This window comes from Ylistrum balloti, unplaced genomic scaffold, assembly GCF_031769215.1.
Source record: "Ylistrum balloti isolate Yb309-2 unplaced genomic scaffold, AGI_CSIRO_Ybal_v1 Utg370038, whole genome shotgun sequence".
In the NCBI taxonomy this organism is placed as follows: domain Eukaryota; kingdom Metazoa; phylum Mollusca; class Bivalvia; order Pectinida; family Pectinidae; genus Ylistrum; species Ylistrum balloti.
The window spans coordinates 1,705,598-1,777,686 of NW_026782097.1; the positions used below are offsets into that span (position 1 = coordinate 1,705,598).

Consider the following 72,089-nt stretch of genomic DNA (forward strand, 5'->3'; position numbering starts at 1 on the left):
ACTGTAACACTATCTCCCAGTGATAATGTTTTAGAGAACTGTAACACTATCTCCCAGTAATAATGTCTTTAGAGAACTGTAACACTATCTCCCAGTGATAATGTCTTAAGAGAACTGTAACACTATCTCCCAGTGATAATGTTTAAGAGAACTGTAACACTATCTCCCAGTGATAATGTTTTAGAGAACTGTAACACTATCTCCCAGTGATAATGTTTTAGAGAACTGTAACACTATCTCCCAGTGATAATGTCTTAAGAGAACTGTAACACTATCTCCCAGTGATAATGTTTTAGAGAACTGTAACACTATCTCCCAGTGATAATGTCTTAAGAGAACTGTAACACTATCTCCCAGTGATAATGTCTTAAGAGAACTGTAACACTATCTCCCAGTGATAATGTTTTAGAGAACTGTAACACTATCTCCCAGTAATAATGTCTTTAGAGAACTGTAACACTATCTCCCAGTAATAATGTCTTAAGAGAACTGTAACACTATCTCCCAGTGATAATGTTTTAGAGAACTGTAACACTATCTCCCAGTGATAATGTCTTAAGAGAACTGTAACACTATCTCCCAGTGATAATGTCTTAAGAGAACTGTAACACTATCTCCCAGTGATAATGTTTTAGAGAACTGTAACACTATCTCCCAGTGATAATGTTTTAATGTTTTAGAGAACTGTAACACTATCTCCCAGTGATAATGTCTTTAGAGAACTGTAACACTATCTCCCAGTGATAATGTCTTAAGAGAACTGTAACACTATCTCCCAGTGATAATGTTTTAAGAGAACTGTAACACTATCTCCCAGTGATAATGTCTTAAGAGAACTGTAACACTATCTCCCAGTGATAATGTCTTAAGAGAACTGTAACACTATCTCCCAGTGATAATGTTTTAGAGAACTGTAACACTATCTCCCAGTGATAATGTTTTAGAGAACTGTAACACTATCTCCCATGTGATAAGTGATAATGTCTTAAGAGAACTGTAACACTATCTCCCAGTGATAATGTCTTTAGAGAACTGTAACACTATCTCCCAGTGATAATGTTTTAGAGAACTGTAACACTATCTCCCAGTGATAATGTTTTAGAGAACTGTAACACTATCTCCCAGTGATAATGTTTTAGAGAACTGTAACACTATCTCCCAGTGATAATGTCAGTGATAATGTCTTAAGAGAACTGTAACACTTTAGAGAACTGTAACACTATCTCCCAGTGATAATGTTTTAGAGAACTGTAACACTATCTCCCAGTGATAATGTCTTTAGAGAACTGTAACACTATCTCCCAGTGATAATGTTTTAGAGAACTGTAACACTATCTCCCAGTGATAATGTTTTAGAGAACTGTAACACTATCTCCCTTAAGAGAAGTAACACTATAATGTGTAACACTTTAGTGATAAGAGAACTGTAACACTATCTCCCAGTGATAATGTTTTAGAGAACTGAACTGTAACACTATCTCCCAGTGATAATGTCAGTGATAATGTCTTAAGAGAACTGTAACACTATCTCCCAGTGATAATGTTTAAGAGAACTGTAACACTATCTCCCAGTGATAATGTTTTAGAGAACTGTAACACTATCTCCCAGTAATAATGTCTTTAGAGAACTGTAACACTATCTCCCAGTGATAATGTCTTAAGAGAACTGTAACACTATCTCCCAGTGATAATGTCTTAAGAGAACTGTAACACTATCTCCCAGTGATAATGTTTGTAGAGAATGGTACCACTTATCACCTAGTGATATTTAATGTAGAGAACTGTAAGATTAACGTCAGAGATATGATTAGGAGATTACCTTTGTTCTCCTTACAATTTCTATATTGCTATATCTGGTTCTTTTTTGTCCCGTATTTTCGTGCTCTCCTTCTTTTCATTTTTCTTTCTTTTATTAATTAAAGCTTTTAAATCGCTCTTCCACTTCCGTTTGATTTTTATTCATGTTGTTAAAGATGATTTCTTGGTTACGAACGAAAAAAAAGCGATCATGTTACTTACAACTCCCTCTTAGACTTCTCAAATAAATCAAGTCCTTTAACGGCATTTCCCTTTAATGGAACCTTGTTATGAATTGTATTGCATTGTATTGCGTTGTGTTGTATTATGTTGTGTTGTGTTGTATTGTGTTGTGTTGTATTGTGTTGTGTGCTGTGTTGTATTGTATTTTATTGTGTTGTATTGTGTTGTGTTGTAGTGTATTGTGTTGTATGTATTGTATTGTGTTGTGTTGTATTGTATTTTGTATTGTATTGTAGTAAGCCGTATGTTTTTGTGAGATCGTTTACAATGTAACTATTTATGTATTTGTCTTTATAGCTTTACATAGTACGGTTTTATTTCAACAGTCGTTGTTAAATTCTATCCGGGCCCCTGTTACTAGGCTCTTTACTTGATGGTGAGAACTCTCAGTTTTAATTTTTGTTGTCTCTTTGTCGATGCATGGCCACCAGCATAATTTACATCCAATGCCATCTTTTTGTAAGGTTATTACTTAGAAATATTGCGTGACTGAAATTTTATATCCGTAAGAAGATAAAAGGTGCTATCAGCTATCAGACAACTTTGGTCCCAGTTTTGTCTCTGAAACAGGTTCGGTTCCATATTGAATTGCTTCTGATGTCATTTTCCTGGTGCAGAGTCACGTATTAGCTCCGAATATACCAGTTGATATTTTAGCAAATAATCACATTATTGTGATCATATGGATTTACCATTACAATCCGCACAATAAAGATCTATCATTTTTGGCATCGGATGTTTGAAGGGAGCAGATATTGCAAATATCATTCCAGGATTCACAATCCTGAAGTTTAAACACCGACAGTGTTTCACCCTATTCTTGTTCCTGCTATTCATTGTTAACAAGGACAGAGTATCCACTATATAACAGATATCAGGTTGTTAAAGGAAGTTAAAACACCAGTAGTGTTTCACACTATTCTTGTAATTGCTATTCATTGTTAACAAGGACAGAGTATCCACTATATAACAGATATCAAAATGTCATACAAATGGCCTTTTGAGTACTTTGTTAACCGGATGTTCCTACATCACAAGCAGTTACACTGGTTATGAAACAAGAACGAAGAATGTTACCAGCCTAGAGAAGATTTCCGATAGTTTTATGATCTGATATATACTTTTGCATAGTAAATGTCCAATTACATCACATGCTTTTCGTCTCTGTAGACAATATCGACATGCTGCTGTGTGATGTCCAGACGCTACACGAGATAGTTATGTATATTTAAATATCACTGCCCTTGTTCTTGTCCACACTGCCTAAAACGTCGACGTCGATATTTTACTACTTATCAATTATGCAAATTCTTTTTTCAATCCTCTTTTCAAAAGAAGTTTGTAAATAGTTAACATCAATATTAAAATATCAATATAGGATCTTTCTTAGCCATGTAGTTAATCAATACTCAATGTCAAAAAAAGTGTTTTGATCCCCAATGTCTTTTGTTTTTTGACCAGTGTAATGCGTAATAGTTTCCTTAATGAAAAAGTCTATCAGAAAGGTCAATTTGTTTTCATTTGTAGAATGTCAGTTTTGTTTAATACATATAAATATTTAAGCTTTGCCTTGAGAAGATGTAAATAAATACGAATAGCTAAAACTGGAAATTCATTGTCAAATCGTTAGTCAATATATATTGTAATCTGATTGTATCATTCATTACATTGTTTCCAGTGAACTATAGAGTAATATCTTATTTAATGAAAGATTTATTTACATATTTTTTGCTATAAAACACTCAGCAGACGTACACCAATAAAAAGAGAGAACACTGGTCATCTTATAAAATAGACAAATTATAGAGCCCGGACAAAATACACAAAACCAGAAACCTGAAGGAGTTGTTTCCTAATAACACGACCTTCAATTCCATTGTAAACTTTCATTTCTATGGAGGTCACCAAACAATGCAACTCAAATGACTTATCAGAGATTAAACCCAATCTTCAACCTAAGATATTTTATGATAATTCGTGTCGGCAACAGTGACATCTAGGTTGCCGCCATATGTGTAGTCGCGTAGTAACTTGTTACAGAAAACATCAAGACAACAACAACATGGCAACATAATTATAAATTAGATTTAAATTCTATAAAAATTAGGAGAAATATGAACAAAAGAAAGATTTACTCTTGAAAAAAATACAAGAGAATGAAACCTGGTGTTCTGGAAGAGTAAGCGTCCTCTGCTTCATCTACGACATCCGCCATGTAACCCTTGCCTAGTCTTAGTAAGTAATGTCACGTTCTCAAATGAGAACAAGGTATACAACAACGGAACCAACAGACAAACTAACGAGCATCAAATACATCCAGCTTGATGTCGCTTAAGTAAATAGAATATTTTTCAATGAGATTACTTTGACGACTCTAAAACTTCCCCATAATTAAACAGTTGAAACTCTCTGATAGTTTTACAACATCTACTTTCTGTTAGTGAAATGTAAAACATTTTCTATGTGAATATAAAAAGAAACTTATTATTTTGTGTAAACATATTTTTGCATGATATTTTTCAGAAAACACTATTAAATACCCCCTATTAACAGGCTCCCACCCCACCTTTCAACTAGATACTGGGATTGAAATATCCAATTTGGAATAGTTATGGGGACACAATCAAACTTTCTCTGAGTTTGTTTATACAGTCGATGCTATTGACTATTAAAAGGCCTGTTCAGTTGCGTTATCAGGGAAACATTTACTAGCTTAAGTGACTCCATAATGGATACTCATGCGTACTAAAACACGATTACAAAGATACATATATATACAAAAGTGGCGCCATTCGGACCGTGTCAATACATCCGGTCATTCAAGCGAAGTAAATCCCATGATTCCTGACTATATCTCTCTTCGTCAGCCGACTTTACGATGGACAGATGTAGATCTGACAAATCTCACGACCTCTTCAATGACCCCCAACGGCTATAAGCCTCGCCATTGATAATTCTTAGTCTTTGCGGTATCCCGCTTTGTCTGCTGATTTCACATTAGCTTTGACCTATTGTACTGAAACGGTTTTTTATGAGACATGCATCAGCACGGCATTGGCTAGCATATTGCTCACCAATAGTTAATTCCCTAGCGGTCATCCTGACGCTGTTTACATTTCTAAAGGTGACAATGAAATGAGCCCTTAAATTGACCTAAGGATCTAATAAAGCAATGTCTGTTATTTTCAAACTTTGTATGGTCTTCCATCTTTCTCTAACAGTCTCTGGAAACTAAATATGCCCCTCTCCTGGCTGACATGTTTTTGTTTTCATTACGAGGCTGAATTAATGGTAAATTATATCAAAACAGACCAAAAAGACTTTGTGAATTTGTTTAACTTCACTTTCAGATATAATGATGACGTCTTGTCTTTAAAAACAAGTAACTAGAAATTTATTGACCACATCCATCGTATATACACACCAGAATCAAGGACATGACAGACTCTTTCACACCAGATGATTTTCTCTATCTTTTTCTAAAGCAAATCCAACATGGACAGCTTCCCAACAAACTGTATGAGAAATATAACGATTTCAATTTTCCTATTGCGATTTTTTTTATTCATTAATAATAAAATGGTTCTTATATATGGCAGTTGATTCGATATTTAAGTGATTGTTCCAATTATCACGATTTTCATGCAAGAAGTCGTCAACTGACGAACGAACTGGCAACACAGAATTTCAAAGTCTGCAGGTAGATGAAAATCATGGAGACGTTTTAAAGTTGCCACAATAATTTCATTGACAAATATTCTATTTCTTTTTACAATATGAAGCAGTACGTGTTTAATGATCGTTAGCCCGTTGGTTCCTTTGTTGTATACATTATATTTTGTTCTCATTTGAGAATGTGCTATTGCTTACTAAAGAAAGATTTACATAGCAGATGTCGTCGATGAAGCAGAAGACGCTTACTCTTCCGGAACATATATCTTAACATAGAGGTATTTCCTCGTTTTTTACCTTGGTGTTTGAAGTAGTTATTATATTACATAAAAAAATCGCCGTTTATATTTCGTCTGCAAATCACAATGATAAAGAAAATAGATTTCTGTGAATCAAAGATGATAAAATCTATTTTGTAGCGTAGCGAAATATAGATGCAATTAAAATTCCAAAAGATTAAAGCTGAAACTTGTGCTGGAAATACTTTACTGAATGTCATATACATATAGATAGCATTTAGTCATGTTGACTCGGAACAGGCATCAATCACAACTTTTCTGATCTTTCTATAGGCAACCTGTATATTATTATTGCATTCTCTAACAGTATTGTATGTAACACATTCTGAATAATACACTATGATGTAAGGTGGTACCGTATTTTATTAAAGATCCCGCAATGGTATTAATCAACTATTCTATTACTAAACTTTATTTACTCAAGTGTGTATTTAGTTCTAGTAAACCAATTAAGAGATTTAAGACCAGCTGTGTCGCGGTGTGCTGCCAACATAACCATGCAATTTACCGATAAACCGATCACTTCCAGAATCATACTGTTTTGATGGTTTCCATGTAAACATCATGCCAATTAGTTTAAACTAATTAAGTAAGGATACTTTATGTCAGCGCTATAATATAGATATCGTTGTATTTTCCTCTCCAGGTATGCGATAGGGATGGAGGCACGTGCATCTTAAAAACATTGAATTTCCGTTTAAACCCATTTAAAACAAAATGCATTACAGCCATGTTTTTTTTTCAAGGACTTTATTCGAATTTTCGATAAACAAATGTGACGGAGTGGTGCTCCTTCATCAATATTTACATCTGTCAAAATACATACAAAATAAGTAGTCATTTTAACGTGTTGTTAATTATAGTAAATGGCATATTTATATGCAAAAAGAAGAAATATCATAACTGAAAATGAAAGCTAGAAGTGAAAGTTCGTTTGTAAATGTGTTGGGATTCCACATCATCAGTGGAATATTGGAAATATTTGAAAATATTCGATTAATGAATAACATACTTATTTATAATGCTATTAAGTCATTAAAAAACCGCATTGCCCTCCGCGAAACGACCTATACCAATAACGGTTAAATAACATAACATAGCAGTGAAAAGTGAATGTTAATCCTAATTTGATATTTTTAATATTTACGATAGATTATTGTCTTTGACATTTTTTTTACAACGCTGTATCAGCCAATCAAACGTGCCGTTACAAAAACACATAAATTTGTTGTCAATTTGTTTCTGTTATAGATGCTTGTGTGAAAAGTTGACAATGAAAATTCTTGTTTCATGGAGTTGAATTATATTAATTTCAAATCATTAACTTTTCAATAAAAATGTAGAATGTATGCTACCGATGGTAAACCTGTAGGAACAAAATAAGGGTAATAGCCATTCTGGAAAGAAAACGCCCTTTACAGACATAAGTATATAGCATCGTATAACATGACGTCACTGTGTACAGGTCTGAGGAAATAGAAGCACAGACTTGTAATTTGTTAGCCAACAGTACTATCTTTTCCAAATGAATGTCAAAAGTAAATAACTAAATAACATGGTTTATATAATACTGTATTTTACTGTAGCGAGGAATGTTAAGTGTGGAGTACGATTCTGGTAGAGTTATTATGCTTGTTTAAATGGACATTTCATGCAACTAGTCACTCCTTCTACCATTAATAAATCGGATTGTTACTGTATTTGGTGAAGCAGACGAGATATCTGATAATGCTGGGAAATATAAAAATCAAGGTCATTTCTATATATATATATAACAGATATTGTCGAGTCCATATGACCTACTCCATTATATGTAGTGGCCACTCTAGCAAGATATTTTGTCCGCGTAATTATGGAAATGAGTATCAGATGTTTCTGAACCATTGATAGGGGTCAACGATAAAGCTCCATAACCGAGAAAATGATAAGAGTATTGTGATGGGAAACATATGTATTCCAGGACATGTTTCTCTTTCATATAAATGTAAATACACCGAACCATGTGTTCTTTAATGTGAACATACCAGAATGGTTTGTTCTTCATATTTCAGGTTTCTGTCCTGTTAAACTAACAAGTCGTTTACAACCACGGCTTTGCGTAACTTGGATATGTTTTATCTTTTACTCTGACGGCACTGTCCCAAAACTCTTAAGACTAGAGCCCAGTCAATTGTTTCGAGAACTGCAATTTCTGTCTAAATGGAGCAATAGGATATAACGCCATTCGGCTTTGTGATTTTCACTACCAAATTCCACTGTTATCTGTCCTACATCTATTCGAAAAGATTCCACATCGTTTGTAAATTTGAATCCGTTAGTCCGCTTGGGAGATATGAATGTTAGGTAATTACCGTTCGTACTTTGCTTTGCTGAGATTTCATATCAAACTACTAGTCGCGAGATTTAGGAATAGCCGTTCCAAAGAATAAATGAATAATAACGGATTGTAGTCGAATGGGAGATTTCTTTCATTATTAAACGAAACATGTGTTTGAAAATATTTGAACTGCGATGCAAAAAATATGATGTAGACCACAATATCCAAGTGAACGCGATATCCGCCTTCTTTCTTCAACGATTCATATAAAATCTGTATGAAGGAAAGTCGAGGAAGGATGAGCAGTGTTTTTGATTTCTACCAGTAATATACACACGTTATCTTGATCAGCACATACTGTGGCATATACTCCCACACAAAAGTCGCTAGCGAGTACATCTTTTATCAAATCTCACATTCGATGTTACGATCGTGTTTTAGAAATTGTCGCATGATGTAGTGTTGCGGTTAGCTATACACCTAACGCCATGTTGTGCGTCTTCTCTCTGACGTATTTATAGATGGATGTCTTCGGCGTATGGTTAGACACCCCGTTTGATGGACATGCCGATCAAACTTTCACTAAACTTGTCATAATGAGGCGATTAAATGTGTTTTTCATGGTGCCCCAGCTAACCTCGCTGAGACAAGCTTATCCGCCTTTTGTGAAGCACCTTCGATCATCGTAGTTATTATTTGAGATCAGGACGGAGTGCGTCGTTGAGAGCAACGGAACATTACACAAAACACCAGGCAACGACAGCGCGTATCAAAACTATTTAGATTAGTGTTTTTTTTTTTAAGTCAAGCGAGGCTAGAACATTGACAAGTGTTTGTAGTTATAAACCGTTTGTTAAAAGTATAAAACTATTACTAATACACTCTTGTTTGTATTTGATGACTGAAACACTTTATACAACAAAACACATGAAACTTCTTATCCATTCAACAATCTACTTTGACATCAGTTCGCTCAGGTTTAAAGTAGTAACACTCGATATTTGTGGCGTGCCTGGCCAGCCTGCGAGCTTACGGTGGGGAGTATTAGTGTTGCCGAGAATACGCTGGGATGACGATCAGAAGCTCGGACCGACCGGACAACCACCGTCGTTCCTACATCAGAGCCTGTGTATTCCGTACAGCTTTCACTAAGCCATCCATCTATAATCTGATAGTGTAAATGTGATGAAGCGCGGTAGAATATCAATTAACTTCTTAGGTTCGTGTTAACGTAATTGAACCATCACCTCAGCATTTCGGAACCTCGTCAAATCGGACAAAATTGGATCAACTTACTTATAGAAAATGTTGTTTTTCTTGTGTAATCATTATGTCATGTCATGAACTTGATAAATTATACGTGAACTTCTGTTTTAATTGAAGTTGTTCAGTTTTGGACTCTAGTTAAAAAGTAATGTTTAATGTGGACTCTCTATACAATCTACTGCAGGACTTAAAGAAGATCATTTCTTGATTTTGGACACACGACTTTTACCGTAAATATATACATTTATTGTACATTTGGACCTTGTTAGGCAGCCTGATAATAGGACAGTTTCGGAGGAGGACACTTCCTGTGCGTCAGCTCCGGATGTAAACATGTTTCTATGCCAACTTTCCGGTAGCTACAGCAAGTTACCCGTTCTGTTCTTTATTTGTTTAGCCCTGTGTACGGAATGCTTACCCGACGAGCAAAGATTGGTGGGAAAACTCTTTAACAAACTGACTTATGACAACAGCGTCCGTCCCGTGTTCAACTCGTCCGAGAATGTTGTTGTCGGTTTCGGCTTCAGTCTCATACAGATCATGGACATGGTAAGTAGTAATAATTGTTTTGTATATATTTTAATTTGGACTTTATCTGTGTTGATTTCAGGAGTAATCGTAATTGTGTTTTAATGTTCGGTATACATTGTGTACACTGACTGCGTTGTGTTTGTTTCCGAAGCAGTATTTAGTACCTATGAGGCTGGTATTTCCGTGATTTTCAGACGCCATTTATATCCGTTTTTCGTTCACGTCGGAAGCTGTATATTGTGTTTTTGGAAATAAAACACGGGTGTTGTATTTGGGTTTATATATGTACTAAAAGTTATTTCAGTGCTGGGAATAGTAACAGTCTTGTATTGGCGTGTTTTGTGTCTTTCATGCCATGGTTTATCGGAAATGCTGACTTATAAATGGTATTGTTTCAAAGCGATTTTTTTATATAAGTGTTAACGTGTAAATTTTAGACTTCAACATAAATTGTGCCTAATCATATTTATTGATAGGAAGTTGTAATATAGAAAACCAAATCATTATAATTGTGTTTAAAAATAAACCCCCAATGTAATTGTGTGTATGTTAAAAGATTATTGAAGCTTTGTGTATTTTGGAGGTGACTATATCTGTGTGTATCTTACAGGTTATTGAAGTTTTGTGTATTTTGGAAGTGACTATATGTGTGTGTATCTTAAAGGTTATTGAAGTTATGTGTATTTTGGAAGTGACTATATTTGTGTGTGTCCTAAAGGTTAATTGAGTTTTGTGTATTTTGGAAGTGACTATATATGTGTGTATCTTAAAGGTTATTGAAGGGTGTCTTAATGTTGTCATGTCTGTTCCTCTTCTACGTTTGTGAACATTATCTCCAAATTGATATTTTGGTCTTTGTGTGTAATGGTGTGATATTGTCTGTCTAATTAAGAAGAGTTGTAATTGATAATTTGAGGACATTTTTGAATTTCATATTACATACAAGCTGCAATATCAAGTAAATGTTAGGATCTTCGCTAGTATCAAGGTTTTATCTTTGCTTAGTCAACTTATAACCTCCTGAAGTAATTACCGCATTTGTGCAGTAATGCGCCGAATTTACGTCATAAGATACGTGTAAAGTTGCTTAAATAACACTCTGAACAATTGAATTTCATTCAAATAATAACCTGTCACATCAGAGGTGCAAGGAATTTCTCTTTAAAGTTAAAATGTATCACAATAAAATGAAACTACGTGTGCATTTGAAGCATGTTTATATATATATATATATCTAACAATTTGATTTTAGAGTTTTAGATTAAGCATATATACCCAATGACGCACAGTGTGTATTTTTATATTGTAACACCATCTGGAAACAAAGGCGTGTTCATTACCATAAAACAGCTATTGATCGCATTCCCTGGTTACTTTCTCTTCCACTTAAACAAAATAGAACAATGTGCGTAAATTTTAAAGGATCACGTGAGGGTAGTTTAACATGGGTAGTCTAAGTTTTCAGTGTGTAAGTAAACGTAAACGATATCATCACGTTACCATATTTATTGTCTTCCAACATATGATGAAACCATAAACGACAATTAGCAAGCCAGATGTGCACCTTAACGTTTTTGTTAACTGTTTCTGTGCGTGATCGAAAAGCACATTCAAATTTATTATTCTGAAGTATATACACTTAACGTGCAAACCTTTTCTTCGATATCTTGGCTGTAGAAACCTGATTTTATTGAACAGGTCATAGAATAAACTTTGAATTAAATATGTATTGACTTTTGTAAATCCTCTATATCATTCGGTAACACTCAATGGAGTTTAGAATTTAGAAACCAAATTAATTCTCGGTCATTGAACACACGCGAGATATATCATCCCAAGATATGTCATCCTCATCTTTCCAAGCTATATCACAGGTCTGGTCTGTTGCAAAAACATTTCATGTAATTTCACGTAACTTGTATCTATATGCAGGAATGAAATTCGCAAGTTTGAATAATTCAGATTCAACACGTGAAATAAATATAATGATAAAAAAGTAGACATGGAAATTTGTTTTATCATGAATTCTTTCTGTTTTTTGGCCTTTGGTCTGTATACCATATTTCATACACTCGCTGTTGGAGAAGTTACATGTAGATGGTGCAGTATGCAGTATGCAAAGCTCAACAGCCGCAGGGGCATGTGCTGAAGGACACTAGACCATGTCTGCACTGCACGAACCAGCACAGCTAGAAGAGAATATTCACCGAACCTAAAAATGAAATAACTTAAAATGGAATTTAATTTTAAAATCTTTCAGTTACGTTCATGCAGGGAATTCAACGCAGGTATTAAACTAATAAAAGCAACACGAATGTGACATCATTAGTACAGCCATTATACATAGGAAAATTCCCAACCGTCTTTTTACTGCAGAGAGAGATATTTGGGAGAGAACGCCAACATCAAACACTGTCATTACTTCAACACGAGAAAGAAAAGAAAAAATATTAATGTTTTCTTCGACAACTACTTCTATTACCAGTACCGTTATCAAACAGAGAGGACAGTATTTGAGAACCTTCGTTTGCAAGTTACAAAACATCACTGCCATAACATGTACATTTATTATTGTACAACAACGGCAAATGTTTATGTCGTTGGGCGGCGATACTAAATTGTCACAGGAAGCTTCAGTCGGAGTGTCAAGACAATCAAAGTATGGAAGTCGATCATCTTTATGTATCAAGTTAATAATTGTAACTGGAATCATACTGTCGCTACTTCTCTGATCCCTCTTTTAACTGCATACAGAGAAATTCGTACAAGAAATACTAACATTACTACAAGAAAAGAAAAGAAAATGATAACGTTTTCAACTATGCGACTGCTACTTCTCTTATCACTGCCAAAGACAGATGACAAGAACGCCGACCTTCTCAACATCGCTTTTAAAACTGAAAGCGATAGTGTTTGGTTTCTTCTACACCAAAAGAGAAGGATGAACTTCATCAATACTATAACCACTACATGTTTGAAAAGAGTACATAATGTGAAAACGTCATCAATGAGAGATGTGTACGAGACTTCATAAATGTTCATTGAAATACGGCAAGAGAAAGACGTACAGGGACTTTTTCAACACTTCCTCTATTGTAGCAAGAAAAAGATATACCAATAGAAACATACTCCTTCAAGCAGAAACAAACAAAATATTTGGAATGTCTTTTCCTACAGAATGGTATATGATTTTGTAGTGTGGTATTTATACTATCCTAGAATGAAACAAGTCTTATGTACCTAAGAGAAACGGACTATCAGAAATGAAATTTGTTGTTTGATTTGAGATTGATAAAATGAAACAATGAACATTTCAGATTACCGAACCATTTGCAAGCGTATGAAATGTAAAATTAAGTAAGAACTGTAAATTTAGGAAGCAATCGTGATAATGTTATTGTTCTAGACTGATATAAAAGCGATTCCGAAATGATGCATTTGGGACTAAGCATCTTTTAAGCAAGGACCATCTTCAGCACATCACTGCCCTGATTAGTGTTATTACATTTGGTTTATATATTCCTTTCCTTTACGCGGGTATCGTCATCTTGTTGTTGTGACATACATATAGCTTTATATGACCTTTGGGTAATGACGACGAAAGATTGCTATTTTAACTACCAACATTACAACGATTTCATAGCAGGTGGATATTTCAGTGTCTTAGACACTTGTGTTTTCATGCAAGGACAATGAGCGTTATCACAGACTACTTGTGTCAATCATGAATACGATTTCATTCTCGAAAAATATTTTATTTGAAAGTCTGTAGATGTTGAAATAACATTATTTCATGAATATGTTCCATGAAACAACACTATTTAAAGAAGATGTTCCATGAAAAAACACTATTTCATGACGAAGTTCCATTATGCAGCAATATTTCATGAAGATGTTCCACGAAACAACACTATTTAATGAAGATATTCCATGAAAAAACACTTTTTCATGAAGATGACTTTGTTTTGTCAAAATCTGATCAAAGGAAAGATCTATATAGGAAACGTTCAAAATTTGAAAGGGCATATCAATGTCGTGCAAGGTCAGCTTCCTCTTTTTCAGAAAACAGTTTGCTTAATTCAGGTAGTTAGAGATAACATAAGAAGAGTCCACACGAACACGAATTATATTGAATGTAATCAGATACGTGGACTTTCATATGGCGAAAGTACACGCATGAAATTTGGTTGAAATGTTGATGATCAGGTGATCAACATACAAATTGTAACATGTCTACACCAACCCATGTTCTCTTTCAGCATTGTTATTGAACTCGTGAGTAAATCGATAGATATTAAAAAAATCACTGTTGTAAATCATCGACATTAATGTAAATAAAGATTAATGTAAGCAATTGATATGAGAAACATCTGTTCAGGGGTTATTGAAGCCTTCAAAATCTACCTAGACTACACCTCCTCTCAGACGTCTTCACGTCATCGCATTGTGTCTAAATACAATATACATAATATGATTTTGGACATATTGTCACCGGATGTTTTAATTAACACAATTATTTTCTACTGCTCATAAAAACATGTATATTTACTTTGTTTTGGTCACGGGTTGTTTCGACATGTTCCTTTATTACCGTGTTCAAGGTCAAATTATCCTGATATGCTGTAGCGAATCTACACACAATTACTATGAATGCGACTGCCGACATCATCTATGAATATTTGATTGAGCTGAAATTCAATTGATTACATTTTAGATTTACATTTAAACAAAAGAAATTGAGTCATGATGACATAAAGGCTATAAAGAGGAAATATATACCCTCTTCTAGATATAATGGATATATTTACTCTACACACTCATATCTTATGTTACATATTGTACATTTATGGGACGATTAATGTGATAGTCTATGGGTTATCGATAAATACAGACTTTTGAAGGATTGAAATTGAGGAAGACTACTGAGAGGTTTCATAATCAGCAACAGGATCTCTTTGGAAACATTTTTAGTTCTACTATCCAAAGTTAAATATGTTTGGTCCTGTAAAATCAGTTTGATAACTTCCTTGTTAAATTTGTGGTTCTTATTTGAGGAAATGGCATTGTTTACTTAGAATTACAAAATGTACAATTTTTACAGCAAGTGTCATCAATAAAGTAGAAAATGCTTATCCAAAACACCTTTTTCCATTACATTTTAAGGATATTTATGTATCATTTAGTTATTTTATTCGTCGAATTGTAGTTTGAACTAGAGTTGATTTGATATGTCATTATTTTCTAGTGTTGTATAAACGTGTATAAAAAGCTTCTTGCACGAAACAAGTAATACCCCCCCCCCCAAAAAAAAAAAAAAAAAAAAAAAATCGTAGGCATATTTTATTTTGTATATTCAAGAAAAACTTGTGATAACGTCGATCAGTCGGATTACACTCTATGTGTTAATGTAACGATACATTAAGGTCTGGGGAAAGTGAGAGTGATTATGGTAAACTACAGTTCTTCAGACTGATTGAAAGGTACAAGGATAACAAGAACAAGTGTTCTGGGAGAGTAAGCGTCTTCTGCTTCATAGACGACATCCTGCTATGTAAATCTTGGTCAATTCAAGTAGGTAATATCATGTTATCAAATGGGAACAACGTATTTATCAACGTAGCCAACAGCCATACCAACTGTCACCAAACACGTCCAGTCCCAAACTGCACAGTTAACCGAACACCTCTCAATAAGATCATCATGACGATCGCAAAGCGTCATCACTATTTTTTCATCATCTTGCATATGTAAAATCTAAAACCCAATATCAAAGGCTGGGGACGCAGGGACGCCTCCATCCAGAATGTAGATCATACTTCAATATCTTCTCAAAGCTGCTTTGTGCCTTCGCGGTTGCTTCAGGACGGGCATCGTTGATCTTTTCTCGTTGCATTGAAGCATTTACGTCTTTTCTCGCTTTTCGAGAGACTACATTTTTTGTCGTCTCAAAACAATTTACGTATTCCCTAACACTTCCAAAATAAGTAAGCTTATCGTCAGTTTTAGTCATGCTATCAATTCTCTTTAAGTATTTGGGAAAATGAAGCCTATTCTACCAAATTGGCGTTAGAAAGTTGAATAATTTGTATCAAAGTGCATAATGCAATTATTTTAATATGAGATTACAATGCTTTTATCAGTTACATAACACCTGTGCAATACATGCACATTTGTTACTGTACAACAAAGGCAAAATTCTCTGTCGTCGGGCGGCGATACTAAATTGTCACAGCAAGCTTTAGACTGAGTGGCAAGACTATTAGAGTATGGAAGTCGATCATCTTTATGTGTTAAGTTAGTAATTGTCGTTTGAAAACACTGTTTTAACTTCTTTAAACAGTGTTCAAAATTACCTTAATAATTACTAACTTCGTTATGGAGTTAGCCACTGTTATTTAATGTTCAAAACAATATACGATAATTTTCCACCACTGTGAGTTCCAGTTTTATGACCCCGGCAAATTGTTACTGTCATAAACAAGAAAATGATTGACATTTGCTTCAATATTGCCTCCATACAGTTATAGAAATATTAGTGTGAAATGAATACAAAAGTAGGGATAGTTCGGTCCGGTGTTACACATTAGGACAGTAAAATATTCAGGCTGCATTAGACTGAGAAAAAGTCCAATTTTAATTTCAGACTTAAATGTGTTTAAATCATATTAATACAATACCTGTCTAATTACACTAGTAGGCGACAGTGAGGCAGTGAAACAGGCTATTACTACAGGACTGTCAGCGTGTGATAAAACTCTCCCTAGACAGGTATGATCGATGTTGCTGCCGTATCATTTGTCGTTGTAATGTTTAACAAATAAGGACTGTTTATGGACGATACGGGCATTAACAAATATGATATAATCATAATCTCGAAGTACATCATTTCGGATATTTCCTTACAGATCCGTAATTTTACATTACCGGGCCACTATAAATAATCTCACCTGGCTATAATTATTACAAATTGTGTTGTGCGAAGAATATCGCATTGATTTATTAGTCGGTTTACTCTTTAACTGTAAAGAATCCCATGATTCAATATTAATCTTCTAATTTGTCTTCTAATAATTCATAAAAAAAATATGTAAAGATCGATAACTTTGACGTCTGCGCGGAAGTTTATGTCGATCATAGGACTTGTTGGTTCACTACAATACACTCAATTTTCGATCGATCCTCAGACTTCTGGTTCCACAATGATACACACAGGTACATGTTTATCATTAACATTTTGAAATAAATCCTTGTGAATAAAGGCACAATCATCATCAAAATTCTCAAAATGTGTTGATCTGTCTAGGAGCCGGACTAATGGATGTTTTACAGCATGAAGGTGTGGCTTGTTGTATCACGTGATGAATGTTATTTAGAGGACAACATCCTACACGGAGCCAACATTAGGGACAATCAGATAACTACTGGAACATATTAACCCGACATTACCATTCAATAATTGGTCAAATTGCGTAATGTCTGAATTCTTGCTTCATCACTGATTACAATGATTATGATAGGTTTTTGATTAATGAGACAGGAAGACTATTATTATTGCCAAAATAGTGTAATCTTAAAAGAAGATACAGGAAATTGCAAAGATAATCTTTGCAAGCTTCGCTCAGTTTGGCTGTCTGAAGATTTAAAGTATGTGCCAGCCCTGTTCAGTAATGTTTATTGTGTGGCCCAGCTCCGCTCAGCCAAGAGTTTTAGAGTGCTTGCCAACACCTTCGGCCTGGAGCCTGGGGCGTTTAAAATATCCTCCGTAAGGAATGTTGCTACAAGAGAATTTGCCAATAATCAAATGAATGAATTTAGATTTTATAATAAAACAGTGTATTTACCGACAATTTAAGGGTATATTACTTTCTTTCTCACCTTAGAGGACAAGTATTCACTCTGTTAAGATATTTCATCTGTCTTATTGACATTTATGACTGAAATAAATACCACAAATTATTCAGATAAGTGACAGAAAATTCGATGAAAGGTATCAGGAGAGATTCAGAACATATTTCAAAGCAGAACTAAGGTTTCAACTCAAAGATGTTTGCAGTCCTATAAATTGTTATCCAGCGGTTAGGTGTTGTATTCAGTAACCGTGCGAAATCGAATTTTCGAAATAGGTCTGACAACTCTTACGTACTCTTGTCTAAAAGCTATCTAATACTACATGTGTAAGCAGTACTTAGTCGTTAGAGAGATACGTCTGTTTTCTACATCATATAATCAAATGTTTACTGTGTAGCTGTCAAAATGCTCCCAATAATGTGGTATGTTCCTCATACAATTCAACTTCAATCTGTTAGCGTTTCAAATAAGATTACTAACGCCCATTATGACATAGATAACTTCCATTAGGTAGTTTCAACTATAACCAAGTCTTCTTTGCAGATACTTTTTAACTCTAGGTTTAAATGAATAAAAGATGTACACATTTTTCGGATTTATGCATTTCCTACCTAGTTGATCCATGAATTTCAATTATGATTTACAGTTTTTCTTGTTAAATGTTTAACATTCTTATAATGTTAAGGCGTTATCTAGATGTGCTGGAGGAATAATAATTTAACAAATGTTATTATCTTCATCTACCTGTAGCATTGTGAAATTCGAAAAATACCTACGTAATTAATTGGTGTAGCAGGTATATACAAAGTGATCTGTGAACAAGTGCCCTTAACACATTCACTGACTACTGAACTATATAACACCAGCACATTAAATCGACAGATTCTTCTTGTTTTACTTCTACTTAAAGATATGGTCCAACTGTGCATATAGTATCTGATTATTCAAAATGTTAAGTTACAAGAGCTTTCCATGAAGGGTCATAATTTTCGTGAAACCTCGTCTGTTAATTGGAATATTCATTTCGAGATATTTCAGTTGACTCCTATGCCAGAGAATGGGTAAAACGAGAACACGCTGCGTTGGATTCACATTCTGAGTGGGTTAACTCCATTAGGTCCTTCATTCGTAAAAGAATTGGTAGCTTGAAATCTAAAATAAATACAATACACAGCTCAATGCACGTTAAGATTTACATGTCAGGAATGCTACTGTGTCTGTAGATAAGGCGCCACAATATATTATACAGTGAAAAGAATAAATAATGACTAATCATGCTTTGGTATTACTATCATTTAAATTACCTATTAATGATAATGATATATTTGATTTCTAAATTCCATAAGAATCAATATAAATAATATTTTATTGTTGACTCGTCTTGCTGTTCAACCAAACCTTTGTCAAAACTTCTAGCTTCTATTGCTGGCACTATCAAATCTAGGTTACAGTCTTATTGTAAGGCTGTTTACTCAAAAAGGGGAATAAATAGTATCAAATAACACCAAAGAGTATTTTACCACCAATTCTCAACATGCTCTTCTCAAACCTTCTGCAAAAATATTTGATTTTTCTACTCCGTTCACCATCATACAACATCCTCATATGAATGAGCATTTTCTTCCTCTTGCTATGAGAGCTTTCTTCTCCAAGAAAGGTGAACGGCGGTATGAATATATGGTTGTGAACTATACCGAAGCGTATTTTGTGAAAAATACGTCAATATCATAAAAGAGATATATGGAAGACAAAATCATGATAAAAGTCAAGTTACTGGTTGACAGCATCTTTGTCGATTTGGGTAGTAATATCTTCAGACTATTGTAATACCTTTTTATTTTTGTATCAAGCTGCATTTATCGAAGACCTCATTAAACAGGTTTTAAAGATCTTGCAAAGTCGTTAAATTTCTTGATGATCTAGTTCTTGTTTTAACGAGAAATTTGTTGACCACGTCCATCGTATATAACCACCAGAATTGGAAATCTTCGACATCAGTCGCTTGTCTCAATCTTTTCCTACAACGTAACCAACTTGGGCATGATTGATACTCTTGATGCTCTTAAATTGCCTTATGGTTCCGTTGATGTTTGCCTTGTTCTCATTTGAGAACTTGACATTTCTTACCTGGATAAAATAAGATTTACCTGGCGGGTGTCATCTTTGAAGCATAGGACGCTTCCATGATAATGTTAATGTCTATTACGATACTACTTAGTTAATGACATTTTTATTGTCAATCAAACTTCATTTTCGTCTTATTCTTTTATGTATGAACTGAATTGAATTGAATATCTTTATTTCCTCCAACATGTGAAGGTTGATTCAACAAAATATGTTTGTAGAGAATATGAAACAACTATGTACAAGAAATGGTTTGGCCGTTAGCCAGTAAACTATTACAATGGAATTATTGTTAAAGAGAGAAGTGTGAATTCACACTCCAGCCAAATACAGGACTACAGTTTTCATTTTGTTTATTGTATTTGTAGACTTAGTCATAAGTGAAGTCCAGTGATCGAAGCTAATTTCCGATGCCATAGTTTCTCCTCCAAGTATAAAATGTATAAATCTGTCTTCAAAATTTAGAGTACTGATGCTCTGAATAACCGGAAGTACATTAACTATTGTTGTTGTGAGCCTCTTTCATCAAGATATATCCGAAAATATATTAATAAAGGTTTCACAATACCACCAACATTTTGTTCACAAGAACCGCAGATGCCATCGGTAAGACACCAAGTTTAACAAGAAACCCGATTTCTTTGCACATGTTCGGTGTTTCCTGGCTCAGGAACCATAGTTTATGCGGAGCGGTGCTAGGATGGATATTCTGAAAACGAATTAGATCAGTCCGTGTCAATATGCGCTCTTTCAAGTTACATTTAGAAGTTCTTGTTATTACATCCTTCACTATATATTTCCAGGCGGTTTTGCTAGGGGAATATCCATATTTGATAAAACTATTCACAAACTCTTTATGGTCGTATTGTGATAATAAGCGACCAAAAGATTCCCGTGCATTCTGCCAATCCAAATATCAATAATATACCTATTTTAGAATTGAAAAACAATTTATGTATTTTGACTGTATCAGTCTCACAGAGCCTGCCAAAGAAAAACCCATCGATGTTTATCTAGGAAGTACGACAGTCTACAAATGCCAAGAGTTTCAATGGTGCTATCTGACGGTGATTTTTTATCAAATCCTTACAGAATTAGACAGTATTTCCTTTGTGTAACCTCGAGTTTGTCTAAACTCTTCTCGCGCATTTCACCGCACACCTCACACCCATACATCTAAGTAGGTAAAACAACGCATTTCCAGATCTCCCAATCGAAGACTGGTATCCTTAAGTGAGTGAAATGATTTATGTAATTTTTGACATGCTCTGTCTATGCTTTTTGCATAAATCACTTTTGCTAGTGCAGTTCCTGCATATACAATACTTTCCATCATTTCTATTCTATTTCACCCCTATGCAGAAATCATGTTTCACCGATTGATTTCTGTTGTTAAACATAATATCGGCACTCTTGGTAGCGTTATATTTTAGTTGCAACTTGAAGGCGTAAGTTCATGAAGCTTCGAGGAGATCTTGTAGGCCGGATTTAGTTAAAAATTTCAGGCACGTATCATCAGCTAGTAAAATTCCAGAAATATGCATGCCCTAAATGTTAACACCACACTTTATCTCACTTTTCCTTGGCCTACCCCGTACGTGACTTTCACGTTATCACTGAGTTCAGTTTTCAATCGGATGTTTACTTCAATGTTCATATAACAATTGAAAAGAACTTTCCAATTTTCCCCTCCAATACCAAGCTCATAAAGTTTATATAAAAAAAGATAATTTAATCATATCCTGTCAAAAGCTTTCTCGCTATCGATGAAAGCTACATAAAGCGCTGACATCCTTTCAGCGAAAAAAAGACACATCTTTGAAAGTAAAAACAGCTGGAATCGCACCCATCTCTTTTCTAAAACCGAACTGCAGAGGATGTGGAAAATTGACGTGACAATGGGTCACCCATTTCTCCATCTTTTGCAGAAACACCTTTTCAAATAATTTCCCAATCGATGACGTCAGTGTTATGCCTCTGTAGCTTGCAGGGTCAGAGGAATTTTTATTTCCTCATTTTAAAATAGGGATAACTATTCCTTTCTTAAATGTTTGCTTAGTTGACATGATCAAGTTAAAAATAGCACAGTGATTTGACAAGGGTTCTACCACCACACGTCCAGTTCTCATTACAAATTCCATCAGGTCCTGGTGATTTTCCAGAATTTCGTATTTGAAATTGCAGTTCCTTTTCTGTTCTCTAGAATATGTTTCATACGGGAGGATGAAGGTAATAGCAGAAGCTCTTGAATTTTCTCTTCGATTTCAGCTTTAAACTATGTGTCGTACAAGTCATTTGCATCCGGAGACAACAATTCACCATAATATGTAGCCCGTAAATCACGCTTGCTTCGGTCATCCACAGCAACTTTGATAGATGAGTGGCTTTTCCGTAAGAGTCTGACCACATTGTTTTCTAACAGTTTTATAGAATTCTTGTATGCCATTTTCAGCAGACTTTAAAAGTTCATCTTTTTCTCTCTTCTCCATTTCTTTTACGCATAACGTTTTTGTTTTCTAAATTCACGTTCTCTTTCTTTGTACAAGCAGTAAGACACCGCACTAGATTCCAGTTCACGCTTCGTCCAGTACGGATTGAGATAGGTTCTAAATGCTCACCTTGGAATATTCTCGATAGATGCCTCCTTCATAATCTGTATGACATTTTTCAAGACGATCATCTACAGATCAACTGGTTTTAGATGACAAATCTAATTTCAAGTTGTCCAATGAATGTCTCAGTTTTCCCGAATACAAACACAGTCATAATGACGAAGCTGTACACCATTTAGGAAATTCACTTGTTTCTATTTTTCTTTCTTGTGAATGCCAATTTGTGGATCGATGCGATTATTGGAAGATGATTAGAGATGACATACGAACATAAATTATCTATCCTACATGAGGTAACGAAACATCCTAAGTACGCCGGAATAGCTATGCAATCTAGCAATGCTTTTTGTCTGTTGGATTAACTTGTCCGTGTATACGTTGGACCTGTCCAAAGTGGCAGGTGGGCAACGTTAATTATATTTCTGTCATTATAATGCTGTAGTAATACCCTAGACCTGTTATTATCTGACGACGTGTCCGCATTAAGATCACCACATATGAATGTTGGTCCTTGTCCGTTACATTGATCATAAACTGCAAATAACTCGTATACACTATCAGAGTACTGCCTGTAAATTCTGTTGCTGGATGGAAGCAGTGCTCTGATCACAAATATATGCTCAACATTTGTGCCATCAAAACAAAATACTGCCCATGCTATCAGCGTCGAATTGACGAATTGTGGTAAATTTTGATCTCATAGATAGAATTGCTTTTCCTCCAGACCCATGCAATGATACGTTATCTCGTGTACAGTGCCAGTGACCTGAAAGTCTTTATCAATGTGTCCCAAGAACCAAACAATTAGTCCTATTAGGCCAGTGTTCACATTTTACACAAATATCTGTAATTTTTAAGATCGTTTGCTAAGAAAGATGTTCCGTACATAACACCTCTTTCATTTCATATACAAATGTTTAACATGGTTGGAAGGAGTGAAAGTATGATGAACAATTAGAATATATATTTGGCGATCATGATCATTGGGATGATCCTCTGTGTTCATTCATCCCACGGGAAATCCATTTGCGACATGTAACTCCGTCCGGCCTGAAATCAGGATCCAAAACCGTAGACGTATTTCTTGCAGCAACATTTATATTAACCGTAAATGATGGTACACGGAATCTGGTTTCTTCCTTCGTTTTCAGTAATTTCACAGATCTTTATCGCTATACCATTTTCACAACAATGTTCACGAATTCCTTGTTCAACTATCTCAAAATGTCGATCTGCTGTAGTATTGGCAAGAACTAAACAAATTACGCGCCGTCGCACTATACCAGTAAATGAACTGGTTTTTAGGACAATTCTATGTAGGTTGTAATAGTAGCCACTATGTTTTCCTTGGGGGTCGTACTTCAACTCATTGAAGTATGTTGTCTTACCACTTCTTCGTTCAGGTCCTTTACTGATAAACATATTACCTTTATCAAAGCGCTTAGGTTTGCGCTTTACAACCGTTGCCCAGTTATCCATTGTATTATGTTGCGCATCATTCCAGTCTGCATTATCAAGAGTACTATGTTGCCTAATATCATTGTCATGCTCACCATCATGGGTAATCTGTTTATCACAGTCATAACTATTTTCCTTGTGTTCTGATCTAAGGAAGCTGTTTGCCGGTTCTGTATGAACGATTGAAGACTTCGTATTGGGACGGTTTCCCGATATTACCCTGACAGATTACGCGGAGTCTTGACCTCTGTTTGATGAAATACGACGACTAGTATCTTTAAGTAAAGATTCAATATCGTGCTCAAGAGAAATAGTTTTTCGGGGACTATCCAGCACCATGGTTTGTAGAGCAAGGTCAATTTTGCGGTTGCCAGTGTTGCAGATTCAAAATTGTATCTCATTTCCTAAAATTGTTCCAACTGCGTTTTCAATTGCCCAATTTCAATATTTTTCTCCTCAAGGATACATTTAATATTTTTCAAGTCAGCGTTCATAGATTTTTTTTCTATGTTATTCAGACGGGCTGTGATGCTGTCATTGTTTGCCTGGATTATCTGCTTTGATTCCAACACATTCGTGATCAATACACGATTTGGATCATCAGCGCTATGGTGATCTCCGTCATTTAGCCGGTTTACTACATCACTCGCCGTAATCGCTGTTCCACTATGGTAATCCCGCTAATTTCATTTCTGTTTCGATGTTGGCCATCGTTTGGCTTAGGACTGCTAACGCTTACGTTGGAGGTGGCCATGCCGCCTTTGACACTAGATGAAGCGCTCCGTAAACCATGTCGGCTCATTACGCTTTTCTGTAGGACCATTTCACTGCTGTTGCCTTGAATATATTCATATAAATGATATATGTCACTTGCATACTTTTGGCATACGGACTGATTCTCGGATCTACACACACGTTTAGACAGACCACCGTCGGGAAACGAATCATTGTTAGACTCACTAGCGTATTTCCCCCATTATTGAAATATGCTACAATTTTGCTTTCAAACGTGGATTTGTCATGACCACCAACTTGTTCCTTCATTTCATATAATATGGTACTGTCTACCCCGCTCTGGATTTATATACTTTATATCACCAGTAGTATTGTCGATGTCCGTAAGGACTGTCGTCCGTTACGCACGAGTACACTGACATACTTACAGCAAGTACACTCTTTGTTAAATATACACTTTTCCTTAACTATATCACATCTAAGTCAACTTTCTTGCTTTGTCCATTGTTGCACACACTTATTTGTATACTATGACGAATGTATGTGTTTACGTTAATAAACGTTCAAGCGTTATAAAAACGGACAGGTAAATTACAGACATAATGTGAGACAAGTCAAATATCAAAGATAAACGGACATCTCAAACGCCGGTAATCTTCAAATGTCATCTCTACATTTTGAACATTGAACATACAAACTTACAACTGCTTCGTAGCTTGCATTCTTGGCAAAGAACCCCAACTTCATGCGGAGCTCTGCTGAACACGTCCATCCACCGTGACATCGAATGAAGACTAATTTACACATCTAAGGAACAGAAATTAGCGTTATTACTTCACACAACTACGCGATTAACACGCTGTATGGTTGCTATCAAATATCTCGTTATGTCAATAACCGGATATGAATGAACACAAGATACGATTGAAAATGATAACTAGGATGACAACTTGATAGAATCTATACTAGCCCGTATCAAGCATCACAATGTATATGAAGATATCATTTATATATATTTTGGCATTCTGTTTTTGAGGGAAGGCTAATTTCTGTATGTCTGTATATGTGTAGATGAGGAAACATATAATTAATTCAGGCATCAACACAAATAATGACACACATTTTAGAATGGCGCAGATGATTTTTCTGACCATAATTATTTCTGAAAACTTCCCTGCATACCTAATAAATTAATTTACATTAGAAGTAAATACCCGATAAGGTCCAACCATCCTTTTCTTTCTCGGTCATATTTAGGAAATCTGAAGAATTTGAAACCTGTGTTCTCGCTTCTTTGGTTACAATCGGGAACAAAACACTGCACCATCATTGTTTTTGAGCATCCTTTATTACACTGATGGCGACAATAATCTGACCCCCCGCTAGGGGGTAATTAGCGAGACACTCCTTCATCTCTCTACCTGTGATGAAGATACAGGGCTCTCAGAGTGTTTGGAACCAGCGCGTCCGGAAGTGACGTATGGGGTAGCATAATAAATAGCACCATTCAATCCGCGTCCACAACAGCACGCGGGCCGCATGATCTGCTACTATTTAGAAACAATAAATAATACGTAACGTCAAATATGCACGTGATTAATCTTTAGGAATATGGACCCCGCTTTGTCTTAGAATTTGATCAATATACACAAATAACGTTTTGTTAACTGAAAGAATACTATTTCTTTTTTGTTGATATCCTTTCTATCGATTTTGAATAAAGATTTCATCGACTTTGGTTTTTTAGGAACTTATATCAATGACTTCAAACATCTACATTTATTAACACCAAATTTTACAATGATTACATTGATTTGCATAACAAGACCACCATTTTTATCGAATCACACAGAATGTATTAATTTACCATGATTTTTAACCAATCCATGCGGAACCAATCGAATTTACTCATTAGAATATTATAGACAAAAAGGAAATCCTCACGTGTGCTTAATGTAAAGACCCTAAAAGCTGCTGGCTAAGTTAAGACAATGTAAATCAGATAGCACAATGATAAATAACCCAACTTTGTAGTTCAGAAATTGGGAGAAACATTCCAAATAACATTCCACTTTCAAATCGTCGTTGTTAGCAATTTACTCCCTCTTTTGAGTAACATAAACATTGTTGATTGCCCGCTGATTATTTCGGTAATGTCCATGGTAGAATAAATACTGAATAGCTACACATATCAAGGACAGAGCCTCGAGATGAAATCGGTACATTACAGCCTTAATGATAGTCTGTAGTGTTTAGACGAGTTAATAATGGTAATAATGTTAGTGATTTCAAATTTCGTTCCAGTATTTTAACCGCGAATGAAGACATTTAACAAGTCTTTAATGTCGTCCTATTTTCAGAAAACATGACTTTTGAAAACAGATGGCGAAAGGATGAAATGAGTACAACCTGCTTAATGTTGTAATATGTTAAACCGAAATGACGAAATCACACATTAGTTTTATTAAATGCCGTTTAGTCAGGTCGAAAAGATATCTTTTTGTTGATAATAATTGCTTTTTTTTCCCGACAGAAAGAAGATATTTCATCTTAACAAATACCGTTCATGCTTGTTCAAAAACTAACAAAGAAGTAATTAATGGTAAATGTAGTTTGAAACGATAACTATGAGTTGCTAGATGAAGAAAAGATCAAACTGTTTGTTATCTAAACAGGCAAAACATCATAGCGGAACTACCCCCTCGGAGAGCGATCCGAGGAGAAATGTCCATTCGCTATGGTCTGTATACTAATTGTCGTATTCCTGAAATATGATAGAATTTCATTATTCATCTCGTTATTCTTTGATGTTTGTGGCGATATTTCCAGCGAGGATCCGGTATTCCGTACTTTGGAATATAAAAGTTCGTATAAACCACTTCGTTAAGCTAGTGTTGATTCTATCATTAAATGTAATGAAAATCAATATTTTCTTCATCCCGGGACTCCATTATTCGATTATACAGCATGTGCTATGATTTAATGTAAGTTTCAGTCTCCAAATTTCACTCGATTTTGAGTAAAACAGTTTTTAAGACTGAATTATATCACAACATTATTTGTGTAATATTTACATTGTGTGTTGTATCCGCCTATTTATCATTGGTATATCGAATTGTAGAATATGATACTATATAGTGCAATTTATAGTGATTCGGTCTGTGTACGAATTCAAATAGATGTTTTCCCACTAAAAATGGCAGCCGATCACTTCCGGTATAATGACATATCCAAAGTTATTGAACTGTAGTTAATGACCTTCACAAAAGTGGAGTTACTTTACAAAGCTATAACACTATAACAGGTCATATTTATTGTAAAACATGTGATTTACCACAGAATCGTTAACATCACCATAACATACAAGCTGACATTGTACATTGTTAGTCAACTTCGTCTGCTATATGTTGATCTGATTACCCACACGTGAAATCCATTTCAAACAAAATGTTTTAATTGGATATCAGTTCTCAATAATCTGCTTTTATTTCAAGCAAATGCCAGTGTGAGATACACAACCAACTTTTAGGAGCCTTTTTGATATTTTGATGCCACATTATGTCGGAATACTTTGTGATATAAATTAACCTAGATCAATGTATACATGCAATATAAATAAAAACGTACTTAATAAATGTAATAAAACGTTCACCTCATACAGCTGTATGGCATCGCAATGTACATTATGTATGATTATTATATTGCAGTTTTAAATTCGAGACACCCTTCCAGGAATGTGGCTCCTGTTTGTTTCCCTCCCATAAAGCATTCTTTCGCTTTCCGATGTTTCCCCTACGCCGTGTTCCTTTCATTGCCTCCTCCTTCTATTTCTTTGTTACACATGTACTATCATACTCATTTAGTATTTCTTTGTTTAAAGTTCTTTATCTTTGTCTATTCATTATTTCACTGTTACATGCATACCGAATGTTTAAACTACTCATAATTTACTGGGTTTTTCCCCATCAAAGTTGAAACATAGATGTTTCCAGTATAGAAAATTGGTTTGTTGGAAATAGACAATCCGTCAACGACGGCTAACGTTATTAAGGAAAAACGTATGTTCCATCTTGATTTGTATAAACTAGATGTAAGGCGGATATTGTTAAGGCAGGGACAGTAAGACAACAAGCACTGCTGGAGCAAAGAAGTCAGGAAAGCTGACTACTCTACAACTTGAACAGGTTCCAATGTGATTTTATGTTTGATTGATAAACATTTATTTGGAATCTTATGTTACTTGAGAATGGAGAGTTTACAGACATATTGGTCTCTTCAGAAATATATCTCATCGCTTCGTCTCAGAGTGTAGATCTCCATGATAAAACGAACGTTTTAGGAGTGGAGACTTAAATTGCATGTGCACGTCCATGTATGCTGTTTGCCTTTTATTACGACCATAGACGGGCACCGATATATTCACGGCTAATTATACTTCATTCTAAATTATTCATGTGACTGTGGAATTGCTGTTCAGTCGATGTCAGAGTAGATGAGCTAGTGTCCATTTCGTCTCCTATAATGACCGTCGGTCGAAAATTCCTCTCGTTCAATTACTACGGTTTAGGCAGACATTAAAGTAACAGTCGTACTTATGTTCCAAACCCCACGTGTCTGTACCCTTTAATACCATATTACGTCATATGAATAGGTGGTCCGCATACTGTAGAACGAATACTATTATCTTTCGTTACGACACTAGAAGATTGTAAAGACACACAAGTGAATTACTAAACCTCTTCAAATCCTTCATGACAACGTGCCTGATGGAATTGTATACATTGTTCGCATGTTGACCGAGAATGGTCACAAGGGATATGCTGGAAAAGTCTTGTATCATACCGAATCCTGAAGATATGTGTTATTTTTATCGAAGCCTAAAAAACTACATCAAATTGTTTTTTCCTAGTTTCAAGGGTTTACAATTTGATTCTCCTTTAGCCAAACGTTTTTGGCAGTTTTTCGAATGTATATAATGAATAATTCCCAATCCCTAGTTTATCTTACTCTCGGGAATGATCAACAAGATTCACGGACGATTGTTTGTGTCAGTGCGATATATGTATGTAACACACTTTCTTAACTAGGTTGTAAAGCACGTGTAATCGTGCATTGGTTTGGCTTTTTGTTGCTTGTAGATGCCATTTACTGAAATTTTCATGATTTAGTATGAAATAGCACTAAATGAGAGAAACTGGAGACAAATTATAAAAAACTCGAATACTTATACACCGATCAAATGTAGAATATGTTGGCGTGACACGTGATTAAGTAGTTCTGACACCTGATGCCAGGTGTAACATGTTGGTGTGACATTTATTGTTTGGGTAACTTGTCATTGTTGTGACATGTGATGACAGGTGTAACATGGTTTTGACATGACACGTGATGACATGTGTAACATGGTTTTGACATGACACGTGATGACATGTGTAACATTTCGTTGGTGGGACACTTGATGACAGGTGTAACATTTCGTTGGTGTTGGTGTGACACTTGATGACAGGTATAACATTTCGTTGTTGTGACACTTGATGACAGGTGTAACATTTCGTTGTTGTGACACTTGATGACTAGTATAACATTTCGTTGGTGTGACACTTGATGACAGGTGTAACATTTCGTTGGTGTGACATGTGATGACAGGTATAACATTTCGTTGGTGTGACACTTGATGACAGGTATAACATTTCGTTGGTGTGACACGTGATGACAGGTATAGCATTAGGTTGATCTGACATGTGATGACAGGTGTAATATGTCGTTTTCGTGCCAAATTATGACACGTGTAACATGAGGTTTGCTTGACACATTTTATTGAGAGTAATGTATGGTTAGTGTAACACGTGATTTGTGTGATAACAGGAGTAAGAGTTCGATGGCGTGTAACGTGATGAATATAACACCGAATGTGTTCGACGTGACATATGACAACTAGTGTAATTGCAGTGATACAAAACATGAGCGTGACATTAAGCGGACGTGACACGTGATGAGTTGGAAGCATGTGACTGGTGTAACAAGGAATGACGTTGGTAGCATAAGATTTACGTAACAAGTTAGGATATATGTATCATGTGGTTGGCGTGAAACTTAACATGACCTAACATGAGGTTTACGTAACACGTGATACCGTCGTATCATGTGATTGTTTCGACACGTGATAAGGTCGTATCATGTGATTGTTTCGACACGTGATAACGTCGTATCATGTGATTGAATTGACACGTGATAACGTCGTATCATGTGATTGAATTGACACGTGATAACGTCGTATCATGTGATTGAATTGAAGGAGGGGGGAGGGTGATGTCATGTGGGTAGTGATTGGCGTTACAAGTGATGAGGGGTTTTATGCTAATGTGACCATTTCTAAATATTTGTATTTGCTCTCCATCCAGTCCAGTGCATTCACCCTTTAAACATGAAAACATGAAGCGCTCGCTTTTAAGTATTGAGTTCCATTGTATTCCTGTCCCTAATAACGTTTCGAAGTGGATTTATTGTTTATAGAATTACATTTTGTAAACAAATATTTCTCTAATGTGTTTCAGGACGAGAAGAACCAGCTATTGATTACAAACGCCTGGCTTCAGCATGTAAGTAAATATATACATTAATTCTCCGATACACTAAATCAATCAATAAAAATGTTCAATCAGGCAGCGGCCACGCATTGTAACCCGATACGTATTTTTGATAACGCTGAAGGTTAGTTGTGGAATTCCAGACAGCATGTATATTGATTTATCAGTATTAATGGCAGAAAACATATTAACATTCGCTTCCATCCTTCTCTGTAATAATTTCTCTGCAATTCAATTACATGGGAAATTGCTCTATTGAAAAATGGTTTGTCTTTATAGTTATATGTAAACCGTTCGGCCTTGTCCAGACGGAAGCTTAACTAACAAATATTGGCTCACATAAAGTTTCACTTGTTAAGATTATTACCCGCCAGACAATTCACAAACAAATGTGAGTTTCACTCGGATGTATCCATTGTTCCTATGACAGATCGTGTTACCATTTGTAACAATCATTCAATGCCTTTAGACACAAGTCATTGCATGTAGTGAATATATTTATGACATAGAATAGATAGATTTTGAATTTGGATGTTTTGGGAGGTGTTTGTCTCTGTTCCTGTTTCTGTCTTCCCCTTTAATGTTACCGTCTTCCTAGCTGTCTCCTCAGCTGCCATATCTCCTTGTTTATTACCTCATGTATATGTTTGATTGTAAGAGGTAATTAGTACATTTAGACTGGTCACCCGAGGTGTTGGAGGTTATTAGTACATCTAGACTGGTCACCCGAGTTGTTGGGGGTTATTAGTTAATCTAGACTGGTCACCCGAGTTGTTGGAGGTTATTAGTACATTTAGACTTGTCACCCGAGTTGTTGGAGGTTATTAGTACATCTAGACTGGTCACCCGAGTTGTTGGAGGTTATTAGTACATCTAGACTGGTCACCCGAGGTGTTGGAGGTTATTAAAATATCAAGACTGGTCACCCGAGTTGTTGGAGGTTATTAGTACATCTAGACTGGTCACCCGAGTTGTTGGAGGTTATTAGTACATTTAGACTGGTCACCCGAGTTGTTGGAGGTAATTAGTACATCTAGACTGGTCACCCGAGTTGTTGGAGGTTATTAGTACATTTAGACTTGTCACCCGAGTTGTTGGAGGTTATTAGTACATCTAGACTGGTCACCCGAGGTGTTGGAGGTTATTAGTACATTTAGACTGGTCACCCGAGTTGTTGGAGGTTATTAGTACATTTAGACTGGTCACCCGAGTTGTTGGAGGTTATTAGTACATTTAGACTGGTCACCCGAGTTGTTGGAGGTTATTAGTACATTTAGACTTGTCACCCGAGTTGTTGGAGGTTATTAGTACATTTAGACTTGTCACCCGAGTTGTTGGAGGTTATTGGTACATCTAGACTGGTCACCCGAGGTGTTGGAGGTTATTAGTACATTTAGACTTGTCACCCGAGTTGTTGGAGGTTATTAGTACATTTAGACTTGTCACCCGAGTTGTTGGAGGTTATTGGTACATCTAGACTGGTCACCCGAGGTGTTGGAGGTTATTAGTACATTTAGACTTGTCACCCGAGTTGTTGGAGGTTATTAGTACATTTAGACTTGTCACCCGAGTTGTTGGAGGTTATTGGTACATTTAGACTTGTCACCCGAGTTGTTGGAGGTTATTAGTACATTTAGACTTGTCACCCGAGTTGTTGGAGGTTATTGGTACATCTAGACTGGTCACCCGAGTTGTTGGAGGTTATTGGTACATCTAGACTTGTCACCCGAGGTTATTGTTGGAGGTAATTAGTACATTTAGACTTGTCACCCGAGTTGTTGGAGGTTATTAGTACATTTAGACTTGTCACCCGAGTTGTTGGAGGTTATTGGTACATCTAGACTGGTCACCCGAGTTGTTGGAGGTTATTGGTACATCTAGACTTGTCACCCGAGTTGTTGGAGGTTATTGGTACATCTAGACTTGTCACCCGAGTTGTTGGAGGTTATTGGTACATCTAGACTGGTCACCCGAGTTGTTGGAGGTTATTAGTACATTTAGACTTGTCACCCGAGTTGTTGGAGGTTATTAGTACATTTAGACTTGTCACCCGAGTTGTTGGAGGTTATTGGTACATTTAGACTTGTCACCCGAGTTGTTGGAGGTTATTAGTACATCTAGACTGGTCACCCGAGGTGTTGGAGGTTATTAGTACATTTAGACTTGTCACCCGAGTTGTTGGAGGTTATTAGTACATTTAGACTTGTCACCCGAGTTGTTGGAGGTTATTAGTACATCTAGACTGGTCACCAGATTTGTTGGAGGTTATTAGTACATCTAGACTGGTCACCAGATTTGTTGGAGGTTATTAGTACATCTAGACTGGTCACCCGAGTTGTTGGAGGTAATTAGTACATCTAGACTAGTCACCCGAGTTGTTGGAGGTTATTAGTACATCTAGACTGGTCACCAGATTTGTTGGAGGTTATTAGTACATTTAGACTGGTCACCCGAGTTGTTGGAGGTTATTAGTACATCTAGACTGGTCACCAGATTTTTTGGCGTTTGATTATAAAATTAGACTAAAAAACCGTACCGTAAATCTGGGACGTCTCTCTTGGGGAAACGCCCACTTTTGCCACCTCGCGCAAGTCAATACAAGAATCTAATCAATCAATTCTCCAGAATTGAATGGTACACACATATTGCCACAGGCACGAGATAGGGAATTGGTATTAGTTAGAAATATATAGAGATAACGACGCCGTGAAATTGTTTGACTGAAAGATTACGAAGGGATATAGGTAATAAATTTATAAATATTTCTATGTCATTAGCTGTTTTTTTTCATTTTGATAAACATAGCATGTCTTATTTTCTGTTTGTTTAAGGAATAACAGAGACTAGCGTGTGATAGAGTTTTTCGATACATTAATGAATATTCGAAAAAAATTTTGTTTTCAAAGGTGAGGTATCCGTCACTTTTGATTTGATAAAGTATTTGAATCATGCAATTACCTCTCTCACAGACATGGATAGATGAACGAATAAGCTGGGATACAAAAGATTACAATGGCTTAGAGGTCATACGACTTCCCGCCAAAAAGTTGTGGCTACCTGATGTTGTGCTTTATAATAAGTAAGTATTTTATGAATTAAACAGATTTCAATATCAGTATTAGATAAATGGGTCACAGGCAAGTTCTAGCAACTTATGAACTCTTCTCCATAAATTAAATTACAAATGATTAACATACTGCACGTGGCACATATCTATACTATAAATATGAAGAAAAGTAATTCGTAGACGTACAGTTGTAAGTTTACATCATTTTGTCAAAAGGAGGAAAAGATGAGATGATAAGATAGAAAGAAAAGAAGAGAAAAAGAGATAATATAGATTTTATATCAATTCTATATCAATTCAGTATTTTATATTACCCTGAATACTTTAAGTAGCATATTGTAAAAACACACCATCCACATAACAAAGGTGGCAAATTTAAAATATGGCAGACGTCAACTAACAGTACAATATACAATACATTAATATAAAATTTCACGTTAAATTGGTAAAAAGATCTTATATACAACAGTAACTAAATCCTATATACAGTAATAAAACCGCCCAAAGCATATTCGTAAAATGTCCACTTACAACATACCTTAATGGAAAAAGCAACCAGTATAACAATTTCGTTTTTCTCAATACGTGTGCGATGATTGAAAATATGATGAATTCAATATGGTTGTATCTTATATTTGAAATAAGAAGCATGTCTTGCCCTGAATGTGAATACGTTCTGCTCAATAACAAGTCTCAATTTGAGCTTTATTCCGCCTTCAATGCCTGACGATAAAGTCACGACCGTGCGAACATATTTGCATTTATGTAAAATTGGAAAGCAATTATTTTTTTATTTATTTATTTTTTTTTTTTAGATTTTTTATGAAATATTTCAGATATTTATCAAAACCGAGTTCTCTCCTGTCAGGACCACATGCAAAACACAAAACAAACTCCATTTGTAATTTTTCAATGCATGTTGTGATATGTTTGGCATGCAAACGACATCGTGAAATTGAAAGCGAGACAAGCCACGGAATAGTATCACTGGCCGTTAACTGGAAAACATAATTAAACAACAAATATTTATTTGATAAAAACGGGTATATTTACATGTATAGCACGAGAAAAAAAACTTAGTAAGGACATTGAGAGTGATATAGTCCAAGGAAAAGCCTAATGAACTATTTTAATTTGGTTCCGCAAAAATATTGTAGACTCTAATACCTGTGTGTAATGGTAAAAGATGTGTATAGGTTTTAATTTGTCATAGATATGTGTATATATACCAATCCCATATTTGTAATGAGGGGAAAATCGATAGCATGTCACTGCGAGGAAAAATATCTTAAAATGTGGAAAGTTACCTTAATAGTTCCAAAACCGAAAAATCAATTATGATCACAAAGACAAATTTTAAAAAAAGTTCTGCCAAATTGTATAACAAAGAGAATATGGTAGATAAGAGTAACGCGCGTGAACTAATTAGTTGAAATAAGGAGCGCGACTGTCTCTCAAACAAACTCGTGTAAGTAACCAGAAACCTTTACACAGTCTTCCAAACCAGTTTCATTATTATAAATGAGTAGGGTTTTCTTTGCCAAAGCCTGATAACATTCATTATAAAACCTGCAATGTTGAGAACCAACGAAATATCGAATCAGATTCGACGTGAAATGTTAAAAATTCCGATCAAATTCGATAGAAAAGAAACACAAGTCAACAGAAATCACACCAAATGGGTAAAACTTGTTCAGTAAATCTCCTACTGTCTATAGACATCCTGTTATCAGTATACATATGAATCTAAAGATTACAGGGGCATTATGTAACGTGTGTTGGCGGACTCTTTGTACCGTGAGCAGTATTGGAACAAATAAACACGTCTCTATTTTAGAAGATTTACGATTTTTTCCCAATAGGTGAAGAAACTGTTTGAAAATATTGCTGCTAAAACAATTAAGCTCTAGAGTTTCGAAGTCCATGTTTGAAGAACATTGACATGTGCATCACATTGAAAAGTTCGAATGGAAAATATTTCTTTAAACAACATTTCGGACGAACATATAGTGAAACCATCAACAAGATGATGAATACTGATTTGATGTGATAACTATTGTTTTGTTTCAGCGCTGACGACTATACATCTGGATTTATGCCTATCAATGCTATGGTAAAATACAACGGAGAGATATTTTGGTCGCCGCCAACACGCCTTAGAAGTTCATGTAAAGTGGATATAACATATTTTCCCTTCGACAGTCAGATATGCAAACTAAAATTCGGATCCTGGACTTACCCAAAGGCTCAGGTGGACTTAGTAAACATGAGTGGATTGGTGGACCTTACCACATATACAACTAACGGGGAATGGATGCTTAAAGAATATTTTATCACGCGCAACGAAATCGTATACCCTATAGGTAACGATATATATCCTGACGTGACAGTCATCATTGTTATACAGAGAAGAATCCTCTACTACATCCTTAATATCATCTTCCCGTGTTTCTGGCTCAATGTCCTCAGCGTGTTGACGTTCTGTCTTCCGCCAGATGCCGGAGAGAAAATCAGTCTTAGCATTACCGTTCTGCTGTCTTACTCAGTTTTCATGTTACTTGTGGCGGAAAGCATGCCTCCAACATCAGAGTTTGTGCCATTAATAGGTAGGTACATATTTACATCCATTAAATCCTTAATAGGTGGGTACATATTTACCGTCCATATTTAGATGAATTACCGTTAGTAGGTAGGAACATAATTACCGTCCATATTTAAATGATTGACACCGTTAATAGGTAGGTACCTATTTACCGTCCATATTTAAATGACTTACACCGTTAGTAGGTAGGTACATATTTACCGTCCATATCTGAATGATTTACACCGTTAGTAGGTAGGTACCTATTTACCGTCCATATTTAAATAATTTACACCGTTTGTAGGTAGGTACATATTTACCGTCCATATCTGAATGATTTACACCGTTAGTAGGTAGGAACATATTTACCGTCCATATGTAAATGACGTTGATAGGTAGGTACATATTTACATCACATGTTTACATCTACACCCCTAGGAGTCAAAACATAGGTAAACAATCTACACGTTACTAGGTGCACCGTCAATATGTACACTATTGATAAGAAATGTATGTCTTACATCATTGATAGGTACATATCTACACTACACATCATCCATAAATAGGTACAGAATGACATATATCGCACCGTCAATAGTTAAGTACTGTTGGTATTTCTAACACTGTTGATACTAGTGTAGGTAGTTTAATGTTTACATTTTCTTATTATGTCCGGATGTTGTTTATGACATCAATGACTCCCATAGGTCTTCAAAGTGACTTAAAAAAAAATAATAATAAACAAATAAAAAGAATCACACTTCACTTTGATTGTTATTGACGTCACAATTCTTATGCATGGCAACGAAGATTTCATTTTCTTGAAAATGTGTTAAACAAATACAAAAGCTTCATTTTTTTCTCCTGTTTAAACCTTTAATAAAGTAATTATTATAATGATAGTAATACCACCGTGTTTTGATATCCCTGGTGGTAAGTAGTGTTGCTCATCGCATGTGTGAAAATATGTTTCATTATTGAAATCAGACATCGTTGGTCCCTACAAAAAGTGGATATTTATCTATCCGTGATTCTAATTATATGAACACATGTATTGTTAAAATTAAGACAGGTACGTGTATAATGGCTGCGGAAGGCACAAATGCCTTCGATCAGCTCCGTCTGAATTCCGACATGAAGATGTAATAAAATCAAAGAAAAAATATGTTGAAAGTCCATGAGATAAACAGGAATATGTATATATATAAATATATATGTACCCTAACTTCCTTTGGTTTTGAACTAAGGTTACGATGGCATATCGGTTGTTATGTTTGTTCGTATGTGTGCTTGTGTTTTTAAATTCAGAGCAACAAGCATACGTTCATTGTTCGTCAGTGTACAGCTGTCCAATAATATTGCATATATTTTATCACTCAGAGGAATTCGGATTAATTCCTTACATAACAAACCGAGTATGTCCAATATAATTGTATTGTTGGTATTTGGGTCATGGTTTTCATAAATCTGTTCAATGTTTTTCGACATTACCAACCCACTTAATCTCAGTCCTTCACGTACGGTCAAGAAAAATATGTATTATATATATTTTCGATATAGGACAAACCATACTTATTTGGATACTAAGAACAATAGTCATCTTACTTCCGAAATATGCAATAGTCTCTCATCTGGTTTATCTTAAAGAAAATAACCGATTTGGCGTTGGTGAAGAATGCACTTAACACATAACACATTGTACCTTTTCAGGGCATACTTTCGTTTTATCGATTTTCATAATAAAATTAAAATCTGTAAACATGTCGGCACTTTATTTGATGTTGTTTTAAGGAATATTGTAATAAATTTTAATATTTCCCAAATAGTCTCCACCATATTGTTGATGCAGCGGGAAAGGCGAGACGGGATAAAAAATATCTACTTTGAACGTAAGATAGCTCGGCAGAAGTTGGCGGCAGGGGGAAGTTAGAATAGTGTTGTATCCGGCGTATTGAACCGCTATAAAAGAGACGTGTCATTGATCTAGATGCCCTCTCTGAGATCCTTAGGAAATGTTATTGAGAATTTCTGCACGTTAACCTGACCTTATAGATATTACGATGACATATTCTTGTTCATTTGGTATAGTCTGCAGCCAAAGTAAAGTTGATTCAACATTAAACGTGATCGGGGTAGACGCAGCTGTAGGGTAAATGTAGATTTAGTGACGTCTAGAACACCACTGCAGTAGACGACATATAATCAGTCCTCTCATCAATTAGATGACAATAGCAATGTGCAGCATTTCACCCTAGATAAAGTGACTCTAGAATGAAAAGAAACTCCGAGAATCAATAAACTTTATAGCATCAAGTGAAACAATGGTGTCTGAAAACAGCGAGCACATGACTATAACGTCAAGTTGTGTTTCCTGAAAAAGGATTTTTTTGTGTGTTCTGAATACATGTTCAATTTTGCTTCAGAATATGAAGACAGCTTTTGTTTTCTGGATATAACGTTATGCTATGATTTCTGAATATCGAAGTCGATTTTATCTAGATATACCATGTATTCAATAACGCTATGCTTTCCATTGGTTTATCAATATGCAATTGTTTGAGTCTGAATATAAAATAAGGTGTTGGTGTCTGAATATAAAGTCATATTTTGCTTTCTGTCTATGGTTTATGGTTAAAAAGTCACCTATCGGTGTCTTGATATTAATGTAATGACGTAAAAGTCATGCATTTGTTACTAAGTTTCATGTATTGGATTCTGTACATTGTCTGATGTCATACTGTAGAGTGTTTCGAGGTCTTCCAATAACATATTGATGTCTAAATGTTGCATCTAAACAGCCTAATGTGTTTGTTATAAGATATTGATACGTATATTTATAGGTCTTAAAAAATCCACTAATTGTTATATGGTCGTTTATAAGTGCCCGGATACACTGTACGGGAATAGGGCATGCAAATATAAAGTCGTAGATTTCAGTTCAGAAGATAAAAATAAGAAAATACCAACATGGCAACATAATCATAATTAAAGATAAAACAAGGGCAAAATAGGAACAAAAGAAAGGTTAACACGGAGACTCCTTAAAAAGCGCATAGCATTATAGACTCTCCGTGAAATTTTTTTTTCTTACATGTTACATCTAGTATTTTCCGTTCTTTCTCTGTTTATGAACAGAACAATCATTTCTTGGATTTCACTGTCCCTGTCGTCTCGCTTCAAAATGTTTTTTGTGTTTTTTATTTCAAGAATTGAGACTGCGCAGTAATACACATTTGGCGCTCATAAGGTAATGTTTGTTGTCTTTATGTCACAAAAAGCACAAGACTGGCCGTTTCAATTGCTATGTATTAATAGTCGCTGCTCCTTTGTTGTACAAGTATAACGCTTTTACTTGACGTTGGATATTCTGGGTAAACTTGGATTATCACCGTAGTGAATTATAGTTCACAAAGGCAAACTTTGAATAGCATTGGTGTAGAGTCATTGTAAATGATCATGTAAGTAGTACGGAATTATGGTTTGTGTTTACAATCGTGTCATAGGACATGTACTGAAGAGGACTAGATATATTCATTACCGTTGCCGATGAAAATATGTCAAACAGAAGAATATATTTCGGTACGCTTTTGGGTTCAGTTGTGTATCCCAGGGGATATAAAGCTAAAGAAATTGATTAAGGAAAATATTGTACTGGTAATGAATTTCATTTTTTATTCCTTTGAGTTTTCTTTCCTCCTCGGTATCCGCACTGAACATGACAAGTTCCGGTATTTCACCTTTAATTGGCTTAGATCGACGATATGGGTAATACTTTAACTTTCTGACTTAAATAACATATAATACAATTTTACACGTGGTAACAAAGTTATACCCCCCAAAAATTATCTCTTTTGAACCTTCACTGATAAGATTGACATTTCGGAATACTGAACAGATACGCTATATTTCTGAATACAATATAAGTACTTTGTGACAGGTGTCATTCCTGTCTTTAACTTTTTTCCAAAAAGTTCTGGTTCATCGTGATTAAATGTTTCGAACACAGTATAGGTATAAAAAAATGAAAAATATATTGCATAAATCGAGGTTACATTGAAATATGTAAAACATAATTTATTCTTCGATGTAAATTAATTGGAATATAAAACCATGAAATATATTAACGACAATTTGAGACTAAATTTGTATTTTGATTTATTAAATCATGAGGCAGTTGATAAATCAGAGCTAAAAACATTAGTAAATCAACCTGAATCAATCTGAAGAAATTAAGTACCAAGAGTTATTAAATTTGAGGTTGAGTTTCATGTTATCATTTTATGGTTGTATTTGTTATTTGAATTAAATAATTTAGCACGGTTTTTACTGTATAATCCATCTCCTCAGACGATACCAGCCATTCAAGATGCTGATGAGGTGGTCAGATTTTAAACAGAGAGCCAATTTTGAAAACTTTATTATTCAATTCACAATCGTGAAATAAAAACAGTTATAATTAATGTAGTATGGCGTTTATCATGGTGTCATGTTGTCACATACAAATGAAACATCCTTCACGTAAGTTTTGTAACAGTATTAAACATACATGCTTCTCTTCTCTAAACTGGATTTAAGATAGTGGACGTATAACGAGGTCGTAAGAACGTCAACGAACCAGTTAAACTTTCAAACATTTCAGATTTGGCACGGTTGATATCCTGTTATGACAATGGTACAGCAATACTGTGGATCTCACGAACGCAGTCAGTCGTAACTCGGTCGTAAACATGCTGATATGCACATCAATAAAATGAACATCAGTGAGATACGATACAATGAAATGTTAACGGATTCAGTTTAAAGCCTGGAAACCGATAGCTGTGTTTAAACAGAGGATCTATGATATTGAGCACGATGTATTGTGTCTGGGGATTACAAACTGAATAACGGTATATGCCTTCCCTGTCGCGCCCATTCTCTAATAACAGATAATACTTAAACCGGCTATCATCTGTATAGTAAACAGTCTCCAGTAGTGGTTACTTACGACGCCAGTCTGCATCTTAACCATTTTGGACGTCAGACAATTTATCGTTCGATGAAAGTTCTAGTCAAAGTAATGTCCTGTCTGAGAAGTATGCATCCCTCGTTAGCCTCTACTCTTTTTACCGAGACCATGAGAGGTATGCAGCCCTTGTTAGCCTCTTTTTACCGATTCCCCGTGCTTTTGCACAATATTCTAGATATTAGAATGATATTTTGATGTGTGATTTACCACAAACAATAACACCAATTCGGCGTTACATCATTTGGAAAGTTGTTATAAAAATATTGGCGAAATAAAATTTGTACATGACAACAATAACCTGATATGCGTCGCCTTAAAGTGATTTTCGGTTATGAATAATGGCGAAGGTTATACCCTGCCATATTTATCTCATAAAGTAATGACGTCACCGTAAACGGTATATAGGGTATAGGTTGTACAGGACATAACTGTAAATGAACGAAATAATGGATACCGATGTGTTAAAAATAGACTTCTCATGTTACGTCGATTACACTGATATTTGCAAACGAAGGTTTTTCACTTTTCAATTAAGAACTGGTAAAAAGGGTAAAGGATACTTAATGTAGCATTGTCTAACGTAAACCAAAGTAAGTTACACACAAAACTTCATAAAATTGTTGAATCTCCTATCCTTAATCAGTTTGCAGGTACCGTGGAATCATGGATGTTTACTCCTTCGGAACACTTAGTCCTATTTTCATTGTACTTTTTCGGAAGTCTTCGTGTAAATTAGACTTTCATTCATGTTTTACCTGACTTATAGAATCTTAGTTTGGATATTGTCTTAAAAAATACAAGGAAGATACCCACATTGAAATCTTTGTCATATAAAGAAATTCTCAATAAGATCACTATAGCGACTATAAAACTTCCCCAAAAAATTCATCGAGTTGCATCTTTTGAAACCCTGTGTTACGAGTTTGTCTGTCAGTTGACGACTTCTTTCACGAAAATTGAGATGATGGAAACAGGCTCTTGAATATCGAATCAACTGTGACGTGTAAGTACCATAGGTATGGGAAGCAGGCCTATTGCTATTCAGAAATGGAAAATTCACGAAAGGGAAATTGAAATCGGCACCTGTATCATACAGCTTGGTGGAAAGCTTTCCCTATTTGTTTCGTTGTAGAAAAATATCGAGATAAATAGCTGATGTCTGTCGTGTTGTTGATTTCAAATTCTGTTAGGGATATACGATGGACGTGGTCAATAAATTTCTTGTTATTTAAATGCAAGACGTCATCAATATATCTGAAAGTGAAATTAAACGACGAAATTCTTTTAGACCTGTTTTGATAAGCTCTTCAATAAACTAAGCCTCGTGCGAAAACAAAAACAAGTCAGCCAACAGTTGGGCGAAGTTATTTCCCGATGGTATGCTAGTAGTTTGTTGGAAGATCTTACCACCAAAAGCGACGTCAACTAGAAACTCGATTACTATTATGGTTTTTTCCTCCCTAAATTTCAATTTTTGGACGTAACTTTTTGACAAAATATGATTCTGTATAGTTCAAAACCAAATGAATGTTTTCAAGACGACAGTATAATGTCTCGTGAAAAGTTTCATGGTTCAAACGACATATAGACCGATAAGAGGCCTTTCAGATAATGTTTAACGTTATGCAGATTAATTCCTGCCGACGTAGGAAATAAACTTAATACCGTGATCTGATATATTTTCATCTTACATACTCGCTATAAGTTTAAAATAAATACTATTTATGTACACACTACCTTATATATGTTTAGAGTACTGATGGATAGATTGCACATCGTCGAAACAGATGGTTTAATATCAGGAACGTGTTCATTAATGACATTTAGGTAACGTAGAAACCACTCTTACCACCTTTTGTTAAGTATATCACTGGTGCGGGTAACATGTTACTTACTTCTCTGGTACCGAATTACTATTCATAGTCAAATTTGTGATTCCTCTTTAACACTATATATACACCTGTAAAAAGGACACAAATTTATGTTTCTTTGTCAACTATGAAAAAAGATGATGAATTAGAAATAAATAAAAAAAAAACTCACGAGGAACGGAAGCGAAATATATAATCTTATATATATATATATATACAATATTTACCAACATAACCTATGAGGGACGGAAGCTAAAAATATTATATATATATATATTCTAACAGAACCTGTAAGGAACGGAGTAATTATATATATATATATATTTATATATAGAAAAAAAAAAAAAAAACGTTGAAACAAAGTATAAGCACAAAATGTTCCTGAGGGTAAGGATAATTTTCTAGAAGAAACCTAAAAATATTGAAATTGCAGAGAAAAAATAACATTAAATCTACAGAAATCATCGAGAAGAAACCGATATCAAATATTCATATATGCATGTACAACTGTATGTACGTAAGATATATTACGTCATGGTTGGCGATCAAGTATATTAGAATGAAATGTTTGAAGTAGTTTACAGCTTTACGTCTTCCAAAAAAGAAACACGCAATATCCCGTCCTGTATTGATTTTACATTTAAAATCGTTCTAGATTTTTGTATATAAATGATAGATAAGTGGAGATCTACTGCCAATTTGAAATTTGTTATCTTATTTGATACTATTAAGCGAATGAAGGATTGAGTTATTAGATAAATGTAATACTCTCTAGGCAGTTGAGATATACTAACCAATAACCAGCATAATTACATTACGAATGTATCATATTGCTAGTTAAACGAACGAGCATAAACGTACCATGTGATGAAACATTGCTATTTTGAAGTTCAAAGCTGTGATAATAGCCAACCAATGGGTTTCAGTACTGCAATGTACTAACAGAACTATGGACAGTATCAAGGTAAACTGTGTTTTTGTTTATTTTTAAGGCAAACAATTTAGTTAAAAGCCATTCCATTATGCAAGTGAATGGAATGACTATTGTTTTATATCTCACATGGGTACTGTAACAATCCATCTATTATGTAATTATAATCTTCATCCGAATAACTCCTGAGTCTGAGCTAGGCATTGTCATAAACGCGCAAAGATGTATGACGCCTAAGGTTTCCGACGGGGCCACACCATTATGAGATAAGGCTTGCAAGCAGCATCACAATCGTCCTTACTAAGCGGGCTGTAACGCTACTTAAGCTCACCTTTGCATTCATCACAGTTTTGATTCCGTACTGGACGACAGGAAATTGGTTACTTCTCAACCATCAGACGATCTTTAAAAACACCATTAACTTCGGAATACCATTTCCCGTTAACATCGCTGAAGAAATGCAGCCATGCGATTCAATGTTTACATCATTTCAGGTCGAAGTCGATAGTGAAAATTATATAATTGAACTTAATATGCAAATGATTCGACGCCATGCTGCATCTCTGAAGCGTTTTGCCTGCTGCTGAAGGAGACGACTTTGTGATGAGCTCTACTCGGACTTAGACGTACAGACGAGTACTAATAAACGTGAGAAAACAGCTGCAATCTTTTATTTTTCAAATGCTTTGTAAAGATGTCAACATAAAACAAGAGTAAACCGTTTGTACTAAGAAGACAAAAGTTCTTTGCTGCTGTTGCATTCATATGACTATTCTGAAGAATATTATCTTTTTAATGTCACTTTTAACTGGAAATGTTCCTTGATGCAACATTTATATCTATTTTTCAAATGTAAACTTGATTTTAAAGGTAAACTTAACTTGACCCTCCAATGACCCAGTCATCATATGATTTGACTAATCTTCACTGTTAATGTGAGAACTATATATTTTCCATTATCTCTCTACCTAACGTAGTGTATACATCAGAGGGGCGAGTGACATCTAAGATTAAGCAAATAATATCCTCTCATTCGTAGTCAACGTCAGAGGGACGATCTTTGAATACCGTACTATTTAATGTTCTCCCATTTAAGTCATTGCGTTTAGTGTTTAAGTCAGAGGGACAAGCTATAAACACCGAATATTTAATATCATAATAATTCCATTTAACACATTTAGTATATAGTTTACGTCAGAGGGACAAGCTATGAATACCGTGCATTCAATATTTTTCAAATTAAGACGTTTAGTATATAATTTACATTCGAGGGACGAGACATGGATTCAGTCCATTCAATATTCCCCCATTAAAACATTTAGTACATACATGTACATGTAGTTTACATCAGAGGGACAAGCAATGAATACCGACCTTTCAATAATCGTCCATTTCGTTGATACTTTACATTACAGCAGTGTACGACGAGCAATGTAGACCGGCTATTTGATATCCCCTTTTGTGTCGTGGCCTACACGATACAAAGATATTCTGCCGGTCTTATTGTTGTATTTAATAACACCACGGAGACAAGCATTGTTTTTCATTAATATTTGTCTCATAATATGACTTTATGAGAAATGAATACGTCTGTATGTCCAACCGTCTGGTACAATCGTTGCAATTCTATGTCATTGATTGTTTCAGCAAAGGGTTAAGCACACTCAATTAGTCATCGTCATAATTACAACAATACTGAATTACTCTTGTCTTGTGGTCCTACATTACAGCTCAGAATAACGCCTCTGTAATTGTTAGCCCCCAATGATATAGAGCAGACTGCACAAAATACACACATGAGAATAGCACCTAGCAATATGAATTAGGAATTAGATTTAGCAGGTCCGAACACGTTAGTGCTGCCTAAAAAGTAGAAAGTTAGGAGGCGACTAGGAAAAAACCTAACTGGTCGAAATAAATGTCAAACCCTACTCTCGGGGCAAGATTCAGTAATGAAAATGGTTAAATCTTGATTAATTATTTCGTAGCATCACTAGCCTGCCTCTTGTTCATTGTTTTCTATCCAACGAAATATTATCACACATCGGTTAGACGTTAAATCCTTTATGGGCCAGCAAGAAACAGAAGGATATTTACTCTTATATGGTTCTGAACAAAAGGAGCAAATAGTTACCTATTAAAGAAGGTTGTTAATAGTTTACTATATAGTACCTCGAATATATTGTTCTGACATAACGGCGGTTAACATAGATTTGACTGACTGATAAGTGCATATTTCTTGTTTCCGTTTATGTCAGGACAAACATTGTTGAAGCCGATTCGACGAAGTATTGTAACGCAATCAAAAATCTAGGCATTATTGTTAGGAACTGATATATGTGTGTCATTCAAACAGTACAATGAATCGATGTCAATGGGGAGATCGGAAAATTTGAAAAAAGGTATTAGAAAAAGTTATATAACGAAGGAACTCGGTTGTAAGGGTAGAGACTCATGGGCTCCAATTCCAAAACCATTACCTGCTGAATCGTTGAATTTCAATACTGTTTCCTCTCACTCTTAACATTTGTTGTAGATATCATATCTATGTTAATCGCATGTCATGTACGGATATCGAATAGTTATGCTTATAGACTGTGTCACGTGATTACAAATCATAATAATTCCAATTCTCCTTGCAATGCTTAGCGCATTTATCGTTTTTCTCATAGTCAATTTGTATATCCTTTTAAATTGTGTTTAAGAAAAAAAAATCCTTGTTGTTGTTTACTGGTGTGTAGTGTAATCTGCACTTACAAAGACATTTAATAGTTACATTTTGACTTTTTTTATTGGTGCTAATAACAGAGATAATATTTGTCATTTATTGCGCTGACTGACAGCCCGAAAACTGACAGAATTTCAAAAAAGTTGATTCCAATATGGCGAGAAATGTAATCAGATGTATACTAGCTTTAACAATAATTTTGTTAGTAAGACGAAATAGGGAACACACATCAAATCAAATATGAATATTTAAATAAATTTTGTTTTAATTTTGATTTTTTTTTCATCTTTTATCAAGGTATTTATCTGACTGTATCGATGGCGCTAGCCTCCATATCGGTCATCCTGACAGTGTTTGTCTTGAAGATTCATCACTGCGCTCCTCATCAGCCTCGAGTACCAAAATGGGTCAGGAGTTTGGTTCTGGACTTCCTAGGTGGTCTCATGCAGTGTAAGTGCCTTAAAACTCAAAACAATCTTGGCAGGAGAAGCAGAGGAGGGGATATTCATGGACCGGAAGAATCAGAAATACTCTCTAAACTCATGAATGATATAGCAGCAACCAAAGACAATAACAGACGGCGCTGTCAACCTAACGATTCATACGTGTCTTCTCAAAGTGAGGCTGGTAGTGTCATAGCCGATCTTCGAGGTAGCAGTTTCCTTGCAGATTTGCGCGGGAGTTTGAACATGTCGAATAGAAACTCTTACGTCGATGACCATAATGGAAATAGTGATGGCGTGACGGACGGAAAAAAGGGAATCATGGAGGATGTCTTGAAATATCTCCAGTGTATGCTGGCCAAAAATGATCAGCAAGACCTCGAGGCCGAAGTTCTTGACGAATGGAAGCAGGTTGCCACAGTAGTCGACAAAGCTTTGCTCTGGACATTTCTTGGTATCACGCTTATTTCGACACTCATCATACTCATCATCATTCCATTAACAACCTATTCGATGACTGGCGGCTTGTAGCACACATCATACGATTCCCAAAGCTTTTGTTCCTTTATGCCTATATATTATCCAGTTTTCCTTCTACTAACATTCGTCGATTGAAAGCTTGTCTAAGAATGTCTATGAACGTCTGTGAGGGTATATGTCAAGAAATGCAGGATAGTTGATCAGCAGAACATATTCGATTCAGTTTTGACGTAATGATATTTGGAACACTTCCGATAAGATGCTATATACACATGGAAATATAACGCGTACCTCGTTATGTTGACTAATATACTTGAAGGTATATAGAAGCACTGGAAGGAACAGCCATTTTGAGAGGAACAGACGGATAATAACGTATAAACCACCGTTTTCTTATTTTATCATCTTTACATAATTAAGGTGTCTGATGCATTCTGAGGACGACTGTATCATATCTCCAACGTAAAAACTCATGAACAAAGCAAATAAACAGCATGCAGGGTCAGTGAGTGAATGTTCGTTTTTGCTTTTACTGGAGTGTTGTCGTGATAGTCGATGTTTATATTCATGAAACACATTACAACAATTACAATAATTAAGGAAGACCTTTAATCATTTGTTATGTTATAATACCATAACACGGAAAACGTAGAGTACTCTTAATCTGCCACGGGTAAACTGCATTTTTGTGTTATATTTGAAATTAATAAAACGATAATAATTATTAAAGATAATTGAAGCACAGATTAAATATTTTTGACATTTAGTATGGACGCTTTTCTTTGATAGTTTTTACGCCTCCGCATTGGCCTATCAAATCGATTTTAATGTTACGGAATGATAATGTAAAACAATTAACGAATGAATATGGTCCTTTCATGCAGGGTTTAATGATTAGATTTTATATGTTGTGAAATTAACGATACCAATTCGTAGCTACCACGGTACTGTCAGTAATGCGCTTGAATATTTTCTGTATTTTCTGAGTCTTAGTGATGCTCCAAACATGTGATGCAAGCGCCGAAGCGCGTATTAATTGATCCAATCTGTGATATTTTCTTTCCTATCGTTGTGCATAAGGATACTTTACACATGCCTGTGTAATATGACAACAAACTACAGTTATATTTCCGATGAAAGAATGTCCGAAATGATAAGTCAAGAAATGATAAGATGTTCATGAAAAGTTTCAGACCTAGCTTTGTTAAACATATACAAATTTTGAAAAAAAAAGTTTGTTCTATCTTTTTTCTGGATATGTTATATTATTTTTACTGTGTTCCTGTTGCATGGTCACATTTATGATGAGGCTAGTACATTGGTATTCTATACAGGTATTTGTAGTACTTTCCAAAAGTCCAATAGAGTATGAAAGATTGGCTCACTTTGAATTAGTTTGAACAATTTCATTTGAGTATTTCGATTAATGTTCTCCGTCTGAAGATGAATATACAATTACTGACTTTTTCGGTTATCATGAGGATTTGTTAACCTGAGAAAGATGAGATTTCCCGATATTCCCCGAGATTAATAACTGTTTGTTATATGACATGACATTCGACAAGTGCTCACGAAAACATCGTGCAGCAGATTCTGTGGAAAGTTAGTATTTTTGGAATCTTTTACGAGTACAACTGTCTGAATGTCTTCCATTGAAACCGAGGCTAATCGGCTTTCTTGACCCTGCGCGCAACTCAAGCTCTGGTCGTCTGCCTTGTTCGTAAACAGATAATGTTGCCTTCTGACTGGTCGAAAGTACATCGCGTCATGGAATTTCTATGTTACTATTTTTAATCAATTTGCGATGTTAACCTTTAATGCAGTGTCGGGATAACATTGCATTTAGCCAAAACCTATTGGAGACCTCAGAGCCAATCACAGGAGAGAGGTTTTTCTCAGTCATATAACAATATGAAATTGCTTACTGTTGTCTATTAAAAATTCCTATATATATGTATCTTTACCTCTGATAAAGGTTCACTAAGTGGATATGATAATGTCAATATCACAAATATATACATTCCAATGCTCGCTGTCTCTATATTATAAGCAGGCAAATATTCTGACATTCGTTGCGGTATTGTTGCTATCTGATATATAACACATGTAGTTATATATTTACACATTTAATTCCAAGGCACGGTTAGTAGCTCTACTGATATATATTTATAATCAGTCATATATACAGGATCACCTGATATACTAAGCTTCTTGCACTTTATCGTTAAATGGTTGTTTAGTAAAATCACAGATTGCTGAATATACGAACATTAAACTTATATGTATCCCAACCCCAACCTCCCACCCTCCCCCGCAAAAAAAAAAAAAAAAAACAGAAACATAAAACAACACAAAAAACACAAGTCGTTCAAGGACATTGTAATAATGACTCGGTGAACTTTTAATGCCATATATGGATTAATTTATATCACATGTAAAAAAATCTTTGCACATTTAATTAGAAACTTCAGATAACATAGCTTCATACAATGTGTGACGTTCTTCTCCCACATTTGTTAATTGTTCTGCCTAACTTACATCGACAGTGATGCTGATGTAGGAGACTTGCGGAATGATATCAGCAAAAACACATCTGTGCTTAGTTTTTAATGGATCAATTTTTAACAATGCATATGTACATGACGAAATCACAGTATGAGTGAAATGAGAGTAAAACCATCGTACATGTATCAGTAAATAGTACAAAAATAATAGAATTCCACATTCTGATAGGATTTTTCATTCGAGGACATTTGTACCCTTTAATATTCATCGATATCAACATTCATTGTATCTTTACAAAATGCCTTTATGTTGAAATTGACAGTGGTATGTATGTGTACTTTCACTTTGTGTGTTTTGTATTTCTGTTCTTCTGTGTCCTTAATCAGATCTAGTAGTGTCTTTTCTTGTGTGTTAATACTCAATAGACACATTGTAGCTACCGTAAGTATCTTATAAGGACATCATTTTACACGTCACAATATGGACTTTTGACGTGATCATACTCGTAAACATTTGTAAATCAAATGTCATCTTTGGTGTTAATGTCACTTCAAGCAACAATGCATTTCAAAGGTACTTAATATCGTACAACAATGGACGTCTTTTTATGTTTAATGTACCTGCTTGTCAATTGTTAAAGGGTATTGTTGGTATTATCACAGTGTTATCATATTGATATTTTAATATGTATGCTATATTTTGTTAATCCGAATCTTCAGATTCCATCTTAATTTGACAACAATTAATCAATTGTATATGCTTGATCTGCGTTTTCAAAACATATCTTTATCCAAAAATAAGATATCTCGATGAAAATGAGTTAAAATATGTTTTTTTCTCAAATTAAAGATATCTAGAAAGCCATATGAATGATGCCACACTGCAATTGTACCAGTAATAATTATACAGACTGTTCAATGTACAATATTGTCACACATTATCTATGTTATTGACAGAGAAATAAAAGTGATATTTAACTTGTTGTACTGACTTCATTTTTCATTTTCAAAATTTATTGAAAAGTTGATGCTTTCTTTCTCAAAGTATACTATATATACCATAACAACAAGTCAAACTTGCTTATGTTTTCTAATGAAAGGAGGTGCAAGTTGAACCTATGGTGTCTACATGCCGCAGTTGATTCAATATCAAAAGGTCCTGTTCCAATTATCATGATTTTTGTCTAAGAAGTCGTCAACTGACGGAAGAACCTGAAACCAAGCTTTCAAAAGATGCAGATTGATGAAAATCATTGGGAAGCTTTACGGTCGTTATAGTGATCTAACTGAGAAATCATGTTTTATGAAGCTGAACGTATTCGATGTCCGTTAGTTTACCTGTTGGTTTCGTTGTTGTATACAGGGTTCGCATTTGAGAGCGCGACAATACTTACTTGGATTGACCAAGGTTTCATATTTTGCCATAGTTTTAATGAATTTGAGTTTGAATAATGAGTATAGTGGCGTGGTGGCATTTTCTTGTTGTTATTGTTTCAATATTTGTTATCAGTACATTTTACAACTAAAGTTTAAAAAAATATATGTGTAATTGGTATTCCATTTCCAAAACTATTTTCCATTGAAAATAAATAAAAAGGCACACGAGAAAGGACACTGGGTGTTATGTAATTCTTGAGATACATAAATAATGGTGGATTCTTACCAGATGCCAGACATATAAACTAGAAACCAGTATCAAAAACTGAAAGAATATTTTAGCAAACGTAATTAGTTAAGTAACAAGAAAATGCCAACATTTTAGCAAATTTGTAACCCAAAGAACCAGTTAATTCACCAATAAAAGAAGGGTGTGTCCTCTGCTTCATCGAGGCAATCCACCTACACCAAAATTGATTACTTTTAATTTTTAATAATCGGAAGGGAGGCAATTCTTATGTTTTCGGACTTAAGTACATTCACCATTTTCTTCAATTTGTCACTAGTACAGTTTTGACGTAACGTAATAGCTATTACAATACACATTGCGACTGTCACGCTTACTGTTATGGGAAAAAATGATTGCACTAAACGTATCAGTTGCAACGCTTAATGTAACGAAAAAAAAAATGATTTCATGAAGCGCAATTGCAATGTTTAATGATAAAATAATTTCATTAAGCGTTGTTATCATAATAAGGGTTGCTGCAGCAGTCACAACTCTTAATGTAATAATTATTACATAACGTTGTCATAGTTGATAAGGATACCTTTGAATAAGGCATAGTGGCGACCATCAAACTCGCCATTATAACCTCAGTAACACCATGGTCAACCTGCATCTAACGACTCCCTTTGTGGTAAGCAAACCAGTTTACTTTTACGAAAGTCCTGCTACTTCCCAGAAATGGAAAATTCACGTTTGGAAACTCAAAGTCATTACCCTAAGCATATAGCTTGTTTCTTTTGGTTTCGGTGAGGCAAAGATAGACCATTAACTTTCTCACTTATGATTACAATTCTCTTACGAACTAGTACATTTTCATTTGTTTATTTACATCTTTTCACGTCAAGTTATTCTCAGAAAAAGAACGTTAACATTCCGATTTTGAAATTTCTCTCATCAGGCACGTTGCCCCCCATATTTGAATCCGTTTAATTAATGTGAAAAATGATCTGAATAATAAAAAAGGAGAATAGATGAAAAACATAAGCCTTACATCACTCCGGAACAAATTCGATAGAGAATAACAGAAAATGCACATCAACAGGTACATCAAGCTTTAAAATGTATGTCATAACCACGCCATATTCAAATGAACCTAATTGCTACTTAGTTCCAGGTTTTGAGTTAGGTCAGATATATATATATGAAGCGTTATAACGTTAAAAAATTGTTTTAATGTGTATTGAAATATTCCGAAGCAAATATCGTATTTTTCAATAATTATAACTTAATTAACTGAAACATCAAAAAAGAAGTAATACTTTAAATAAGATAATATTGATTTTCAATTAGAACATAATTAAACATATGTAATAGTTAGTTCTTATATCAGAAATAAATATTTTGACAGTTGACGTTCTGAAATGATCTTACGTTTGAGTTAGGTTAGACATTCTGTAAGTAAACAAACCAGTTCTCTTTAAAAGTAAATGAATTCGTAGAAATATGATGAAGTACAGCCCCAGTCAGCTGTCACCTACAATTGCATGATGCCATTACGTTTAGTGATTCTAATTAAACAGTTATAGCAGTGATGACAACACCAGTCACTCATTCGCTAGCACAATTTACTTGACTTCATATTAATATAGACAAGAAGCCGCCACACACATATATCTCCTGTAATAATATCAGCGACTATACAGTATTCAATAGCTAATACCAGGGGAGACAAATGGTCTCAGACTGCTCCTTAACTTTATTAGCAGTTGAGTGAGTGCAGGCAGAATAAAGAATCGACTTCCGAGCATTTGTTAATGCTTGTCAACTAGTGCAGTCTTACTGCAGTATAAAGGAAGCTTGATTTTTTTTCTTTTACATCATTATATTACGAAAGAAGTCGGTATTAGATCAATATTTAGGGAATGTGTTCCATGTTTGTCAGAGGCCGAAATTGAAAGGCAATGCACTACAAACTACTGTTTTTGTTAGTTGATGTAAATGTACCTTCTTAATGAGGATGAACGTAGTGAACTAATTACAGAATTATGTAAACATGAGGTAGACAGAATAATTGTAAGATTAAGTTTTACAACATTTCGTCGAGTTTGATGGTAAGGTCTTCAAACAGGCTATTGGTATACCGATGGGATCTATCTGTGCTCATCTACTGACTAACTTGTTTTTGTTTTCATACAAATTTATTGAAGAGTTGATCAAAACAGGCCACAAAGACCCTGAAAGTCGTCTCATTTCATTACCGTTATTTACGGATAAATTAGTGACGTCTTGCCCAAAAACTAACAAGAAATTTATTGACAACGTCTATCGCATATATAATTAGAAATCAAAGTCACGCAAGACTTTTCAACATCAGGCACTTATCTCGATCTTTTCCTGCAGCGAAACAAACATGGAAAGCTTCCAACCAAGCTTTAAGATAAACGTGATGATTTCAATCTACCTTTTGTGAATTTTCCATTTCTAGACAGCAACAGTCTCATATCCCAAGCCTATGGTGTTTACATGTTGCAGTTGTTACGATATTCAAGGTCCTATTCCCGCTATCTCGATTGTCATAAAAGAAATCGTCAACTGACCGATAAACTTGTAACACAGGATTTCAAAAGATGGAGGTTAATTAACGTTTTACGGTCGTGATAATGATCTCATTTCTTAGTGTGATATGAAGCTGGATGTGACTCTCGTTAGATTGCTTATTGGTTGGTTCCGTTGTCTAATACATGATTCTAATTTGGGAACGTGACTTTACGGACATCTATTGACAAAGTGTGCATATCGAGTATCATCGATAAAGCAAAAGACGTTTACCCTTCCGGAATACCTAGTCTTATTTTCCTAGTACTTTTTCAGAAGTCTCCTTGTAAATCGTTCTTTTCAACATATTTGACCCTAGTTTTATTGACGTATATTTTGGATTAAGATTATGCTGACTTTTTTTAATCAAATATATGCATTCTGACCAGTTCCTAATTTCTGACAAGGTATCAAGAACTACGCAAGTCAGCTCATGCACTTTCTTCTTTCTATGAATAAATCTTCAAATTGTTTTTCAAAAATCGCATTGGATTTTAAATGAATTTCAGCAACTATTCATTTTTGGGATATTTTGTCCTTATTTTTCACATGTATCGTCTGAATAGTTTGCTATGAACAGTTTTTTCAACATAATGGAAATATCCTTTTTATCAGCCGCATGTCTAAATACTCTGCATTATACAGCAATCTTATCATCTTACGTCTTCAAAAGCGTTCAGGTATGTATTCAAGTATCTTATTAAATAAATGTTCATTTATGCAGTGATTATGTGGAAGTCTTACAGAAATAATCTCAGCTTTACGATAAATGTGCGAAGAATTACGATATCTGTTTTGCGTAATCATTTTGCTAACAAATATCCCCTGAATGCTTATTGCAGACGTAACTGTCCTTGAATGTAATCCGTTCACTCAACCTGGGGTATTTAGCCCGCGCTCCTAGAGATACATATATGATTTCTACAACAGATCAAACAACGACCTTGGTACTTTTTTTTTATCTAATTATCACAATTAACGAAAGTTCATGTTCAACTTTCCATTCTCGCTCGTGCCAAGCCAACAAAATGCTGGCAACATATTCCCCGTGCTGCATTTCATTATATATTTTTTGGTAACTCTCAAAATAGTATTACTAATTTCATTGCATTGCGTAATATGTATGATTAGGATAATTTCTAATTATTAGAATCATACAGATCTACATTCTGGAACAGAAATAATATTATTGAAAAAAACAAATCAAAGAAATAGTCAAATTATTAAGTGAGTCTCTCCCCCCCCCCCCCCACCCACCCATTATTACTTATTATTTAATTTCAGTTTAAATCAATATTGCAATTGTTATTTTATACGTTCTACATTTGCTAAGACACTAGAAGATGTTACGATTTTCTCATAAACGTCGCTGATGAACTCAATCTTAAAAGCACAACTGTCACACAAATATATGTATAGTAGTTTCCAATTAAAAAACTAATTTTATCTATATTTCCTTTATAGTGCATTATTGTAGCGTAGCGACCATAACCTTGGTTATATTGACTTTGAAGAATCTTTATGAAAATCTGCAAGAGATACTACAATTTACGAGGCCACCTACTGTTTTTTATTCTATTAACGAGATAAGCACTTAGTATTTTAGATGCATCACAAGTGGTTATACAAAAATGTTTTCAAACTTTCATAGTTTACACATTATTCTTACTCGGAGAAAATATATTTCGATCTTCATAAAATATGTCTTCAGTTCTTCATGTCAACATTAATGATCGTTTAAAAGTTTAAGTACTTTGATGAGCCTACTAATAAGTAAGACTCGAACGCTTTTAGGGAGAATGAATGTTGCGCAAGTACCAAAACTAGCAACCATTGTTCACTATCGAAATCGAACGTCACTAAACACACGTGCTTTACGTGTTGATTCAGGATCTGAGCTACAGACCGTTTGGAAGGCCTCCATGTTAAATATTTTGTATGCCAAAATTTAAGATTATAAGTAAAGCAACAACATTTGGAAATGACATTTCTTTAAATGAAGAGGTAATTAAGGACAGTAGCGTTTTGCTGTTGCGGTCTGGCCTATTGTTCAAGTAAAGGGTTATCAGGTTTTACCTGCCCTCTGTATTCAGCCAATTACATCAGTAACTGGTTTATAAATAAATCAAGCCAAATATAGTTATAGACATTAAGCTGTGTCCTAAAGTATGTTAGAATCGATATCTTTTATTCTTTCTGTTGTGATTGTTTCAGTATCAAGTGGGATGTTTACTCTGGTAGAATTTATTAGTTTCCAAAAATAATTTTAACGTGCAATATTTTTTGAATAGCGAGACAATTTAGAATCTGTGCGGGTGTCAATATGAAATCTCAATAGAATTCAAAAAGTGATAGAATGCTAGTTTGGAACAACAAATAATCATTTGTTCAACTAAGTTTACAGGCCAAAGGAGATTGGCAATATTTCAAACGACACATCCTTACAACTGATATTTACACCTTCCTGAGAAAAATTGTTCTTTGAAACTAGGATTAATGCTTAAATGTTTAGAGAATGTGCTGATCAGCTGTTTCTGTTGGCGATATCCTGACCAACTGTGTGAAGACAATCTTTTCTGAACCGAACCGAATAGCAACGCAACACAAAAGAGACATAACGACAGCAAACGGATTTCCAAGTTTCCGTGGCTTGTCTGTGACATTAGCTTAGTTGTGACTTTACGACTCCTAACGTTATCATTTTACAAAACACTTAGTGAGTTATCGCCCCTGTCAATGGTCTGTAATTACTGTGGAGGTGATATGTTTGTCTGACACATAAGATTCATTACTAGCTATAGGATACAGGCTAACACCAGCCACAGACATGATACTGTTGTTCAGAGGGTTACACATTGTCGCACAACGCAATTACGTAACACAGCATGCAGCCAGTGCACATTGGTCATTGTACAATACATTTCAACATTATATAATTTTCCAAAACCAATTCCATTGACAATGCGCTGTATTAAGATTTTGTTTTGAATTGTAGTCTACCATTAAACAAAAACATCGATACAGGCAATTTGTAACCAAGTAATATCAGTAAAAACAATAAATGTAATATGATAGTTCTTTTTTATATTAAATCAATCAGTGGTTATATTAGTTATATTAAATCAATCAGTGGTTTGATTAGTTATAATAAATCAATCAGTGGTTTTATCAGTTATATTTAATTAATCACTGGTTATATCAGTTATATTTCATCAATCACTGGTTATATCAGTTATATTAACTCAATAACTGGTTATTTTAGTTATATTAAATCAATCAGTGTTTTTATCATCGTCGTGTTAGTTTCTAGCTTGTTTATATCTTACTTTCGGTCCGACGATTTGGATTTTTAACAGGAATTCGTTATACACATGTAATTTCTTGCTAAATTTCCAATTTTCTCTTCTATTGACATTATTATTTTTATTTATTAACTATATACAGCTATATATAACATAAAATACTAGGGTATCTTTAAATAACATGTATTTTGAAAAAAAAATATCAGTTAGATTTTATATGTCATATGAAACAACTGTAATAATATCTATACCGTTTATCCGTTTTAATCACATGACATGATAGCACCGCCTTCAGATATATATATACTTGAACCACGTGGATCTGATAACGTTAATTCCACTCACAGCATCAGCCATTCCTCACCACTAATTCGTATCTACTTTTCTCGGAGTAATTAGCTCCAATTTATCCACAATGAGGTGTTATCCTTGGAGGCAGCTGAGAAATATGTATTCTTAGCTGAAAAGGTTATAAACATGCACTCGTCGACTGATAGCACAGTACCCTGAGATTTGATGGAATGTTCCCTCTTACAGGGATCAACCTGACACAACTAATGAAGAGTATTTGATATGTTAATAGTCAGCATAGTTTACATATTTTATAAACGTTGATATCAGCAGAGTTAGTAGTAATAAGGGAGAGCGCACAGACAAATACAGCATAACATCATAGATAATGAATGTTTATTATTGAACTCAATGACAGGTGCTGTTTCATTAATTGGGTATAAAGACCAGCGTGAAGAAGTTTAACAGAAAGAAAAGAAAGCACGATGGCATATATATGTAGAAATGCTATGAAATCCGTTTAGATATACAATGTTCGTAGCACAACACGTACATGTATATGTTCCGTATGCTGTATGTGTCAGCCCCATATTGGCAGTTCGATTGTTACTTTTTACATTCATAAGAAACAAATATATTGTTGGAGCTACAGCGAAAACTCATCTGAGACACGAATGACACCAATTGACATGAATGAAAAAAAAATAAATAAAAAAGCAATTATATATATATTTGAAAAGAATAAATTAAACACAGCAAATGTATTCCGCTAACGTTTTCAGGCCAAACGGCCATGTTCAGGCGATACATATTACCGAAATATCAACAGAATCTCGATTTAATTTCATTTTGGTAAAGCTGTGGAAAAAATATGAACAAATAAAGTTATGCACGGCGACCCAAGAAAATAAACATAACCAAACTAGTCAAGAGCTAGTAAAAATGGCGTATTTTAAACATTACATGTATGTAGGTGAACTATATGTAAACAATAACATATGCAAAATACAATAAACAATAACAAAAACCTAATCAGGTGACAGGACATATCTAGCTCTCTAGCCACCCCAAAAAACGTATTTTGGAAAAAAATGAAAACATAAACTCAGATAGCAAATGATTGGGCAATTCCTACCGACTTAAGTATCTGGTCACTTAAAAACATTATCTTTTAAAAAAGCAGAGGGGGGAGTGGGTCAGATACATTATAGCAGCTAACTGGGAAATCCTTACCAACTGTATGACCGTTACAACAAAACATTTCTACTTCAAATTAGATATATTGAATGGAATAATCGTGTAAAAGTGACCCAAGCAGTGGGAAGGAAATACAAAATAAGGAGAGTCATCATTTCTTGCAGGTATTGGATTGACAGATGGGATCATAAAAATGTTTGCACCAGCCGTCTCTTCGAATGTCATTTGGGAGATCACAAACGTTTTTAAAATGAGAACAAGGCTAGGAACAATTGGACCTACAGACTTATTAAGAAAGTATTAGAAGGTTACAAACTCAGTGAGGTAGTATGAAACAGCTGTATGATGGTTGACTGTAAGGTATTAACTAACACGTGAGACTTTCTAAATGTATAACAAAAAACGGAGTTACCGGATTGAAAACAGAAATACTGGGGTTGGATGTGGAAATACACTGGGATTTGGACTGCTTTCACAGACGTCTAACACATGCTTTAGGACTAATTATACATTTTGAATCAATTAATATTTCCTCAGGATGTTTAGTATATTGTTGCTTATTTTTTTTCATTAAACAGGAGAAATTTAGGTAGACCTGTTTAGCATCTTAGCGTGTCACATATTTAAGGTATCTTGTGGTATAAACTACACATTTACAGGTCTTAAGGAAAATATTCCAACAAGTCGAGCATTAATACCTTTTACGTTCCTACCACTATAAAATAATATGTGTTCATACCCAAGATTAATTTGCTGACATCGGAGTTCAAAGAATTGTACTTCTACTTCTGAAACTAATTTTCTGATTCTCCTACAGATAAAGATATGCGACGGCTGGTGTAAACAGAGGCGTATAAACTATGTGTTGCGCAATGCAAGCTTGAGGAGTCTGGATAATTTCCCTTGGTAATGTGGTTTTCTAATGTATAGCTATGATTAATCAATTGAAAGGACAGGTACCATGTGATGTAAGGTTTTATTTTGTCCTTGGTAGTACATATATACAATAAGATGGTAATTACCATCGCTGTGTCAGGTTTAATTAACCCGAAAATAGATTTTACAGCAAGCTCGGCATTCATCCCGCACAAACTTTGCGGCTTCTGTGCCATTCGACCTTTACAAGACTGACATGTTTAAAACATGTTATATCCGTCGATCTGGAGACACTTGTAGATAACACTACATACAATGCATATCAACAACATAAGTGAATTGTAGCAGAAACTCGCATATATTGATCTCGTAAATATTAATTTTGATATATTTAGATATTTTTTATCATTGATATTGCTCCCTTTGTGAGGGCCAGATGACGATGTTTCCTTTAACGTGAACTTAAGAATACAAACCATGATTTAACATAGTGTATTCTTTCCAAGTTACTGTAAATTAAATGCTGTTTATTCCTTAATTCATGTTTTTGCGGTTTTTGCCGAAATCTAAGAGCAGAAATGGCTTGTTGTTTCGCTAATTCCTAATACGGTCAATAGTGTTCTATATAAATATCATTTTCAATGTATCCCCTTTCTTGTTGTTGTTTAATGTTAGACAATAGTGAAAAACGAATTTTCTCAGAAATACCAACTTTACAGTACCGACAGTGTAGTAGGGATCAATTACGGTAACATGTAGGTCAAATGTAGATGTATATCTGTTATAACACTTTTTTATTCTTGTTTTCTCCTGACGGTTTTTGTTTACAAAACTTTCATCGTTTCTAAGGTTATCGAACGAACGGTAGACAAGTAGGTACTGAATACATTTCTAGTTGAGAAGACAGTCTTGTTTCCGGAAGGCAGCCATACATTGATGAGATATATTCACCTTAATCTGACCCTAGGAAAGATTAAACAGTTTACATACATGTCCGTGTGTGTAAATACGATTTACAAATATCATCTAATTTTGTACTGGTATAAAGCCACAGTATGTATGACAATATCTACAGATTTAGTTAATACACGGAAACAATTTCCTATCGTGGCAGGTTAAATACGCGTGTGTCTTAAGATTTAATCATATATATACGCATTTCCAAATTCATCCTAACAATCTTTGCATGCAGCATTTAGTATAACGAAGAAAGGTGCAGCAGCACAAGAGATGCAGAAACATTTGTTTTAAACAAAATAATTTAATGGTTTTGCAGATTGCAGATATCATTTTTAAAATAACAAAGTCTGTTTTCTCTTTTAATTTAAAGACACGAAACCATCTTTCTTAATGATATAAAAGATTTCGGTTACGATGCAATGATTTGACAAGCCATTTCCTGCCGGTAAATATCAATAACGTTATATGTACAGACGTTTTCCGATCATTGCCAGACCAATTACACTCCGTATTTACTATAAACATAAGTAATTAATAAAACAGACTTGATATTTAATGATGAAGAGTATAAACAAGTGTTCAAGCTCAATCAGCGGTAGGTAAATATTCTTCTTACATATAGAATGTTTACTGAGGTTCCAAGTAAACACGATCAGCACTGTCCTGCTTGCAAGCGTACTCTGTACCATACTACATGTAGAATGTGTGCTGAGGTGTCTTGTAAACACACACTGTACCGTACTACATGTAGGATGTGTGCGGAGGTGTCTTGTAAACACACACTGTACCGTACTACATGTTGGATGTGTGCGGAGGTGTCTTGTAAACATACACTGTACCGTACTACATGTAGAATGTGTGCTGAGGTGTCTTATAAACATACACTGTACCGTACTACATGTAGGATGTGTGCTGAGGTGTCTTGTAAACACACACTGTACTGTACTACATGTAGAATGTGTGCTGAGGTGTCTTGTAAACATACACTGTACCGTACTACATGTTGGATGTGTGCGGAGGTGTCTTGTAAATATACACTGTACCGTACTACATGTAGAATGTGTGCTGAGGTGTCTTATAAACATACACTGTACCGTACTACATGTAGGATGTGTGCGGAGGTGTCTTATAAACACACACTGTACCGTACTACATGTTGGATGTGTGCGGAGGTGTCTTGTAAACATACACTGTACCGTACTACATGTAGGATGTGTACGGAGGTGTCTTGTAAACATACACTGTACCATACTACATGTAGGATGTGTGCGGAGGTGTCTTGTAAACACACTCTGTACCGTACTACATTTAGAAAGTGTGCTGAGGTGTCTTGTAAACATACACTGTACCGTACTACATGTAGAATGTGTGCTGAGGTGTCTTGTAAACATACACCGTACCGTACTACATTTAGAATGTGTGCTTAGGTGTCTTGTAAACATACACTGTACCGTACTACTTGTAGAATGTGTGCTGAGGTGTCTTGTAAACATACACCGTACCGTACTACATAAAGAATGTGTGCGGAGGTGTCTTGTAAACACAATCTGTACCGTACTACATTTAGAATGTGTAAAGAGGTGTCTTGTAAACAAGATATTTAATGTATTAATTAAATAAATATCGTAGTATCCGTGTATATGATACTATAAGAACAAAGTTATATATATGCATGTGTATATTCAGAACGTGGCACTTTTGGCATGAAATTACTCCTTTTAGAAGATTTCAAGCTATTATATAATATAATTATATATGTAAACATTTACATTCATCAAATCGCCACAAGTTCATCAAAGAAACAATTACATGGATTAAATTTTGGTATTAATGGTTAATCTACAACGGCATATTCTCCTCCCTTGGTGTACCGTTTTTATAAACCGCCTGTTGTAAGGTACACGAATCATAGGTTTATATGCCAATCCGGGCGGCTTTGTTGATGGCTGTTTAATTCTAAGGTCTATCTACGAACGCTTAGAGTAAAATGCAAACAGCTTTCTTAACTAAAAGCATTAACTGTGTCTAACACATCAAGCCAGGAATAATAATGTTTATGTCATCAGATGGTTTTGCATGTTCAATACTTCTATGATGCTATTTCAAGCCTCCAACATGGTATAGCAGTACAATATTTATTTATCAATGATCACTGTTCAGTATGTTAAGTATGGTATTTAAAATTCATTAACGCAGCAGTGTTTGAATGTGATTTTTTAGTTCCTATATGAAAATGTGCATGTGGTGCATCGTAAAGACGAACAATCACACAAGTAACTCGAAAATCAATCAAGGCATGACGTCCGTTAGATCCAAGGTTCATCACCTGTCGAAACCACAAGACACATGGCCTTGTTCCAGAATTAAAACAGCTGTCTATGTAGTTTGTGTAACTTATTTTCTGGAGTCTACAAGAAATGTAAACAGTTCAGAAACTTGTAGCCAACTATAAGCAAAGAAAAGGGGCATTTCAATTCATTTCTTTGGATCAGGTTAATGTGATTGGTTTGCGTCTATAATATAGTCTTTTTCTGTTAATATGATTTTGCTATCTTTAGTGAGTCGTGTGTCAGGTAAACCACAGCTGTCGTACATATTAAGAATCGTGCTATCCCCCTAGAATCGTGTTATTCCGCTATCCCGCTAGAGTCGTGCTATCCCGCTAGAATCGTGCTATCCCCTAGAATCGTATTATCCCCCTAGAATCGTGTTAATCCGCTAGAATCGTGCTATCCCCCTAGAATCGAGTTATCCCCCTAGAACCGTGCTATCCCGCTAGAGTCGTGCCATCCCGCTAGAATCGTGCTATCCCGCTAGAATCGTGCTATCCCGCTAGAGTCATGTTATCCTCCTAGAATCGTGCTATCCCCCTAGAATCGTGTTATCCCCCTAGAATCGTGTTATCCCCCTAGAATCGTGCTATCCCCCTAGAATCGTGTTATCCCGCTAAACTCAGAAAGTTTTGATATCATCACTCAGTGCGAACTCTATCATATCACATGGCTCAGTGCAAACAAAGATGCATCATAGGACTTGACTAAATCCCCATGTTATATCCTAAGGTTTGGAATATTCCCTGTAATAATGCCCGGCACATGCTTTATTACTTGGCTCTGTGAAGCCTTTGTGTATAACTATATCACATGGTATGTTATATAGACACACGTTACCGTTTTTGATTGATTTTCTCTATTGAATATATAATTTGCTTCATTATAATGGCATTGAATAAATTGGCGTCTTTGAAGTCAAGAAGCGTATATGAATGTTGTATAAGAGGTAAATGTAATCGAAACGCTCTAGTACAGAGAAGTTGGCCTATAGTTCTGTGACAGTTACCGCTCTTCTCGCTGTCTTTCCTTATATGTACTGCTAGTACTATTTGTCTGGTTATGTTTGTGCTCACATGATGTGGAGGCGCAAGAAGCATTTACAATCAAAATGACAAAAGTGAAGTTGATGACAGAGAAAGAATTCAAACGAGACATTTCCTCATGACAACGCGAAAATAGCTGCGTGAAAGGAGAAAAAATTCGGGGAAAGACTGCAAGAATGAACAAAATGAAAAGGGACAATATATATATATATCGGAAATGATGAGACACTGAAAACAAAATAACAAGAGAAAAAATTCGTAAATATGTGATGCTGAAGTAAAGTGACAATTTAAATCAAGTAGGTTTCCACCAAATAGGGAGTCATGAATCCTATCCCACAAATACAGATGTCTTGGATGTAAAACATGCCCTGGTAAGCTTGGTTATCGTGTTTGGCAGGAAACATTAATAAAGACACTAGATCTGTAATTATAGTGGTATGTTTAATGGAAAACATTGTTAGAGATAACTAAACTGTAGATCGTGAAACCATCTAATGGAAAGGGGGGTATCCGGTCAATAAGATATATGTATATAGGCCAGTCTGACCAATTTATCACGGGACCTGCGTTTGGTGAATGGATGGTCAGCTAGAGGTCCTTACGTCGTAAACCGCTACACATTATAGTACAGATTATCGTAAGGGATTGGGTGTGTTTGTGATTGTGTTAGGCAAGGTTACTTTTCTATTGGACGTCTTATAAATCTCAGTGTCTGACATCTATAGACTGTGTCTGTGTTACTGGACATGTTGGTACACCTACATGACTTTACAAAGAACAAGACACATATATCTATCTTTACAACAGATGATTATATACTATGTACTAACGTACAATACATGTAGGTCAAGCGGTACTTAATAAGAGATGTAACCTGTTATTTAAGGAATTATCATAAATGGCTTGACTTCTAATGGTAGTATTTTTTTTTTCAATAAGTCGTACGGTACTATTAGCCTCGAACAACAGGGAAAAGTCAGAAAAGGTTATTAACATAACCAAGATGTAGGCCTAGACAACAACACGTATATGTATTAGACCAATAAAATGGCATATTTGACGAATTAAACATGAAAGGAAGGATATAAACATAGAGAACCACAGTCTTCTTAAAACTTACTTACTCTAATAGTGCATGTGTACTGTACTTTATCTCCTGTCCATCAATAACCAACACGAATCCAAATGAAAATTAATAGATAAAAACCGACCACACACCGCTTTGATATTAAACATTGTCCTGGAGGATGAAGGTACGCTAAATATAGATATAAGATCACGTGACACAAGATGATGGGCGCCTTCAAATGTAATGATGACGTAGACGCCATGCGGAAATAAATGATAATGGGTGGATACTCTTTCATATTTTATAGCATAATTTGTCTTTACTCAGTATAGAGTTACACATCAAATACCTCTGATCAAATAACCTCTACAACAGTGTATGTTAAATTAATTTCATTTCCCTATCTGCCACTTTTTTTATACTCATAACTATGTTGGAATGTTTTGCAAGTTTTTTCATTGATATGGTGCTGACGACAAGATGGCGACGGTTTGGATAAATGCATGCTTACATATGCGGCAACGACAGCATATTGGTACCATAAAACACTAAAATCATATTATGATCCTAGTGAGAGATGCATCTGTACTATCGGAGGTGATTCCAAGGGGATATCAATTATTGACGCGACGTCCACATACAACGAGACGTACCACCGTTGAACGTCACTAGCCGTAAGAGTTTGTCTTTACACAAATTTGTATATCTGAATATATCTTAATGATACCGCTACCGGAATGTATGACGAAAACAAACTTGATACTCTCTACACAACTCTATACTTTACATTTAACGGAAAAAACTCTTAGCTTTATACCATTTGACAAATACAAGTTAGCTCTTTGCTCTCTTTCCCTCTTTCTTCCATATTGGCAATGCTTTTTAATACTATCTATATTGATCTTATAATTCAAATTCGATGATTCACCGATTGTTTACTGAATGACGAGATAATTTTACGATGCGATGACTATTTCATTTGGTTGTGTTTTTACCGTCGACTTTATAAATATTTAAATAGATATAAAATTCTTTTCGATATATTTGGGATTTTTTTCCGGCAAAATTCTCATTTCATTCACCACTGTTTACAAATCAATTGTCAATAATGTCGAATATTTGTGTTCCAATGTAGGGTCACAGGAAATAGACTACAGCGAAGGCACATAAAAGACCTGATTTAATAGTTTATGTGTATCTATAAAGCAGAGGTTATTGAAAGGATCACACCGGGCATCCCAAATGGGACATGTTCTAGAAAAAGATTATTTAGGCTTTTACTCGAGGGACCAGTAACTCAAGACCAAAAATATCTAGTACCTATACTCGTGTTAAGAATAAAGTAAATATATTTAGAAATAAAACGTTATGTTTCTTTATATTTTCTTCATAAAAAAAAAATAAAAACAGAAACAGTCTGTCTACCGCAATAAAATTACTTTTAAAAAAACTAATACTGTAGAGATTTCTGAAGAAAAGACTATTTCAATTGAAAATGTTATCATCTAAATATCAATGACGATGACATTGACTTGCATATTTACACAGTCTGAGGGTAATGTGTTTGTGTATGAGGTGGCGTAATGCCATATTTGTTTACAAAGAATGATCTTTAATCAGGCAAAAGCATAAACAGTAAATTCACAAAAAAGCTGTTCTATTAGTATACTTAACTGGCCATGGTGACATTGTGTTTTAACATTGTGTACGTGCTAATACTATGGGACAAATTGCAGTAACAACATCCTCTCCGGATCTGAGATGAAACAAGAATCCTTGATTTCATTTACAGTTATTTATATTTTCTGTTTTGGTTTTATTGGTAAGGAGTGTTGAGATAGTTATTATATCTGGGTGGTGAGAATGTTAGTATATCTGGGTGGTGAGAATGTTATTATATCTGGGTGGTGATATAGGTATTATATTGGGGTGGTGAGAATGTAATTATATCTGGGTGGTGAGATAGTGATAATATTGGGGTGGTGAGATAGCTATTATATTGGGGTGGTGAGATAGCTATTATATTGGGGTGGTGAGATAGCTATTATATTGGGGTGGTGAGAATGTTGTTATATCTGGGTGGTGAGATAGCTATTATATTGGGGTGGTGAGATAGCTATTATATTGGGGTGGTGAGATAGCTATTATATTGGGGTGGTGAGATAGCTATTATATTGGGTTGGCGACACAGTTGTTATATCTGGGTGGTGATATAGGTATTATATTGGGGTGGTGAGATAGCTATTATATTGGGGTGGTGAGATAGCTATTATATGGCGACACAGTTGTTATATCTGGGTGGTGATATAGGTATTATATTGGGGTGGTGAGATAGCTATTATATTGGGGTGGTGAGATAGCTATTATATTGGGGTGGTGAGAATGTTGTTATATCTGGGTGGTGAGATAGCTATTATATTGGGGTGGTGAGATAGCTATTATATTGGGGTGGTGAGAATGTTGTTATATCTGGGTGGTGAGATAGCTATTATATTGGGGTGGTGAGATAGCTATTATATTGGGGTGGTGAGATAGCTATTATATTGGGGTGGTGAGAATGTTGTTATATCTGGGTGGGAGATAGCTATTATATTGGGGTGGTGAGATAGCTATTATATTGGGGTGGTGAGAATGTTGTTATATCTGGGTGGTGAGATAGCTATTATATTGGGGTGGTGAGATAGCTATTATATTGGGGTGGTGAGATAGCTATTATATTGGGGTGGTGAGACAGTTATTATATTGGAGTGGTGAGATAGCTATTATATCGGGGTGGTGAGCTAGTTATTATATTGGGGTGGTGAGATAGCTATTATATTGGGTTGGTGAGAGACCAACATGGATATATTTATTTCCATCAAGCTATATGATACGAGAGCGGATTGATAAGTTGCGAGTCTCATATCTAAGGATTTGACTTTTCGCTGACATATTGCATTTTTTTCTCAACACAACCCCCTTCAGTATCTATACATCGATGTTTAAGGGCCTCAATGCTACTTTTACAGAAGTCTTGTCTTTACCGCTCAGATAATTAACAGAAAGCCGAGGTCACAACATATTCAGCTGGCGGAACAGTCTTTGCCTTCTTTTTCGGGTAACATCCATTGTTTCGACAGTTGTTTGCCCTTTGGGGTGAAAATGTTGGGACCACGACCTGCCTCTTAAAGGTTCAGACTAGCATGTGACAAAGTCCGCATAGTGTGCTTCTGATCAATTGCCTAACGTCTTGGTACCCAATGGGTTGAGAGCTTTCTCAATGTAAACTTTCCTGTGAAATCCCAACTATACTGGCTATATATCTCTTTGTAACTCACCTGTCAGTCATAATAATATCATGGACTTTACTGACCATTTCTGAGGTTGTAACAGTGAAAGGCCTTTCAGAACGGGCGTCATCCTCAAGGCTGTGCCTGCCTCGCTCAAATTCAGCCTCCCACCTATTCACTATAGCATATGAAGAGGCATGATTCACTAGTGTTGTTACAATATCACTATGGACATCACTATGGTCATGCTCAGTGCTATGAATTAGCATTTGGTTGTTGTTTTGCTTGTTCTCATGTTGGAACGTGTTAATACTTTAATTGACCATCATTTGTAAGGTAAATATCGTCGAGGTAGCATAAGACTCTTACCCTTCCGGAATATCTACTTGTTTTAATACTTTTGAAAAGTGTTTGCGTAAATATTTATTTTGTTCTCATCTTGCCAAGGTTTCGACGGATTGTTTGAATTAAGATTTAGCATGACGTTTCTTTCTTGGTTGATTTGTGAATATAACTAAAAGAAGTTAAAGTTTAAGATATAGGTTTGTATCGGCGCAAAGATATCATAATTTCGTAATAAAGCTATTTCACTGAGACCATAATGAATAAAATAGCATCTTACAAATTACTAAATGTGTTTTGTTTTAAATCTTGGAATTGTTTGTTGAAATGTTCGTCGGATGTGTAACACATAACGGCCATAAACTATAACAAGATGTAAGTGTAAGAATACGGTCCAGATTTCAGCTTTAACAACATCAGCACATTTAATTCGGACTGTTTATACCTGAAATAAACACACACCTATATATATCAGTTAATATTTGATGTAGTGATAGGATGTAGGTATAGTAAAATCGCAAATGCAATGTACAATACATACACAGTTCATAATCACAAAGCAACAAACATATATAACAGAACATCTTATCGAATATAAACAATGCACTTGAAACAAATGCTTGTTTGTTCTAGTTATCAATATAACTTCCAGCTTCTTTTCGCAAATAGGGTCGTGGACGTTGTTGGTTTGTAGTATGTAATCTGACCCATTATCTTCTCTCATCAATCATAGTTATAAGCGTGAGAACGGTTAAAAGATTCGGACACGTCCGAGCTATCTTGAGGACAATTCACGCATCAGAGAGCACCAATAGAAAGGTTCATTGTCCAATTAGTGTTTCTGAACGTGGCTCAAATATTAATGTGATGTATGGACGTAGAATCACCTACAGCCAAAATCAATGTCAAAAGTATAATTTTCTTACAGCTATCTTATTGTTAATATATCAATTCCAGATATTACAGAGTCCAACAAATTGATCTGAACATCTATAGTACAGCAATTAGTAACATCTGTCTGACATAAACCGCTTATTTTGGTTCAATATTTAACAGTAAATGGTAACATTTATCTTACAAGTGAAGCGTACCTAACAAGGGACAGGCGAGTGATAGACCCATTAACAAATGTACTACAGTTCTGTACAAAGTTAGAGTTACAATAATGCAAAACGATGAATTAAAAAAAAACTCCTCAGTGATACTTTGGACTCAATTATTTGAAACCAAGGAATCAACTGGGGGAAATATGTTTCACACACAAAAACCTCAAATTCTAGAAACAAAATGTAGGTAGGTGCAGTTGTGATTCAATGAATCAAGTTTTACGTTTGTCATAATGATTTCATTCAGAATTGACTTTTTCAATTGAGATATAACGTTAGACTTGTTTGATGCTGGTTAGTAGACCGTTGGTTAATTTCGTCTCATTAGGGAAGGTCTGATTACATACTAGATTGACTAATATGGCGGGTGTCGTGGTCAGAGAAGAAGAAGCTTACATCTTGCCTTATTCTTCGTGTACATTTTCTGGATCCTCCATCTAAATTGTTTTGTCCTAGTTTTATTGAATTAAAGTGTTGATTACGATTGCGTTGGTATTTTCGTATTTTTTTGCTGCTGTTATAATTTCAGAAGAACGTCTGGAACATTATCATTCTAGAGAATAATGATTTATATGTATTTATATTCATCAGCCGAAAACGAAACAAAACAGTAAAAGTACAGAACAGTGTTGTCTTAGTGAAATGAAAAGGCAAAGTGTGTTTATTTTGATTTAGGAGGAAAAATTCTCAAGTGTGATAATCATCAATTTGAGAGTCTTGTAACAAACTTCTAAAATATAATGAAAAAGGAAATAACGCGAGATCTCGATGACGACCACACATACAATAACAATGTCATCATCAAAATGTAATTACTATTAGTTTTCACCAAGAAATTTTATATCAGTAAATATATTGTATACCGTCTGGTCTAAATTCCTAAATAAAAACACGTGCCTTTACTTCAAAGAAGACTGTAATTGGAGTTTAACACATCATATAAAAGAGGCTGAATTTCTTAAAGTATTACATATACCACACACGATCTCTATCGT

At 35.0% G+C, this 72,089-nt stretch overlaps 1 protein-coding gene across 1 annotated transcript; it reads left to right on the forward strand.

Moving 5' to 3' along the window:
* Positions 1 to 9,397: 9,397 nt before the first annotated feature.
* On the forward strand, positions 9,398 to 48,649 carry LOC132548963 (neuronal acetylcholine receptor subunit alpha-10-like). The gene is made up of 6 exons (XM_060212865.1): positions 9,398 to 9,504; positions 9,864 to 10,143; positions 31,457 to 31,501; positions 34,459 to 34,568; positions 36,627 to 37,162; positions 47,973 to 48,649. The coding sequence occupies exons 1-6, from the start codon at positions 9,398 to 9,400 to the stop codon at positions 48,647 to 48,649; spliced, it is 1,755 nt and encodes a 584-aa protein (XP_060068848.1).
* The last annotated feature ends 23,440 nt before the right edge of the window (positions 48,650 to 72,089 follow it).

Coding starts and splice junctions, on each gene's coding strand:
- LOC132548963 (XM_060212865.1), top strand. CDS start 9,398: ATGACGATCAGAAGCTCGGACCGACCGGACAACCACCGTCGTTCCTAC. Junction 31,502..34,458: donor CAAACGCCTGGCTTCAGCAT/GTAAGTAAATAT, acceptor CCTCTCTCACAG/ACATGGATAGATGAACGAAT. Junction 34,569..36,626: donor GATGTTGTGCTTTATAATAA/GTAAGTATTTTA, acceptor GTTTTGTTTCAG/CGCTGACGACTATACATCTG.